Genomic DNA, 72,089 nt, shown 5'->3' on the forward strand with positions numbered 1-72,089 from the left:
TGATCAAGCTATAAGTGAGTTTAGAATTACTGATAATAAGGGCAAAGATGTTTAGCATTCCAAGCTCGCGACATTTCATAACCATGCATTAAGCCTCTTGAGGTAATACGTTCCAGGTCGTATCACATTAGCTATGCGATATGGACCTTCCCAGTTAGGTCCCAATACCCCACACTTTGTTCTCTTGTGCCGAGAACGACTTCTTTTAACACCAGGTTGCCAACCCAGAAGTCTTTTCTCCTGACTTTAGAGTCGAAGAACCTTTTTGCCCATTGCTGGTATGAAGCTATCCTTAACTGAGCCTTGTTGCAACATTCTTCAGCTAAATCCAGACTTGCATGTAAGAGTGTTTCATTGTCTGTTTCATTGAAAAATTCTCTCCGAAGAGAACCAGCTCCTACTTCCACTAGGACCATTGCCTCACAACTATATGCTAGCGATAAAGATGTTTCTAAAGTAGAGGTTTTTAGAGTCGTTCTATATTCCCATAGAACTTCTAGAAGATCAAAGTTCCAATTGCCCTTGGCTGAGCCAAGCTTGTCTTTTAATGTGCGCTTGATAGTCTTGTTGACAACTTCAACTTGACCATTAGCCTGTGGCCTTGCTACTAAGGCGAATTTCTTATGAATCCCCAACTCTTCAAAAAACTGCTTGAATTCCTCATTATCGAATTGCTTCCCGTTAGCAGAGATGAGTGTATGAGGAATCCCATAGCGACACACTATATTCTTGAAGATAAAGTCTTTAAGCTTCTTTGTAGTGATCATGGTCAAAGGCTCTACTTTGACCGACTTAGTGAAATAATCCACTGTGACCACTGCATATTTGACACCCCCTTTATTGGTTGGCATGGGCCTGTTAAGACCAATTCCCTACATAGAGAATAGCAATGACTGGTCATCGTAGTTAATTAGTGGGAAGGAGCTCGTAGGATGTTCGCAGATCTCTAGAACTTATCACACTTCTTCACTAAGTTGAAGGCATCTTTATGAAGTAGGGGCTAATAATATCTCAAGCGGATAACTTTATTGGCAAGAGATCATACAGCAGTGTGATTACCACAGATCCCTTTATGTATCTCTCTCATGATATAGTCTACTTCATCATCCATTACACATTGAATGAGGGAAGTGCTAAACCTTTGCTTATACAACTAATTTTTAATGAGAGTGTAACGAGCAGCTCTAGTTCGTAGGAGTCTTGCCTCAGTCTTGCTATTAGGAAGAACCCTATCTCTGAGACTGAACAATCGGAGTCATCCAGGAAATTGATTCATTTGCGGCTATGACCTGATTAAGTGAGTTGATGCTAGAAGCTTCGATGTACTTGATTGGAATACTATCTGGAGCTTGGGAGTCCAGTGATGAGGCTATCTTTGCCAAAGCATCTGCAATAGAATTACTATCCTTTGGGATTTGCCTAATTGTATAATGCTTGAAGGGCACGAGTGCGACCTTAGCTTTCTTCAAGTAACTAGTCATATTCTTTTTTTTGGCTTGATACTCTCTCAAAATCTGATTGGCAACCAGTTAGGAGTCGCTATTAATGTCTATCATATCTAATCCCAATTCCTTTGCTAGTTGCAGACCAACAAATAACACTTCATATTTGGCCTCATTATTCATAGCTTTGAATCCAAACCTGAGGGCTCTATGCATGCGAGTTCCCTTAGGGTTGATGAGTAGAAGAACAGCTCCGGTTCTTCTCCTATTCAAAGACCCTTCAATGTAGAGACTCCATGTTGATAAGTTCTAAATAGTTTCCCGGACAACTTTCTTTACTGGCCGTTTAGATTCCTAACCTGGCTGGTGAGAGAATTCGAAAATAAAGTTAGCAATAGCCTACCCTTTGACTGCTATCTTTGGTCTGTAATGTAGATCTAATTGACTCAATTCCATAGCCTACTTAAGCAACTTACCTAAAGCCCCTGGTTTCTGAAGAACCTATCTGAGTGGGTAGTTGGTTAATACATAGACAGTATGGGCATGGAAGTAAGGTCGCAGCTTCCTAGAAGCAATCAGTAGGGCATACGCTAATCGTTCCATCTCAGGATACCAAGCCTTAGTGTCTAATAATTGTTTGCTCATGTAATATTCTAGCCACTGAATTCTGCCCTTTTCCCAAATAAGAGTTGCGCTGACTGCATACTAAGAGATGGATAGGTAGAGAAATAGGATTTCTTTGGGAAGGGGCTTGGACAGGAGACGTGGCTTTCCAAGAAGCTCTTTTATGCTCTGGAAGGCTCGCTCGCACTCTGTGTTAGTAAACGGTCCCGTATACGCAGTGGAAACAAAAAAAATATAATATGAAGATCGTTTACATGAGCCAAGATCAAGGGTATAATTTTACAATTCATATTAAAGCAAGAATCTGCAGAAATTAATAATCTGTGTTTAGAAACCATACGCACGTTTGGAGGCTCCACCACGATTGTCTTTGAACGTTTTGCTACCAATCCAAGTGTAAGATCGAACCCATGTAGTCCACACGAAGACAATCTCAAAAGAACCAAAGAGGGATTTGATAAATCCTCTTTGGCTTCAAGATTAAGAAGAAAAGAAAAATCAATGAAATTGATTTCAAGGCCAAATGAATCTGCCGTGGGAGTGTATTCCAAAAGGGGTTGTTGTGTGTTTTTTTTTAAAAAGAAATCAATTCTTTTTTTTTTTAATTAACACACACACTTTTCTTTTTATAGTTAATCAATTTGCCCTAATCTCATACGGAATAGGCTTGGGCTCCAACCAAAACGCCCCATGTTGCCAAACACTCTCAATTTGATATTTTATTTTTTTCCATCATTATCTCAATTAAAATCAATTAATATATATTTAAATATATATTAACATTTAACAATAATGATAGTATATTTAAATATGTGTGAACACACATTTAAACGTAATTTCACTTATTTAATTTTTCTAACAAATTAAATAAAGGCTACGACCTTAGGAAATTTAATTACACAGTGAAATTAACAAAATACCCTTTCACCTTAAAAGACGAAAACGCCCTTCTTTCTCCTTGGATCTTAAATTATCTTCTATGTGTGTGACCCATAGGCTCCTCATCATATCGGCAGTGTATAGTATCGCGATTAATTCCAATTAATCGTCTCACTAATACACAGACCAAGATTGACCCCTAGCAAGGCATCATGGCCACTCGATAGATTCAGATTTAGCAAAGTAGCTACCTGTCAACAATATGGTTACCGTGCAATTCGATCCTTTCATCATACGTTATTTCGACAAGACGAAGGCATAAAAATAGTGTCAACCTTCGGTTACTCTCGATATTATGTATTCAAGCTCTGGACCAATGACCCATATTATAAACTGGATAGAGCAACAACTCAATCCCATTGTGGCCACAGTTTTAGTGTCACTGTCATATATTGAATTGCGTCGTGAGATAACTTTCTCCCATACGGCCACAATTTTAGTGTCATTGCCATATATTGAATTGCGACGTGAGATAACTTTCTCCCATACCCGGGAGTGATGAATCCTTTGTCAATCCACCATAGTCTTGATACACTCCTTGATGCAGCCAATCACCATCGTATTGACAGCTCTGAAAAGAACTGCGTTAGGCTAGTGTCAAACTACACCAATCGATACACAAGGCGCTCTGGTGATCTCAAGTCTAAGGATCACATGCACCACCATTCGTTAGAGGATTTGTTCCATAGACACTGGGGTTACTATCCATATGGAATCCTCTGGTGGGTCAGTCCAGTGAACTTGCCTACAGCAAACACCCATGTGTTGCACCAGGTTGTCACCAAACAACCTTGACAAGTGAGATCAGTCACTGCCTTTCGACAGGGTCGTTCAACACTATGATAGCCTTACCGTATTATCTGTGCCCTTACTTCAGAATAATACTAGGGCTACAGACGTTTCTAAAATGGCCACCATATGTGCTCATAGGGTTCTCACTATCAAGATTTGAAACACTTGATACCCTCGTCATGGTTCTACCATTCTAAGGACATATATCAATACATATTGAAATAATAATGATTTACGCGATATAGAATAAAATGTCTTTTTATTGATTAATGAACATTATTACAAAGAGTCAATTCCACAATAATTGATTGGCTCTAGGGCACAACACTCTGAAGTCCATTCAAATTTCTTATTGGCCTTGAGTATATTGAAGAACGACAAACAACGATCTGTTACTCTTAATATGAAGTGACTGAGAGCCACTATTCTCCCATTCAAGCTTTGAACTTGCTTTCGATTGACGGAACTTTTCATATATTAAGAGAGCTTCGAACTTATTAGGGTTGGCCTCTATCCCCCGATAGTTAACCATATACCCCAGGAATTTCCCTAAGGATGCTCTGAATGAGCACTTAAGAGGATTAAGTTTCATTTTATATCTCCAGAGTACGTCAAACATCTTTGCGAGATTGGCTTTGTGATCTAAATCGACATAGACTTGACCAGCATGTCATCGACATATACCTCCATTGAATTTCGATCTGCTCAGAAAACATGTGGTTAACCAAATGTTGATAGGTTGCCCCAGCGTTTTTTATCCCGAAGGGTGTGACTTTATAGCAGTACAGTCCTTGATCTGTGATGAACGAGGCTTGCTCCTCCTCGAGCATGTACATCAGGATCTGATTATTCCCCGAGTAGGCATCTTTAAAGCTTAACAGCTCATGCCTAGAAGTGGCATTAACAAGCTGATTGATTTTGGGCAAAGGGAAAATAACCTTCGGATAAGCTTTGTTGAGATCCATGAAATCAATATAGGTTTGCCACTTGCCGTCGGGTTTTTTCACCAAAACAGGATTGACAACCCAACTTGGGTAATAAGCCTCCCCGAATGAACCCGATTGAGAGGAGCTTATCTACCTCAATCTTAAGATCAACATATCGCTCTGAGTTCATGACTCTTCTTTTCTGGCGAACTGGCCTGACCTCACCATCGATGTTAAGTACATGACATATTAGATTCGGGCTAATCCCAACCATGTCAGCATGAGTCCATGCATAGACATCAATATTCTTTCTGAGAAAGCTTATTAAATCAGCAGCGAGCTGAGGGTTGAGATTACTTTCGATTCTCAATACACGAGTACGCTCACCCTGGTTGATTGATACCTCAAATAGAGTCTCAACAAGCCCACTATGAGAATAATCCTTCTCAACAAGGGGATCTATATTGTCTTCCACTGGACCTAAGTGTGGTTCGATCCTGTAATTGTCATAGCCTGCTGGAGAATACCTACTGGTTTCCCTTTCCCTTTGCATGCCATTTACATTGCTCTTACATAGTAGTCGCGAGATACACGCTGAAACCTTTTGACATCCCCATACCTTGTCGGAGTGGAAAATTTCAACTTCAGATGATAAATGGAAGTGATGGCTTTAAAGTTTCATGGTAGAGGTCGTCCCAATATACCATTGAAAACAGACGAACAGTCTACCACCAGAAACTTTGTCATCTTAGTCACTTCGTGGGTCTCACCCAAAGTGATAGGAAGTGCAATCGTTCCTTTAGGAATCAGATGATCCCTAGTAAAACCATAGAGGGGGATAGAGGCAAGTTTCAGGTCTGCCTCATCCAATTGTATTTCCTCCAATGCTTGCTGAAATAAGACATTTACGGTGCTCCTATTATCCACCAACATTCTGTGGACTTCATACCGACCTATTTCAACTGCATTAACGAGTGCATCCTCATGAGGGTAATACAATCGTACTGTGTCTTTTTCTGAGAAGGTAATCTCCTCCTCTCCACGCACCTTAAAAGGTCGCGATGCTATGCTTATTACACTCGCGGGGTCATGGTGAGCTTCTCGAGCGTACTTCTCCTGAGCACCCTGAGAATTCCTCACGAGGTATAGTCCTCCTTCCGATGAGATAGAGGCCCTTGTGACCACAATGTTTCGTCCTTTGGTCCCCTTCATCCTTCTCTCGAATAGGAGTTGGACCATCAGCATACTTTTTGAAGTGCCCCTTTTTAAAGAGGTCTTCAATTGCTTACTTAAGAGTTTGGCATTCATTGGTATGGTGCCCATTATCCTGATTATTTCTTGTTGTTTCTCACTGAAGGGGAATTATTCATGGGCACTGGCTCTCCGAGCAGGTTAGCTTCTTTTGATTTATCCAAAATAGCTGATATTGATGCATTCAGCAAAGTATACTTATTCTTGTCATGATCGTGATGAGGGATCGGGTACAAGACTTTTTAGGCTCAAATCGTTGCTTCTTACCCTTTCTCTGATCATCATTATCCCATTTGCAATCAAGCTTTCTACTACTCTCTCCCCGGTTTTTCACTCTTCGACTTGGAGTGCTAGTTGAAAGACCGGGGTCATGGCGATTCAAGGTAGCCACTGAATTTTCAATTCTGAGATATTTCTTCGTGAGGTTGTAAAAGCTGGTGAGGGAAATATCATCCTCAGATTGTAGTTTCTTCCACAGGTCAGTTTGTGGGTGAACTCCTACAATGATAAGAGTTCAGATTGAATCTTCGGGTGTATTAGCTACCTTATCCATCCCTATGGAACTTGTCAATATAGGATTGGAGACTCATTCCTCTCCTATCGTATGTTGCTTGGATAGCTCAACGGCATTGAGAACTTCCTATTAGCCTGGAAGTGTCTCAGAAATAACAAACTCATCTGCTGCCAGGAGTTAATAGATCCTAGTGAAAGTGATCTAAATTAGCGCTTGGCATGGGCAGTCAGAGTCACAGCTAAGCAGCGACATTTTGCCAAGTTGGAAACTTGATGAAGCTCCATGAGGTCGTTAAACTCATAGAGATGATCCTGCAATCAGAATTCCCATCGAATGCTTGCATATCGGGCATTCTAAACCTTTATGGGAGAGGAGCAGTCAACATTGCCGAAGAAAAGGGAGACGCCTCAGCGACCTGCCCTCGCTCATTTTTCTAAGCTTTAAGCTGATCCAAAGCTTGTTATAATTCCTCAATCTGAGGAAGCGGAGCTACTTGAGGATCACTTTCTGCAACATGGGTTTGCTTCTCACAATTAAAATTGAGGAAAGACCACATATTGAACTCTTCCCCGCCTTGGCCAGAGCCCTTGGCATACCTTGGCACACGTTGGTTGAAGCCATGTGAAGGCAATGAATGGCTAAGGGAGTTATCCCGACTTGCATGGTGGTCAGAATCAACCCATGGATGGTGGGCATTCATCATAGCTGGGTCGAGCTGAGAGGACAAGGGGATATTTGTCTCGATACTCTACGGAACCGGAGGTACTTTGGGAGAAGTAACATCCTTTACCCAGGGGATCTCCTTGTTGTTGGAGCTAGTTCGCTCGACTTCAAGACACGAGCCATTTGTTTGCGAGTAAAGCTGATTGATCAGAGATTCTTGATGAAGAGCGGATACTAAATCAGGCCCTTCCTTCTAGCACTAAACTGTTGATTCTTGATTTTGACACCAACGACTCACATGTGTAAAGTGCTAAGCTGTTCTTAGAAATTACACGTGAATGATTGGGATAATCAAATGCAAAGACTAACTAATAAATGAGAGATGATTTTTAAAGTGGTTCGGATGCTTAAAGCGAATCCTACGTCCACTGTTTCTTTTATATATGAGAGACTACAAGAGGTCTCGTATAGCGAACAGTGAGCAGAGCTACAATAACTTAATATTCAGAGAGAATATCAAGTTGGTCTCTTTCTTATAGGTTGTCTTTGCTATGGAAATAAATATTATAATCAGAATCCTGAAAATGAGAGGGGGAGTCGTTTATAGTAGAGAAATTCAAGATAATGATTACAAATTTGCAAGTGGGTTGGTGCTGTGCAAGTCTTTCCTTGCCTCCCATTGGCTGATAACTTAGGAAATATCCTCAAACTATCTAGGGCTTGGACAAGTGTGCAGCCCTTTATCACTCATAGACAAAACCTGAATCTGCCAAGTGATGACAACCATATTCTTCCTATCAAGGAGCAACGTGACAGGTCCTGGATGGTGCAAAGCCTTCCTGAACTGTGATTGGTGCTTGTTCAGCCTTGATTTTTTAGGCATAACATACAATATAACAAAACTTCTCTTTTAATGAATTTTCATGTTTGATTTCATAATTAGAAAAAAAAAATAATAAAATAAAAGGCAAGAAAAAGCTATTTGTGAATATGAGATGGACTAAAGCAAGATGTGGCTTTAAGAGTTTTAGCATGGATTTATAAAAAGATTGGTTAGCCTTTAAATAAAATATAATAAATTTTGTTAATGAATTTTATTAAATGTGTCAAGAAATAAATTGTCTAATTTAACGAGAAAAACATACATAGGACGGTCTTATCATATCATTTTATTAATGTGGTAAGACCATCTAATATAAATTTGTCACATATTATGAGAAATACTATAAAATGCTATAACCCTATTTTCTTTAACTATGTAAAAAAGAGAAGAAAAAATGACATTAAAAGAATTTAGTGCCAACTCATAACATGTGNAATTATAATATGTCAATTTTCATTATAATATATGTAACAATGTAATCGAATTTACCACACATATGGAACATTTAAAAAGCATAACAATTTTGGCTCCGTTTGACTTATTATTTCTACCTATATTTCCAATCCTATTCCCAAAATACTTGTTTGTTTTGTTATTTGAGAAATATTAGTATATTTTTTTAATTACTTTTAGACCCCTTAAGTTTATTAATTTCATTAAATAACCCTAGAAAAAAAGTTTAAAAATTAATAAAAATACCCTCACCCACTCATACTCGCTAGATTCCGGCAACCACCGTCGGTGGTAGTCGAAATCTGTCACAACGGCCTACAAACAACCGGAACTGGCCGGTAATTTATCGATCTGACCTTTTCTGACCAGATCCACAGTGGATTTGGTCGGAAAAGGCCAGATCTGGCGTTAGTGATGGCTGTCGTTGACTATCAACGACAGTTAAATCTTGGCTATCGTTAACTGACAACGACGGCCATATCTTTGATCTGGACTTTTGCGACCGTCGACGGCCAGATCTGGTCGTAGATCTGGCCTTTTCCGGCCAGATCCACATATCGATGCCGTAGCCGCTAGATCCGATCGGTCTGCATCGTAACACCATTTTCTATCCAGATTCCGACGTTGTTGGCCGGAATCTGGCACTGTGGGTGGGTGAAGGTGTTTTTGTCATTTTGCAGAATTTTTATATATTTTGGTGTTTAGTTAAATTAGCAAACCTAGGGGTTTTTTTTATAAATTTATAAATTTTACCTTGTAATACTCCCCCATTCAACTACCCAATATTATTTCCAAAATCCTATCCAAAATAATAAAACAAACGGACCCTTTAAAATTAAAATTTATGAAATGCAATAAATTTGTTTAAAGTTAATTATTACTGTTAAAGTCATAAAATGATTAACTTGAAAAACAAAGTATTTCAAATTGGATTGAGTTAATTGACTAATTTTTTTTTTTTTTTCAATGACTAGAGTTTAATCTCTGAGACTCATTAAACACATTACAAGCTCAATGGATAAAGTAAGTCCCAATTGTGGTAGGTTGTCATCGCAGGGATTCGAACACAAGACCTCTAGGTAATTCACCTAGACGACTAAGATCTTGACATCCGACCACAAACCCAGTGGTCCAAGTTAATTGATTTTCAAAAGCTATATATGTAATTTCAAATATGGCATTCAAATAAAAAATTTTATAATCATATCTATATTTTCTATCATCACATTCATATGGGAAGGTTAAAATTTAATAAATGTATTGATACAATAAGCATTATTTTTATCAGCAAATGTTTACTTATAATTTTATGTGAAACTGAGTGTGTGTGTATATATATATAACTGAGTGTGTGTGTATATATATATAATCATATCTATATTTTCTATCATCACATTCATATGGGAAGGTTAAAATTTAATAAATGTATTGATACAATAAGNAATTATAAGTTTACCAATGTAAAACAAATAATAAATCATAAATGAATCGACATATCATAAAATCTCCCTGTTGGTAAAGACATTACATATTATGATTCATTGTCCTTTAATGATGAAACTAGAAATTATTAATATTTCATAATACTTGTGGGCTCATTAAGAAATAAGAATAATTTCTATTTCATCTCTAATTAATCATGAAAATATAACATTCCTTGTAGATAAAATGATTATATTAATATGATTAACTACAAAACGATGTTATTAACTTTAATATGATCACAACGTGTATTACTTAATGCATATAGTATCATAATTTAGATGCTATGGCTACTTTAAATTAATTAAATATATACGATCATAACACATCAAATAATTATAACATGAATTATTGCATATAATATAACATAACACAAATCAATACAAGAATAACACATTATTTATGCATAACAGAGTAATACATGACATAAAAACCATCAGACGCGTTGTCACCGACTCCCACACGCCACCATGATTAAACCACGTGCAGCCATGTATCCTTAAGTGCCTTCATGCGCCTCCAGAAGGCAACATAACCTTGCATGCGCCCTCACGACCCTACCACGTGCTTGCACGTGCCTAAATACACATTCCCATGCGCATCCTCACATGCCATGTGTCAACACGGGTCAGTTTGACCTGTTTGATTGGGTCGAGTCAACACTTTTACCCTATTAGTGACCCGGTTTGACCCATTCGACCTGATTTGACCCATTGACCTATTTGTTGACCGGATGACTTGTTGATCGGTTCATTGACCCGATCTGATCTGTTGATCGTGCTGATCGGGTTGCGTTGACCTGTTAGGTTTCTAGGCTGGTTTGACTAGGTTGTTTTGACTTGTTTTGGCCGTTGACTTTGACCGGGTCAGTTTGACCCCATTATCTCTGACCGGGTCGTTTCACCCATTTGCCCAATTGGGTCGGTTCTTCTTGACCTGTTTTCTGCAACTTTTTGCCCAATTTTTGCAGATTTTAACAGCCCGATTTAGGCCATTTTTCAGGCGTTTTAGAGGGGAAACTTGAATGTGGAAGTATGACCTATATCGGTGACATCCCAAATGACATTTTCGTCCCAAATCGGTGCCGTAAATGGCTAGCGAAAACACCCAAACGACAATTTCTAATCAAAACTTTAAATTAGCATAACTTTGTAACCATAACTCCGTTTTTGACAAATAATATATTGTTGGAAAGTTTTTTCAACAAGGATTCCAATGACACAAAAATCGAAAATAGATTCTATTTACAATAAAAGTTATGCTTGATTTACAACACGGGTTTTAATTGAAAAAAAATCCAAATTTTATGCAATATTCTCCAAATTTGCAACAAACAATTTCATGCTAGGCAGAGATTCAAACAAGGCTCTGATACCAAATGTGAATACATTTCTATTCCAATATTCATATAAAAGTTCATAATACAATCAATTATAAACATCTAAATACTCATGGAATATATGCGGAAGTAATTTACAAACTTCTAGCCATAGCAATTGTTGTTTACTCTTCTTACTTCTTCAGAATACAGAGTCTTCCACCGACTGCAATTTTTAGATCAATGCTTTTGGGAATCAAAAATGAAAAATTGCATCAAACGAGGATCTATAAAATCTCATTTATAAATGCAGTTGTCTTTCCATCAAAGACAACTACTCAAGAGACACAACCGTATGCATTTATTTATTATAATCCACATCAGTATAAAATTGTAGGACCATAATATAATTATATTAAAAGTGTAGGACCATAACATAATTAAAAATCAAACACTGAATTGTGAAGATTGATTGCAATAATTTAGGTGGGTAGAGCATATATGTTGTTCTTAAACCCAATTTGTTAGAGATATGATTTTGGGTATGGAAGTTTAGTAGTTTACACTGTGAAGTCTGACCATCTGGACTTCAAAAAAATTTATCTAAACCCTGGGTTTTTGGTTGGAGCTCAAATCTGGATACATTGTTTTAAACTTCTTTAAGAGTGTTTAAAAATCATTTCACTCAAAAATCTGAAGTATTGGGATTTTTTTTTTTTATACATTTTTGAAGTCTGCCCTGAAAATTCTGGAATTTTCATTTTCTGCAGAACATGCATTTTTAGTAAATGACTTAGTGAAGCTATACTTTTCCAAATTGAACAATTTTTAATTCCGGTGATTCCTTTGGATGTCTAGTCTAATTCTGGAAGGTTTCATTAAGTTTCGATCAAAGGTTAAATAGATACAAATTTTGCAAGTAAAAAACATTAATCCTGGAAACAATTTGACAGTTTTGAAAGAGTTGAAATAAAATCATGTTTTAAATAATTTTTGACTCTGGAATGGCTTTAGAAATTTATTGGAACAACCTAGGTGATATAGAATGCCCCATTAAAAATATAGATTGAATTGGTGAGTGGAATTTTTTATGAAAAATCCAGGAGTGACCAATATTCTGTTAAGAGAAGATTTAATTAGAAAGGAAATTTTGTTAGTCATTTGGTGTGGAGATGTCCAATGAATTAAATATTGAGGTGTTGTCATAGGGTGACTTATGTATGAAGAATTTATTGGATTTTGTATTCAAGGAGACAAGCAGGGGCACTGTTAGAGGACTCCAAATCCTTCGTTAGCTTAAGGGTTGAGCATCAAGAGTGTGAGTGGGGAAAACAAAACTTTAATTCTATTATGGCAATGTTTATTTCTAATAATGTTTCACTTGCCTTATAATTGTGTTATATTTTAAAGCATGATATTGATTCATTACTTCTGGAAGGTTTGGTTGATTCTACCGAAAAAAAAAAAAAAAAGGTTTCGTTGATTGATTTTAGAAAAGAATTATGAATTATATTTCAATGATTTATGTTTGCCTCAGTATGCTTGATAATTGCTGAATTGCATGTTTGGAAATGAGCTTTATTTTTATTGGGCAAGTGGTTTGAATACGGAAAAGATATGCATTTGGTTTGGGAAATTACATGTTTACCGCTTTTTCATTGCATAAAGTACTATGATTTTAAGCATGTCTTTTATAAAGAAGAAAAGTATAAGTTAATGAGAAAAATGATGAAATGTATAGAGATTATGAAAAAGTATATGTTCACGAGAAAGATGATTTGAGAATAAGTTTAGGGTTATGACTCTGCATATGTGTATGATTGGTTATTTGCCAGTCGTAGCGATGTATGATTCCATTAGGTCGAAGGCCTGAGCGATCGGTGATTCCACCAGGCAGGATTTATGGTGTCGGCTCGAGAGGGTCAAAGGCCTGGGTGATAGGTGATTCCGCCAAGCACGATTTGTGATGTCAGCCCGTGAGAGATTTCAAGATACAAGTGCTGAAACTCAGCAAAGAACACCCAAGAAAAAAAAGTAAAACAGAGGAACGAAAAGATGCAGAAGAAAGAAAAACCGGATCTGGAATTTTTTACTCAACTAAAATACTGTTCCAGATCTGCAGTTTTTATAGTATTCAATTATAAAAAAAAACGCACCGTTTCATCTAAACTTTGGACCTTTACATTCAGACCCCCAACGTCTTATACATATCTAATACTCTCACTTAAACACAACATATCTACAACTTTGAGACTTTCATATATCTAATATCTCCCCTGAAACCGAAACGTGTCTGCACTCTGAAGTTTCTTCTGCTTATTCTGAACTCCTTCAAGCTTCAGCATTTTCTCATCCTAGCATCAACTTCTTCAGCATGTTCTCATCCTAACATTAACAAGCAAAACAACAACCAGCATTACGCCAGCAAGCATCAACCATCATCAACCAGCATTACCCCAGTAAAATTCAACAGCAAAATCAATCAGCATCAACCACATCATTCAGCAAAACAACAACCATCATTACTCCACCAAGCAAACAACCACCAGCATTACTCCAGCAACATCAATCATCATTACAGCATCAACTATAAAAAAAAAAAAATCAACCAGCATCAACCAGCATTTGTTCAGTATCAGACTCACAATTGAATAAACACACAGCAACCAGCTAAAACAACAACAAGCATTACTTCACGAAGCAAACAACCACCAGCATTACTCCAGCAAGCATCAATCATCATTACAGCATCAATTATCAAAAGAACTCAACCAGCATTACTTGCCTGATAAAATCAACCAGCATCTGTTCAGTATCAGACTTTCAATTGAATAAACACACAGCAACCAACTCAAACATTCTTATTCAGGTAGTTCATCAGTAACATTCAGTTTCTCCCTTAAGAAAGTAAATCTATTACTTGGAAGGGCTTTGGTTAAGATATCAGCAACCTGAAATTCAGACGCAACATACTGAACACTTACATTTTTCTGAGCAACTAAGTCCCGAACATAATGCACATCTATTTCTATGTGCTTAGTTTGCGCATGGAATATAGGATTTGCAGATAAGGCCCGAGAGGGTTGAAAGCCTGGTCGATGGGTGATTTTGCCAAGCAGGATCTGTGGTGTCAACTCAATAGTGTCGCAAGCCTGATCGATGTGTGATTCTGCCAAGTAGGGGCTGATTTTGTTGGCCCAAGCGGGTCAAAGGCTTGAGTGGTGTATGATTCTGCCTAGCAAGATATGACTATGCCGGCTTGAGCAATGTATGATTCCACTAGGTCAAAGGCTTGAGTGGTATATGATTTCGCCTAGCAGGATATGATTGCGTCAACCTAAGCGATGTATGACTCCATTGGGTCTAAGGCTTGAGCGGTGTATGATTCTGCCTAGCAGGATATGATTGTACCGACTTGAGTAATGTATGATTCCTTTGGGTCGAAGGCTTGAGCGGTATGTGATTCCACCTAACAGGATATGATTGTGTCAGCCTAAGCAGTGTATGAATTTGCCTAGCAGGATGGATTTAGTGGTTCAACTTGGGCAATGTTAGATCTCCCTGGGTTGGACGGATTTACCCTTAGGCACTAGTAGAGGTGAGAGTTTCAAGTAATAGCTGTGAGCTATATTTTCAACATGAGTAGTTCAGGAGTATGAGAAACAATTATTGTTGATCAATGTTAGTTCATGAGAAATGATTTTAGATTTTGGAATATGATCATAGTGGTGTCTCTGGAAAAACATGAATAAACATTGCATGCCTTAAATGTTGTTTTCAGAAAAGCTTTTAGTCTATAATTACCAGTTTATAAGAAATAGTTTAAATGTAGAAAAATGATTGTTAGAAATGAGATTTTATTAGTATGAGTGTTCTTTACATGTTTGAATGTTTTATAAAAACATTTACGCATTGAGGATTTCAGCTCACTCTTTTAAATTATTTCTTACCCCAGCAGGTCAACTGGAGATCGTGCTGAGGAGTGATTTCATTCAAGGTTGGGCTACTCAACATCATCTCATCTTGGGTGTGACATGACATTCTGTTTCCCCTGCAGAATTCATGTTTTGTGGCATACATTATTCTCATGTACTAATTATAAAATATATACAATAACCTGATACAAATGTTTCTATTTGACAAAATTTCAAAGGACATAAATTTTGTATGTCTTTTTATCATGTTTTAATTCAGAATGGGTTTTCACAATTTTCCCTACATGACATGTCTCGATCGCCTGAGTTCTATGAGAGCGCTTGGATCCTATGGGATAAGGAGGGTTGGGACGGGTCGTGTCAATGTTTGATGAAACATTATTTTCAAGAGTCTCAGGAACAATCAATTCTATAATGATTACTTTGCCACAGTTTGGAAGAGCTTCACAACAATTCTGGAGAAGTTTCAAGTAGTCTTCATCACCCCACTTATGTTGAACTGCCTGCAATTAAGTTTCATCTTTAACGTATCAACTAAACAACTACACACACACACACACACACACACATATATATATATATATATAAGGCAAAATAAAGTTGCTTGGCGTGATCTTTGTATTCCTAAGTCGGCGGGTGGTTTGGGGGTTCGTCCTCTAAGTCGATGGAACACTTCTTTAATGGTTTATCACTTATGGAACATTGTCACGAAAAAAAAAAAAAAAACTCTCTATGGGTCATTGATACATTCAGTAAGGCTATGAGGTCGTAGTTTTTGCCATGCTAGTATCCCTTGGGACGCTAGCTGGAGCTGGAGGAATTCCTTAATTTAAGAGAGCAAGTTCGGAAGCACGTTGGTGTATCTCTCGGCAATGGTCAGAAAACTTCCTGTGGTATGATTGGCGGCACCCACCCACCTAGATTAAAGGGCTCTAGGGGACTTTATCCACCTTAGGCGACAAATCAAGCCAGGTCTGATGGAATGAGAATTCACCTTTTTACCTTCTTTATTTATCCAAAAAAGGAGTCAGAATTATTGTTCAAGCCAACTTGAGGGAACAAAGCCTGCCATAACCATTGCCGATTCCTTAGCACATCACAAACTCTAGCGTTATGACCTAATCTTGTATCAAAGATGATCCTGAGGAACAATTTCAATAAGGGGACCTAAAGTCCCCTAGAGGCCTTAATTCTAGAATGGAACTTGCATTCCTCGGCATGCCTTTATCTCTTGGCTTGCTATTAAAAAAAAAAGCTTCCTATGCAAGATAGGATGCAATCTAGCTTGATCCTGAAGAGTTATACTATGCTCGTTGTAATGGTCTATGGAGTCCCACAACCACATGTTCTTCGACTGCCCCTTCACTAGAGCTGTTTGGATAGCGTCCCAGAACAAGGAAACTTTCGGGCTGCTTTTTCGGGTTGGATAATTAGTCTCCTAGGGTGCTTGCATTTCAAGGGCAAGAGCGTCCATGATACATAGACTATTGAAGATTCCTGTAGTCCTGTTGTGGCATCTATTTTTTATTTGGCAAGGACGTAGCGCTCGCTTGTTTAAAGGCCTAAGAAGAAGTCCAGAACAGGTCTGAAATTGATGTTGAGGCTTTGAAACTTCGCTTGTACTCCCTCAGTTCAAGGTAGTTTCTCGTGTTGAGGTCGAGAATGGGTGTGTTCCTTTGAATTTCTCAAGTGATATAGATGATGGTGGCTATATCTATTTCCTCACGAACGAAGAAATTTTTTCTGCCTTCTTAAAGGATTCAGTGATCCTCTTGCTAACACTACGCTTTTCCCAAGAGTGATCAGGACTTGGAACACTTTTACTTTGGGCAGGAGACTTTGTTTTTTGATAGTCTGTTTTTTTTATGCAGGTATTGGGTGTCTGCTGGCTATCCTTTTCCTGATGATATATATCCTCCAAACGGACTGCCATGTTTTGCTTCTCAGAGTGAATGGTTGCTGGCCTGGTGGTTTTCGGAGTGGATGTATAGGTTTGGAAAAACCACAACAAAAGGTTTGCAAGTTTCTGTGTGCGTGCACTATTGGCTGCCCTCATTCAAGCAAGGCTATGGGTGCTGCAACTACAGTCTTGGCAGTGATACGTGCAGTTTGGGATGGAACATAGAGTACTTTTGCTATTTTTGTGTGCTGTTATACTGCCAGACAGTGCTGGAATTTTGCTTGAATTTTGTACAGACTGAGCTATCTTGCTCTGTTCGGTGGATGTTACTTATAAGGAGCTGCTACATATCTCACACTTTTTTTTGGGGTTGTACTGGGAACAATCACCTAGGCTCTTGAGAAATGCAGCGCTTACTTGCTGTTTTCCTTGTTCCCATTTGTTGCTTTTGTGTAGGTTGGTTACTTGGGCTTGTCAAGGAGCTTGGCTCTTAAAGGGGAATCCTCTTCTTTAGGTTGTATTCTTTCATTCATTTATAAACTACCGATTACCCCCCCCCCCCCCCCCCCCAAAAAAAAAAAAATTAATGCAATTAATCTTTTTCCAATATTTACAAGTAATGATTTGTTTGGTAATTGCTTTTAAAATATTGAAACGAATCTCAGGAGGATCATTAATTTATTTTGATTTACGATTATAGGGTTTTATGTCTTATTAGAGTGTTGCCACCATTATAACGAAGTCAATAATTTAGGTTTATATCTTTGATTATTTGTTCAAATCAAGTAATTATTTATTTATTAAATGCTCATGAAGACTTGATGCATTTCTACTAGTAAATGCAGTAGAAATGCATCAAGTCTTAATCGAAAAGAAATACAAACCACTCATAGTATCTATGTATTATTAAATTGACACAAGTAGATCTCTTGCTTATAAATAGTCTAAAATTATTGCAATCCTTTGTCAAGAGTACTCCCTTCTGTATCTTATCAATCAAAAACATTTCCATCTCTCTTTCACTTCAAACTACAATATTTTACCCTAATATTTTATTCATCATGCTTCTTCAAATCATAATTCTTTATGTTCCCATCTTCCTTCTCTCAACCCTAATTCTCAAAACCCTTTTCTCCTTCTCTTCCAAACACTACAAGCTCCCTCCAAGCCCTTTCGCCTTGCCTGTCTTCGGCCATCTCCATCTCCTAAGCTCCTTCATGCACCAGTCCTTTCACATGCTTTCCTCCTGCTATGGCCCCTTCATTCACCTCAGAATCGGTTCTGTCAATTGCTTCGTCTCCCGAAATCCCTAAAGAACTACTGAAAACAAACGAACTCACTTTCTCCGTGCGCAAACACACCGCCGCCATTGATCACCTTACTTACAATTCGTCCTTTGCTTTTGCTCCCCACGGACCTTACTGGAAATTCATCAAGAAAATCACCAAGGTTGAGCTCCTCGGAGCGAGAACTCTCGACAAGTTTCTTCCCATTAGAAGCCAGGAGTTGCAGGATTTCGCCAAGCTTTTGTTTGAAAAGTCTCGTGTGGGAGAAAGAGTTAACGTTACAGAAGAGTTGTTGAATTTGACGAATAATGTGATATCACAAATGATGTTTAGCATCAAATGTTCGGGGACATATGGCCAAGCCGAGAACACGAGGAGACTTGTTCGGGAAGTGACGGAAATTTTTGGAGAGTTTAATATTTCTGATATAATTTGGTTCTTTAAGTTTGTGGATTTGCAGGGATTTAGAAGGAGGTTTATGGATATTCATAAGAGATATGATTCGTTGCTTGAGAAGATTATATCGAACCGCGAAATGGCGAGGAAGGAGAAGAAGAAAAATGGAAGGAGAATAAACGGAGATCTTAATGACGATGAAGAGGTTAAAAATTTTCTTGACATTATGCTTGATGCTTTGGAAAAATGAGAAGTTGGAGATACGGTTGACAAGAGATAATATCAAGGCCATAATTCTGGTAAGCCAGTTATCAGAATTATGTACTTTAGAGGCACTTTCAGATCATCCAACATTTTACAGATTTGTCTTCAATGAATACCCTCCAGTAATAATTTGTATCTTTTTGCATGACTTTTGTGAAATTTAGAAAGAAATGAAGAATTTTGAGAAGAAGAATGCTCTGTTATTGCTTGTTTAGCTAACTGTTACAGAGAAGTTTAACTCACTTTTATATGAAGAGGTGAGTGAGTGAACGAGAGAGAGAAGAAAGTAAACAAATAGGAAAGTAAAGAGAGAAACGGCACCGTTTCTCCTTTTTACACTTTTGTCCTTAAATGAAAAAGTCAACCTTGGTCAAACCAAACTATCCCTCAAACCAAACAACTTTGAATCCAACTTCTCATGCCATTTCCAGCTACATCAACCTTGGTCAACATGCTCCCTCAAACCAAACTACTCTGTTTCTAACTTCTCATGCTATTGCAATACATAACAACATTTCTTCACAATCTGCTAAAAAATCTACAATTCAAAAAATCTGCTACATGTTAACTGAAACAATCCTGCTGCATTTTAACTGCTGATTTTTAGTTGCTACTGCAGAAAATTCATTTTGCTAATCTGCTGTACTTTAACTGAAACAATCTTTCTCTGATTCACATTCTTCACTAGCTGATCAAGAGATTTCCCCTATTTCGGATTCAGATTAACTGAAACTATCCTGCTGCATTTTAACTGCTGCCTTTTTTTTTTTTTTTTTTTTTAATTTTTTACTGCAGAAAATTCATTCTACTAATCTGCTGTACTTTAACTAAAACAATCTTTCTCTGATTCACACTCTTCACTAGCTGATCAAGAGATGACCCCTTTTTCGGATTCAGATTAAAAGCAATGACTGATTCAGATGAGAAACAAACTAACACTGCTTCAAAACAATCAACTGCTGCTTAAAAACCAATCAAATGCTGCTTAAAAAAAATCGACTGCTGCATTAATTTTGCAACTTGAGCAACTGATCAACTATTGCAACATTCAACTGCAGAAAAGGATCATCTGTTGCAGCATTCAACTGCAAAAAAAAATCTTTGAAACTAATCCGACACTCAACTTAACATTCAACTGCAGAAAAAGCAATCTTTCAATCTCATCCAACACTCAACTTAGCTGAATGCTACTGTATGCTATTAACATCAACCACATTTAAGTTAGCCTTTAAAGCTTGGAATTGAGTAATAGATAAAGGTTTGGTGAGTATATCAACAATCTGTAATTGAGAAGGAACATATTGCACAGCCAACTTTTTAGCAATAACCTAGTCCCAAACATAATGAGCATCTAGCTCAATATGTTTGGTGCGTGCATGGAAAACCGGGTTTGCAGCCAAGGCTCCGACACTAAGGTTATCACACCATATAACAGGGGAGTCATGAAAAGATAATTTAAGTTCCAAGAACATGCTTTGAAGCCAAGCAATTTCAGTTGCAGTTTGAGCCACAGCCCAGTATTCAGCCTCTATTAATGATAGAGCTACTACCTTTTGTTTTCTAGAGCTCCATTGAATAAGATATGGCCCCAAATATACACAATAACCACTTGTAGAATGCCTATCATCAAGGTTACTACCCCAATTGGCATCAGCATAACATTCAACACTTAGGGAGGCTGCTGGCTTGAAGAGTAAACCATGATCTTGAGTGCCTTTGAGATAACGAAGTACTCGTTTATAAGCTTGCCATTGAAGGTCGGTAAGAGCTTGAAGGAACTGACTGAGCTTGTTAACAGCGAAGTTTATGTCAGGCCTAGTGAGTGTTAAATATTGCAAGGACCCAATGGTGCTTCTATAAAGAGTGGGGTCGTTAAAAACCTCACTGTCATTGGAGCTTAGCTTGGTGCCAATAGCCATACGTGAAGGACATGGATGAGCTTCAGACATCTTTGTTTTAGCCAGCAAATCTGAGATATATTTGGTTTGCTTAAGGTGTAAACCTTGAGTTGTTCTAGAAGCTTCAATACCAAGAAAATATTCAACTTTACTGAGAGCTTTTAGAAAAAATTGGTTGTTCAAATCCTGAATTAATTGATGTATAAACTGAGTGTGACTGCCAGTAATCAAGATGTCATCTACGTATATGAGAAGATAGATCATATGGCCATCATGGTGCAAAGTGAACAAACTAGTGTCTGAAATGGACTTCTTAAAATCTCTACTTAAAAGAGCTTCTTTTAACTTGTCAAACCAAGCCCTAGGTGCTTGTTTGAGACCATAAAGAGCTTTATTTAATTTGCATACAAAATAAGGAAGATGTGAGTCAATAAAGCCCTCTGGTTGCTTTATGAAAACAGCTTCATTAAAGGTGCCATTTAAGAAGGCATTATTAATGTCAATTTGTTGTATCTCCCACCCATTAGAAACAGCAAGTGTGATGATAATGCTGATAGTGGATGGCTTCACAACAGGGTTGAATGTCTCGAAGTAGTCTAGGCCAAGGGTTTGTTGGAATCCTTTGGCTACAAGCCTGACTTTATACTTTCGAAGGGAGCCATTTGCATTGAATTTCCTTCTAAATACCCATTTATTCCCCACTATGTTCATATCAGCAGTGGCTATAACAAGGGTCCAAGTTTGGTTCCTTTCAAGGGCATCAAATTCAACCTTCATGGCTGCTTTCCATTCATCACTGACTAAGGCATCTTTAACTGAAATAGGTTCAGCTTGAACAAGTGGTTCATTGGCTGTAAGGAGGGCAGTTTTGGTTTGGGCAGCTTTAGCTCTTGTTATCATGGAGTGAGTGTTTGTAGGGAAAAGAGAAGGTTGTGAGGAAGAAGGAAACTATGATGAAGATAAATCAACTTCAAGATGGTAGAGTGGTGGAGTTTTAACATGTGGGAAGAAAGAAGAATTAATAGGTTGGGCATCTGTGAGGTCAATTTCTAGGTTGCAGGGTGTATGTGTTAAAGGTACAGGTTGTAAAACTGGTGAATGCGTTAAAGGTGCAGGTTGTAAATCTGGTGAATGTGGTGAGGAAATAGGAAAATCAGATTCTGTGGAAGAATTATACTGATTAACTGCTGGCGAAGAACTAATTACAGGAGAGGTTGTTGTAGGAGAGACTTCAACTGGAATTGAGTTGATGGGAGGAGATGTATCTATATGTTTAGCTTGAGAATGAGGTGTGGAGAGTGTAGGATCAGAAGTATGGTTTAATACAGTAGGATTCCGAGTTGTTGGAGATTGTGAATGATGTGAATGAGAGACAAAAGGAAAATTGGATAAGATAGGTTTTATGACTGTGGCAGATGAAGAAGAGGAAACTAAAGGGTGAAAGATACTCATATAAGGGAACTCATTTTCATTGAATTTGACATTTGGTGTAATGAAAATTTTTCCATTGGAAGACAAGCACTTATAGCCTTTGTGAACTAGACTATAGCCTATAAAAACACATTTTGAGGAATGGAAACTAAACTTGTACTAATTAAAGTCACGCAAATAAGGAAAACATGCACAACCAAAAATTTTCGAGGAATAAAGAGGGACTTGTCCAAATAAGACTTGATAAAGTGAAACAAAATTTAACACAGATGAGGGCATTCTATTTATTAAGAAAACTCCTGTGTCAAAAGCACACCATCAAAGATGCATGGGCATGGATGCATGAGCTAACAAAGTTAAGCCTGTCTCAACTACATGCCTATGTTTCCTCTCACTTCTACCATTTTGTTGGTGAACATAAGCCTAGGAGTGTCTAAACTGAATTCCAGTAGTTGTTAAGTACCAAAATTAGGCCTTTATATTCACTCCCTTGGTCAGATTGGAGACATTTAAGTTTGTGATTATATTGTCTCTCTACTAGGTGATGAAACTTGATGAAAACAGAAGCTACTTCAACTTTGGTTCTTAATGGAAAAAGCCAAGTAAATCTACTAAAGTCATCAATGAATTATACATAATATCTAAAACCCTCTAAATATAACACTGGGGCAAGCCCCCAAATGTTACTGTGAATAAGTTTTAGAGGAGCTGTAGCTCTTGAATGTGAGATAGGGAAATGGTTTTTATGAAGTTTTCCTAATTGACAAGAATCACAAAACGAAATAGAAGGTTTATTTCTGGACACTGATAAGCTGGGTATTTGTAGGAGAATTTTTTGAAGAATTTCAGCATGTGGGTGCCCTAGTCTATTATGCCAAGTCATAAAAGCAGAATCATGAGAGGAATCAGTGTGATTGACCAATGCTAAAGTAGAATGCAAGCAATTATGCACATGTGCAGTAGTGTTATATATAAAATTATCAGATGTGTGAGAGAAATCAGTATTGTGATGATGTAGTATTGAAGAGTTGTCGTTTAAACAAGTAGAAAAATCCAAGTTTTTTATTAAGAAAACCTAAAGTACAAGTACTTGAGCAAGGTGTATTGACATTACAAGCTGATGCCTCTGATTTAATTGATACATCAGATGTAGATTTATTTGCAACAAAAGAACTACAAACATCACCAAAATAGTTAGACATATCATTATTGGGCTTATCTAAAGTGATACAAGGTAACAATGGACTAGATGCTGGACAGTTTGGCTTAGTAGTACTAGCAAAAGTCTTGGAGACAGAAAAGACTTGCAGTTGAGGAAAAACAGAAGGTGTGCAAACTTTTGGTGAGTTGGAGGGCAGGACAGAGGATATATTCAATCGGTACAACCCAACTTTAAGTTCTCCCTATAGTAACACTGTATTTGTAATTTTATCCTTTATCACATAGGTATCAGCAGAAAATTCGACCATAACATTGTTATCCTTAGTAAATTTAGATATACTGAGTAAGTTGTTTGTAATTCTAGGCACACATAATACATTTTTCAAGTAAAGACATTTAGATTTAAGAGTACTAGGTAAGAGAGTAAGCCCTGCATGAGAGATATGAAGAAACTCATCACTACCTACTTGAAGTTGCTTGTGGCTAATGTTGAGGTGGTTTAGGTTAGCTGTGACATGGTCAGTTGCACCTGAGTCCATGTACCAAGCAAGATCTTGGCAAGTGGCTGGAGAGACAATCAGAGAGCATCCTTTGTTAGTAGGACCAGAAAATGTCTGATTCTGATTTGCAACCATATATGCTTGGCTGGAACCACTAGGTTGCTGACTGGGAACTTTGAATCCTTGTGAAACAGGAGCAGAGTATGAGGAACCAATTGAGTTTACTCCAGATGATGTGGCAAAATTCTGTTGTGGCTGAAAGTTGTTGCTAAGTTCTGGTGATCGATTGTGCTGCTGATCAGGTACATAAGCAGTAGGGATAATGTATTGTATTTGCTGAGGATGGTGGACAAATTGAGGTTGCATATTATTGACAGCATGGGAACCAAGTGATACATTATGTGGTTGAGTGTGACTATTTGACTGATGGCCATATGGTCTACTGGACTGCTGAAAATGAGTGATAGGACCAGCTAGTTGTCCAATGTGACCTCCTATAGGTGGTGGCACACCATTATAAGTAGAGTTGTACCGATAATAACATTGGACAGTAGTATGTCCAATTTTATTACACACTTGACAAACTGGTCTTCCCTTGCTATTAGTACCTCTTCCTCTGCCTCTTCCAAACTGGTTAAAACTAGATGGATTATTTGGTGGAAAAGGTATTCTGTATTGTCCTATGTGAGCTGAGTAAATGTAGTGATCAGTGGGATTATTAAAGGAATACTGGGAATTGATTTCTGGATGAGCAATCTGAGGTTGTAGAGGATGTAATTGATGGGATAGTGAATTGGTAAGAGGATGATTACTAGTAGGATATGAGTGTGGTTGTGTAACAGATTGTAGTATTAAGTTAGGAGAAAGTGCTGGATTATAAGCAACATTTGGACTGATCAGTTGTTGTCCTGGATTACTAATGGAAGCAAGATGAATAGAGCTTTGAAAATCAATAGAATTAAACTTTTCAATTCTCATCTCAAACTTTTGAAGTAAGTACTGCGCTTCCTGAAGAGTAACTGAATCACTCAATCCTAGATGTCAAGTTAACCATGACAGCATCAAACTCTGGTCCTAGACCATCAAGAATATATTGGAGCAAATCTTCATCAGGAATTAGTTGTCCACTGGCTGACAAATTTTCAGCTATCCCTTTCATTTTCTTAATGTATTCACTAACACTTAGGTTTCCTTTTTGTGTATTTTGCAGTAAATTTTTCAAATGCAGAGCTCTTGCTTTTGAATCATTCAAGAATTCATTCTCAAGGGTTAACCAAATAGCAGTTGAAGACTGACATTTTGATACATATGAAAACATGCACTCAGATATTGAGGCTAACAACCAGGTTACTAAAAACTTCTTAGTTCTTTTCCATGCAACATAATCTGGATTTACTATTTCTTTAACCAAGGTATCTTTCGAACTAACTTCTCCTTATTCACTAACAACCTTATCTTCAACACTGATTAAAGGAGAAGGACAAGAAATCAAACCTATGAGATGATCTTTTGATCCGTGAGCTCCAGCAGCTAAAATTACTTGGAACTTCCAAAAGCGGTAGTTATCTCTGTAATTGTCGCGAGTCGATTTGGGGCTTATGACTTGAAGACTCGAAGGAAAAGCTGAGGTGAAATTGTGACTGGAACTTTGAGACATCTGCTGCGTATTGATCACAAACTGATTTGATTCAGACGATTTGGCCATTGACGTTAGTTTAGGGCTCTGATACCATGTGAAATTTAGAAAGAAATGAAGAATTTTGAGAAGAAGAATGCTCTATTATTGCTTGTTTAGCTAATTGTTTCTCAGAAGGGAGCCATCTGCATTGAATTTCCTTCTAAATACCCATTTATTCCCCACTATGTTCATATCAGCAGTGGCTGGAACAAGAGTCCAAGTTTGGTTCCTTTCAAGTGCATCAAATTCAGCCTTCATGGCTGCTCTCCATTCATCAATGACTAAGGCATCTTTAACTGAAATAGGTTCAGCTTGAACAGGTGGTTCATTGGCTGTAAGGAGGGCAGTTTTAGTTTGGGCAGCTTTAGCTCTTGTTATCATGGAGTGAGTGTTTGTAGGGAAAAGAGAAGGTTGTGAGGAAGAAGGAAACTGTGATGAGGATAAATCAACTTCAAGATGGTAGAGTGGTGGAATTTCAACATATGGGAAGACAGAAGAATTGACAGGTTGAGCATCTATGAGGTTAATTTCCAGGTTACAGGGTGGATGTGTTAAAGGCGCAGGTTGTAAAACTGGTGAATGTGTTAAAGGTGCAGGTTGTAAATCTGGTAAATGTGTTAAAGGGGCAGGTTGTAAATCTGATGAGTATGGTGAGGAAGTAGGAAAATCAGATGCTGTGGAAGAATTATACTGATTAACTGCTGGTGAAGAACTAATTACAGGACAGGTTGTTGCAGGAGAGACTTCAGTTGGAATTGAGTTGATGAGAGGAGATGTATCCATATGTTTAGCTTGAGAATGAGGTTTAGAGAGTGTAAGATCAGAAGTATGGTTTAAGACAGTAGGATTCTGAGATGTTGGAGATTGTGAATGAGAGATAAAAGGAAAATTGGGTAAGATAGGTTCCATGACTGTGGCAGGTGAAGAAGAGGAAACTGAAGGGTGAAAGATACTCATATAAGGGAACTCATTTTCATTGAATTTGACACTTGGTGTAATGAAAATTTTTCCATTGGAAGACAAGCACTTATAGCCTTTGTGAACTAGACTATAGCCTATAAAAACACATTTTGAGGAATGGAAACTAAACTTGTGTTGATTAAAGTCACGTAAATAAGGAAAACATGCACAACCAAAAATTTTCAAGGACGAATAAAGAGGGACTCGACCAAATAAGACTTGATAAGGTGAAACAAAATTTAACACAGATGAGGGCATTCTATTTATTAAGAAAAAAGCTGTGTCAAATGCACACAACCAAAGATGCATGGGCATGGATGCATGAGCTAACAAAGTTAGGCCTGTCTCAACTACATGTCTATGTTTCCTCTCACTTCTACCATTTTGTTGGTGAACATAAGTACAAGAGTGTCTAAACTGAATTCCAACAGTTGTTTAGTAGGAAATTAGGCCTCTATATTCACTCCCTTGATCAGATTGGAGACACTTAAGTTTGTGATTAAATTATCTCTCTACTAGGTGATGAAACTTGATGAAAACAAAAGCTACTCCAGCTTTGGTTCTTAATGAAAAAAAAGCCATGTAAATCTACTGAAGTCATCAATGAATTGTACATAATATCTAAAACCCTCTAAAGATAACACTGGGGCAAGCCCCCAAATGTCACTGTGAATAAGTTCTAGGGGAGTTGTAGCTCTTGAATGTGAGACAGGAAAATGGTTTTTATGAAGTTTTCCTAACTGACAAGAATCACAAAAAGAAATAGAAGATTTATTTCTAGACACTAATAAGTTGGGTATTTGTAGGAGAATTTTTTGAAGAATTTCAGCATGTGGGTGCCCTAGTCTATTATGCCAAGTCATAAGAGCAGAATCATGAGAGGAATCAGTGTGATTGGCCAATGCTGAAGTAGAATGCAAGCAATTATGCACATGTGCAGTAGTGTTATATATAAAATTATCAGATGTGTGTGAGTAATCAGTATTGTGATGATGTAGTATTGAAGAGTTGTCATTTAAACAAGTAGAAAAATCCAAGTTTTTATTNATATCTAAAACCCTCTAAATATAACACTGGGGCAGGCCCCCAAATGTCACTGTGAATAAGTTTTAGGGGAGCTGTAGCTCTTGAATGTGAGATAGGGAAATGGTTTTTGTGAAGTTTTCCTAACCGACAAGAATCACAAAAAGAAATAGAAGATTTATTTTTGGACACTGATAAGCTGGGTATTTGTAGGAGAATTTTTTGAAGAATTTCAGCATGTGGGTGCCCTAGTCTATTATGCCAAGTCATAAGAGCAGAATCATGAGAGGAATCAGTGTGATTGACCAATGCTGAAGTAGAATGAAAGCAATTATGCACATGTGTAGTAGTGTTATATATAAAATTATCAGATGTGTGTGAGCAATCAGTATTGTGATGATGTAGTATTGAAGAGTTGTCATTTAAACAAGTAGAAAAATCTAAGTTTTTTATTAAGAAAACCTGAAGTACAAGTACTTGAGCAAGGTGTATTGACATTACAAGCTGACGCCTCTGATTTAATTGATACATCAGATGCAGATTTATTTGCAACAAAAGAACTACAAACATCACCAAAATAGTTAGACATAGCATTATTGGGCTTATCTAAAGTGATACAAGGTAACAATGGACTGGATGTTAGACAGTTTGGCTTAGTAGTACTAGCAAAAGTCTTGGAGACAGAAGAGACTGGTAGCTAAGGAAAAACAGAAGGTGAGCAAACTTTTGGTGAGTTGGAAGGCAGGACAGAGGATAGATTCAATTGGTACAACCCAACTTTAAGTTCTCCCTATAGTAACACTGTATTTGTTATTTTATCCTTTACCACACAGCTTTCACCAGAAAATTCAACCACAACATTGTTATCCTTAGTAAATTTAGATATACTAAGTAAGTTTTTTGTAATTCTAGGCACACATAACACATTTTTCAAGTAAAGACATTTAGATTTAAGAGTACTAGGTAAGAGAGTAAGTCCTACATGAGAGATATGAAGAAACTCATCACTACCTACTTGAAGTTGCTTAGCTCCATCATAATTGTGGCTAATGTTGAGGTGGTTTAGGTCAGCTGTGACATGGTCAGTTGCACCTGAGTCCATGTACCAAGCAAGATCTTGGCAAGTGGCTGGAGAGACAATCAGAGAGCATCCTTTGTTAGTAGGACCAATCTGATTCTGATTTGCAAGCATATATGCTTGACTAGAACCACTAGGTTGCTGATTGGGAACTTTGAATCCTTGTGAAACAGGAGCAGAGTATAAGGAACCAATTGAGTTTACTCCAGATGATGTGGCAAAATTCTGTTGTGGCTGAAACTTGTTGCTAAGTTTTGGTGATCGAATGTGCTGCTGATCAGGTACATAAGCAGTAGGGATAATGTATTGTATTTGCTGAGGATGGTAGACAAATTGAGGTTGCATATTATTGACAGCATGAGAACCAAGTGATACATTATGTGGTTGAGTGTGGCTGTTCGACTGATGGCCATATGGTGTACTGGACTACTGAAAATGAGTGATAGGACCAGCTAGTTGTCCAATGTGACCTCCTATAGGTGGTGGCACACCATTATAAGTAGAGTTGTACCGATGATAACATTGGACTACAGTATATCCAATTTTATTACACAATTGACAAACTGGTCTTCCCTTCCTATTAGTACCTCTTCCTCTGCCTTTTCCAAACTGATTAAAACTAGATGGATTATTTGGTGGAAAAGGTGTTCTGTATTGTCCTATGTGAGCTGAGTAAGTGTAGTGATCAGTGGGATTATTAAAGGAATACTGGGAACTGGTTTCTGGATGAGTAATCAAGGTTGTAGAGGATGTAATTGATGGGTTAGTGAATTGGTAAGAGGATGATTGATAAGGGCTTGAATGTTGATATTTTGTTAGTGATTTAATTGGTTTATTTATGGAAAAATGTGCTTAAAGTATGGAATTTGGATTATTTCTTTCATAAATACCATTTATGGGATCACGGGTGCACTTTAAGTGTTTTCAGGCTCAAACAGGTTATTGAAGGGAAAAGAAAGCTATCGATAGGATTCACGACACGCAGGAACAAACGGCACAAGAATCAGGGTCGAAATGAGGGAGTTGTGGTACGTCGAAGATGTTACGGAAAATCTGGAAATTCTTCATCATGAGTATGCCTCGATGTTTCTATCATAACTTGGCTGTAGAAGTCGGAATTTGACGATTCTGGTGGCGTTGGAAAGCTTATCAAAGAGGCTACAATGTTCGTGTTGATTACTTCACTAATTCTGAAGTTTACAGATTTTTTGGTAGAAGGAACGATCGCCGCGGCGATCATTCTCACCACCGCGGCGATAGGTTGCGGGTTTGTTAATCATTATCCTAATCCAAATCTGAATGGGCCGAGTTTTCTAATATATTCCTAAGCACGACCAGAACCCAAGAGGATATAAAAGGAGAGTCTTGAAGAAGTTAAAAGGGACTTGGAGGGAGAAGAAGAGGACGGCTACCAATGGAGAGATCGGGATCCTGACAGCTCTCGTTCACCGATTAGGAAGTTTATCTTTTTCTTAGATCGATGTTATTAATCAGAATGTGGGTTTTATTATTTTGATTATGAACTAACTTTTGTCTAGGCTAAGATGTAGCCCGATTTATGAATATATGTTGACTTGAATGGTTGTTCATCCTTATTGAGTTATGATTCTAAGTTTTTTACTATGCATAATGCTTTCAATCTCAAGGGCCGAGGGTGAATGATTGTAAGGGTTAGGTTGAGATGAGAGATGAAACTGATTTGTTTAGGTAATAAAACCATAGATTGAGCGAACGCTAGAGATAGGTTACCGCGATCTGTGAGGCTCGGTAAAAATCCATAGAGCTTAATGATCTCTTAGCTCCTAACCAATTTAGAGATATCTTGGGTTATGTTTAAGGGTTAATTGCTAATTGCTCGAGAGAGATTAGTGGAATAATAGGGGATTTGGTTTTTAGAATACACTCGATTAGGTTAACAACAAATCGTATAGGATTAAATTGGTGTGAAATCTATGCCTAGGTTAGTCAAGATTTTTTTTCAAAGTGTTTACAAGTTTCACTTTCATTCAGTACTTAATTTTAGTGGTTAGTTTGTTTACTTTTCATTAAATCATCCTTAAACTTCAGTTTAATCAAATAGTAATAGAATATAAGTTTGGTATGGTAGGTAGTTCTCTTGGGATTCGACACTCGTTACTCGAGTTTATATCTTGCGCAATTTCGTACAATTGCGAATAGCCTGTCAAGTTTTTGGCGCCGTTGCCGGGGAACTATTATTTTACCAAATCAATACGAAAATTTAGTGATCGTTTGATTTGTTATTTTTATTTACTGATAATTGTATTTTGTTTGTCTATTTGTGGTTTCAGCTAGAATCTGGAGAGTTACGTTCCAGAGGTCGAGGTCATCTTAATCCACTTGATTTTGAGATCGAGAGACCGCAAAACAGTTGAGAAGGAAAAGAGACAAGCTGAATTGAACAAGCAATGGCTAACAGAGGAGTTATCAATCCTAATATGCAAAATCAAGAGAATGAGAATGAGGATAATTTGGGAGAAAATGCAATGGGTGGAGTAGCAGTGGTTCAGAGAGCATTGAAAGACTATTCTGTCCTACTATTGATGGTTGTTTCAGTATCAGGGACCACCCGTTCAAGCGAACAATTCGAGATTAAGCCAGCAAATTGGAATGATTCAGCAGGCAATCCAATTCGCTGGGTTACCAAACGATGATCCTAACCTGCATATCGCAAATTTTCTCGAGTTGTGTGACACATTCAAGCATAATGGGGTATCCGAGGAGCAATCAGACTAAGGCTTTTCCCATTCTCTCTACGGGATAAAGCTAAGGCTTGGTTGATATCATTGCCATCTGGGAGATCACGACATGGAATGAGTTGGCTCAAGCGTTCCTCACTAAGTTTTCCACCTGCCAAGTCGGCCAAATTGAGGAGTGAGATTACCAACTTTTATCAACAGGATTCAGAGACATTGTATGAAGCATGGGAAAGGTTTAAGGATCTTCTACGGAGGTGCCCACATCATGGTATACCGATCTGGTCACAAGTGCAAACGTTCTACCAAGGTTTGCTACCAAACATTCAAGCCATGATTGATGCTGCAAGTGGGGGAGCATTGAACACCAAAACACCAGAAGAAGCATACAATCTGATCGAGGTAATGGCGAACAACAACTATATGAGGACCAAAGAAAAATTCAGCGAGGAGATCAGCGGGAGTGCACGAAGTCGACAGTTACACTGCATTGGCTGCTCAACTTACGAACATCCAGAAACAATTGGGTAATGTATTGAAATAATGCAATTGAATCGTCATCTTAACATGTGACTTTGTGCAGGAAACCATGCGTCAAGCGATTGCCAAGAAGGAAACCAGTTTGTCAACATGAACAAGCCAACTACGTCAACAATTTCCAAAGAGGGCAAGGGAATCCGTACTCCAATACATAATCCAGCATGGAGGAACACCCCAATTTTTCATGGAGCAATAACAATGAGCAAAAACAAGCACCTGTTTTTAACCTCAAGAGCACAAATCAAACTGGAAACTGCAATAACCAAGTTCATTGAGGAGACAAGCAAGAGGTTTGAGAAGACCGACGTTCTGGTTCAAAACCAATCTGCATCTATAAGGAACCTAGAGACTCAAATTGGGCAGATTCATAATATATGGCAGGAAGAGGCCAAGGGGTTTTACCGAGGTGAACGGAGGAAAATCCAAGGAACAGGCACATGCAATCACCTGAGGAGTGGAAAAAATTTGGAAAATTCGCAAGGTGAAAAACAGAGGTTAGAAAACAAACGAAGGATGAGAAAGAGGACGATCGCCGCGACGAAGATGATGGTCGCCGCGGCGAGCGTGAAAATGCAGAGGAGTCCGTCAGGAAAAAGGACGATCGCCGCGGCTATGAAATGGTCGCCGCGGCGAGCGTGCACACGCACCAATTTCGTCAGAGATATCTCGCGATCGCCGCAGCGATGAATCTGAAAGCTGCGGCGACCGTACCTATGCACAGAATAATTCTTCAAGCCAGGCAACTTGCCGTATTCCACAACGGTTGAAGAATCAGAAGCTAGACAAGCAATTCGGTAAGTATTGACATGTCGCAGTCTACATATTAATATTCCTTTTGTTGATATGCTTGAACAGATGCCGAAATATGCGAAATTTTTGAAGGAGATCCTCACGCATAAGAGAAAATTCGAGGAACACGAGAAAGTATGTGACAGAGGAATGCAGGCGCTGATTCAAAAGAAACTACCACCTAACTACGAGATCCAGGGAGTTTCACTATCCCTTGTATTATTGGTAGTTGTTATTTTGATAAATGCTATGCGATTTAGGGGGGTAGTATTAACTTAATGCCGTTTCCATTTACAGGAAATTGGATTGGGGGAAGTAAAGCCAACCACCGGGTCCTCCAATAGTGATAGATCGATCACAATCCTAGGGGGGTAGTTGAAGACGTCCTGATTAAGGTAGTAAATGATATTCCCTGTAGATTTCATAGTGCTAGATAGGGGAAGATAGGGAAATACCTTTAATTTTAGGGAGACCTTTTCGGCCACGGGAGAAACATTGATAGATGTCCACCAAGGAAAATTGATCTTAAGGGTAGAGGATGAGCAAGTGGAATTGATGTATTCAACTCTATGAAGCGTCCGTCTGAGTTAGATTCATGCTTTAAGATCGATGTTCGACACAGTAGTGGAGCAGAATTTTGAAGAGAACTACCCAATCTTGCCTTTAGAGAATTGCTTGATGAATTCTAGAGACCAAGAGGATGAGGTTGTTAGTGAAGAGTTAAGTGAGTGTCTAAGATACTTAAGAGTTTACCACCCTTAGGTCGTCCCGAGGGTAAATTGATCAGAGAAATTGGAGCTGTGGAGTCTCAGTCAACTCTACCAACCATGAAGGCGCCTACACTTGAGCTCAAGCAACTACCATCTCATTAAGGTATGCATTTTAGAAGAGGATAAATTCTTTCCAGTCATATTAATGCTTCTTTGAGTGTTGTAGGAAGACAAAGTTGCTGCGCATTTGAGAAGGTAAGAAGGCCCTTGGATGGACAATTGCGGATATCAAAGGTATCAGTCCTTCAATCTGCACGCACAAGATCTAATGGAGGAAAGTTCAAGCCTACTGTCCAACCACAACGAAGATTGAACCACGATGCAAGAAGTGGTCAAGAAGGAGGTGTTAAAGCTTTTAGATGCGGGCCAATTTACCAATTTCAGATAGTGCATGGGTGAGTCAGTTCAGGTGGTAAGAGAAGGGAGGAATGACAGTGGTCCGGAATGACAACAATGAGTGATCCCGACACGAACAGTCACGGGATGGAGAGTATGTATTGATTATCGCAAGCTGAATTCTGCGACTGTAAAGATCTTTTCCATTGCCATCATCGATCAAATGTTAGAGAGGTTAGCAGGCATGAGTTCTACTGCTTCTACGATGGATATCAGGCTACAACCAAATTGCAATAGCGCGGAAGATCAAGAGAAGACGACTTTCACGTGCCCCTAAGGAACATTTGCCTATCGAAGAATGCCTTTTGGCCTATGCAACGCTCCTGCAACTTTTCAACGTTGCATGATCTCGATTTTTTCCGATATGGTTGAGAAGTCCATTGAAGTTTTCATGGACGATTTTTCTGTTTTTGGAAATTCTTTCGATGATTGTTTAACTAATTTGTCAAATGTTTTGCAGAGAGTGTTGACACTAACTTGGTGCCAATTGGGAAAAATGCCATTTCATGGTACGAGATGGGATCGTGTTGGGTCATCGGATATCAGCAAACGGCATTGAGGTGGATCGAGCGAAGATTGAAGTTATGAGAAACTACCACCTCCAAATTCAGTGAAGGCTGTCAGAAGCTTCCTTGGCATGCAGGCTTTTATAGAAGATTCATACAGGATTTTTCTAAAATCTCTAAACCTCTTTGTGAATTATTAGCTAAGGATGTTCCTTTTAATTCAGTCAAGAGTGTTTAGATGCATTTAAGTGCTGAAAGAAAAATTAATTTCTGCTCCTATATTGTTGCGCCCGATTGGGAACTACCTTTGAACTCGTGTGATGGAGCGATTATGCTTTAGGGGCTGTTTTAGGACAGCGAAAAGGTAAGGTATTGCATGTGATTTATTATGCCAGTAAGACGTTAACGGGCCCTCAACTGAATTATGCACATACTGAGAAAGAATTTTTAGCAGTAGTGTTTCTATGATAAGTTTCGTTCTATTTGCTAGGTACCAGTTATCGTGTACACGGACCATGCTGCACTGAAGTACCTCCTGGCAAAACGGGATTCCAAGCCACGATTATTGCGATGGGTATTACTCCTACAGGAATTCGACTTGGAGATCAAAGACAAGAAAGGAACAGAAAATCAAGTAGGACCATTTATCCGATTGGAATCCAATGAAGAAGATCGAGAGGAAGAAAAGCCAATCAACGAATACTTCTGATGAGCAGGTTTGCTATTCAGGAAGGACCATGGTTTGCGGCATTGCGAACTACTTGGCAAGAAAGGTTATGCCCCCTGGAATGAACTCCCAGAGACGAAAGAAATTTTTTGCAGATTTAAAATACTACTTTGGGAGGATCCATTTTTGTACAAGCATTGCGCTGATCAGATGATAAGACGATGTGTGCCAGAGGAAGAGGTGACGAAATAATTCGTCAATGTCATCTAGGGAGTTGGTGGTCATTTCGGTTCGACAAAGACCGCGGCAAAAGTTCTTCAATCGGATTTTTCTGGCCTACTCTTTTAAAGATGCATTCAATTTGTGATGAGTTGTGACGAGTGTCAACGGGTTGGGAATATTTCTAGGAGAAATGCTATGCCTTTAAATAATATCTAGAAGTAGAATTGTTTGATGTTGGGGGATAGATTTTATGGGACCTTTTCCTTCTTCGTTTTTTAACCGTTTCATTTTGGTTGTGTAGATTATGTGTCGAAGGGGGTGGAAGCTGCAGCGTTGCCAAAACGATGCTCGTGTGTGTTATCAAGTTCGTAAAGAAGAATATCTTTTCAAGGTTGGCACGCCAAGAGCCATTATCAGTGATGGTGGTCTCATTTTGCAATCGCTATTCAATCACTGTTAAGCAAGTATGGAGTTACACATCGAGTTGCAAACCACATTCATCCGCAAACCAGTGGCCAAGTCGAAGTTTCGAATAGAGAGCTGAAACGAATCCTGGAGAAGACAGTGAACGCATCCCGAAAGGATTTGGCAACTAAGCTTGATGATGCACTATGGGAATTAGGACGGCATTCAAAACACCAATAGGAATGTCGCCCTATAGGATGGTTACGGAAAAGCTTGTCACTTGCCAGTGGAGTTAGAGCATAGGTCGTATTGGGCAGTAAAATTTCTGAATTTGATCTACAAGTGCGGGCGCAAAACGTCTGCTGAAACTTAATGAGATGGAAGAGTTTCGCAATGATGCCTACGAGAATGCCGGATACAAAGAAAAGACTAAGCAGTGGCATGACAAACACATTGTGAAACAGGAATTCAAAGAGGGCGACAAAGTGCTATTGTTCAACTCGAGGCTGCGACTTTTTCAGGAAAATGCGCTCACGATGGTCTGGCCCATTTATCATTCATCAAGTGTTTCCGCATGGGGCAAGAGCTGCACCACCCGACGAAAGGCACATTCAAAGTCAAGGGCAAAGATTGAAACCTTATATTGAGAATGGCAATGCAGACGGAGGGTTTCATCTTCTTCAGAATCCAAATTGATGACAGAAAAGGAGTCGAGCTTAGACTTTAAACAAGGCTTTTGGGAGGCAACCCAAATTTTAGATTCCGTTTGAGTTTTATTTTATGTTATTTTAATTTAATTTTGTTGTTTCAGTGCATCTTTTTAGTTATAAATTTTTATTTTTTATTTATTTGTTAATGCAGGATTCGGATTGGTTTTCAAGTGACTGACAAAACGCACTCAAGGATCAGGCAGAAAACTAATCACGATCGCCGCCGCGGGGTAACATACACTGCTGCAGCGAGCGGGATCTAAAGCAACGAGGGTCTGCATTGGATATACTAAATCACGCTCGCCGCAGCAACGAGTTTCATCGCTGCAGCGAGCGTGACTTACAGCAACGCTGCGACGATAACAACGATCGCCGCGGCGACGCATACCATCGCCGCAGCGATCGAACCATGAAACAGAATTCTGCGTTTAAAACCAGCAGTTTTCCCTCTTTTGCTTTCATTTTACATTACGAACTCATCCTCCTCACACTTGCTCTCCACAAATCTTTGGCTCAAATCAATCCTTTTCCTTACTCCATTGATCACTAACACATTCCCTCTTCCATCCCATTTCGCAGATTAAAGAAACAAGCGGAGAAATTGCGAAAATTCAAGGTTAGGGTTTTCAAAAGAGATTTGGGGATTTTCGAATTTTCATCTAATCCAATTCAATTCAAGGCGTTTTTGGACATAACACGTTTCAAGTAAGTGTTTCTCAACCATTTTGCATTGAAATTTTGAGTGTGGAAGGGTGAAACCCATTGAATTGAGTTGTGTGGAAGTGTGGATGGTTGTGAATAGTGCTTGCGTGTTGGTGATTTTCGTGGGAGTGTTTGAGGCAGCATGTTGACCAAGGTTGACTTTTTCATTTAAGGACAAAAGTGTAAAAAGGAGAAACGGTGTCGTTTCTCTCTTTACTTTCCTCTTTGTTTACTTTCTTCTCTCTCTCGTTCACTCACTCACCTCTTCATATAAAAGTGAGTTAAACTTCTCTGTAACAGTTAGCTAAACAAGCAATAACAGAGCATTCTTCTTCTCAAAATTCTTCATTTCTTTCTAAATTTCACAACTTTCCTTATTTGGTACAAACATTATATGTGTATCCATATGCATGACCACATTCTCACTTCAATTCACTAATAAAAAAAGTGTAGTGAATTTTTTTTTTTTTTCGAGAAATCATTCTGGGTATATTCTTCCATCCGATCACATGATAGACACTATCTTATCCAAGAATTTTTATTACGTGTAACTAAAACTCGGCGGTGACTATAATACAATCATATAAAAGTACATATTAGAGCTTTTAATTTTTTTTATTTACAAGCTTCTCATTAATGTATTGTTTCAGGATTTTTTTACGGGTGCAACAGGGACAAACGCCATGGCAGCCGAATGGGCATTGGTAGAGCTCATCAACAATCCAAACGTCCTTAAAAAGGCTTAGGAAGAAATTGACCAAGTCATTGGAAAATCCAGGCTCGTCCAGGAATCCGACCTTCCAAATCTCCCTTATCTCCAAGTCATTATAAAAGAAAACTTTAGGCTTCATCCTCCAATCCCAATGCTTGCCAGGAAATCCATCGAAGATTGCCAAATCGACAACTACACAATTCCTGAAGGCTCTCTATTTTTCGTAAACCTCTGGTCAATCGGAAGAGACCCCAAAGTTTGGAGTAATCCAATGAAGTTCAATCCTGAGAGATTCCTGAAACCAAACGAGAGGGATAGCCCTGAAATTAATATTTGTTGGAAAAACACATAATAACATATATCCTAAAGTAATCCCAAGATCATAGTCACTCATTGCAACCACGTTTTGTATATAAATGAACTACAATGAATTTACACAGCATAAATACCTCTTCTCCTTTTCTCTGAAGCAAAAATTGAATCTGAAAGAATAAACTGCGTAGAGTATTTTTTTCTTTTCAATTTTTAGAGAGAGAGAGAGCGTGTATATCCTTTTGTATATTGGTGTGTATCTTTTACTAAAAGAAAAAAACTTTCTTTTATATGGGCAGCGGTTCGTGAGAAACTGCCTTTTGGCAGTTTCCACTTCTCACGCCCCTTGGGTTCATCCATCATGGGTGCACCCTTATCCAATAATATTGATGTTAAAGGTTTCAACTATCAGTTGTTGCCATTCGGAACTGGAAGAAGAGGGTGTCCTGGAATCAATTTGGCCATGCAGGAGGTCCCAACGACTCTGGCAACGATGATCCAGTGCTTCAACTGGAAGGTTGTAGATCCTGAAGGAGTGGAAATGAAGGGTAATAATTTGGTTGATATGTTTGAACGGCCAGGATTGACTACTCCTAGAGCTCATGATCTTGTTTGTGTATCAGTGGCACGGTGCTCTCCAGTGTCATAGATCCGACTACTTAGGAATGTAATTGCTTGAATTAATGGTTTTCTTCGTTATTATATTTTTTTTTATGAGAAATTAAGTTTCAAGAGAAATATGTATTGTATTATGTCGTATCACGATGTGTTAGCTCGTGATTGGTCAATTTGTAATAGATCTCGTTTGTCCAAATACGAGCTGACTAATTGAAAGCTATCACGTTAGCGTTTGTGAGAAAAGTTCGTGAAAAGTGCTTGTCAGCCTATCTTTATTCATCTTAATAAAATCATACTGTATATATGCATTTGTTTTCTTTTTCTTGTAGTGCTTGAGCACCGTATATCCTAATTAAAATATCTTAAAATAAATAGACAAGAAAAAAACAATTATGCGGTATAGATTGACACGACCCGTACCGACCCTCCCTATCCCATAGGCTTCGGACGCACCCATAACACTCGGGTGACTGAGACTAGAGGTGGAAAAGTAACCTGCCCGGCCCGGCCCGCGACGGGTTACAAAATTTGGCAGGTTGGTCCTAACCCGCCCGCCAACCCTAACCTGTCGGGTTAGGTGGCGGGCCGAGCCGGGTTAGCCCTATTTTTTTATTTTTTACTTTTTATTTTTTATTTTATTTTGTTTTATTTATTTAACTTTTCAAATTAATAATTAACAATTATAAATGAATAAATTATAAATGTAATTGTTTTTAGTTAACTTTTCAAATATCATTAATTCAATTAAATTAAAAAATTTTTTGTTAACATTTCAAATATTAATATAATTTTAATACAATAAAATTGTAATATAAGAAAAATTAGACTTATTCATTTATCAAAAAATAAAATAAGAAATTACAACAATTATTGCCTCGTTAAAAACCTCACCAAAAAAAAAACCAATGGGAGAAAAACTTGGTAAAGAAAAAAGAGTGCAATAATTGACAATTAATTTACAAATTACATTTTACAAAACAACTAATTTGGGGGTGGTTCACTAGGACCTCCCTCATCCATATCATCTATATTACAAAATTGAAATGATTCTATTAAAGTATAGTCGACAACCTCGTATTGATCTTGATGGCGCGACCATTCTCAGTCTCGAAGACATGTGAGGACTTCAATCATTTTTAGAGAAAGTTTAGTCCTCCTTTCATTTAAAATTCTTCCACTTGCACTAAATGTTTGTTCGGATGAGACGGTTGAGAAGTGGAACAATGAAAACATCCAAGGCAAGTCTTGATAATACCGGAAAAATATATTTTCTGGCTCTCCAATACATTTGAAAACGAGGAGTGAGCTAGAAATGCTCAGTGGTTAGTATGTAATAAAACATTTCAATATATAATAAAAACATTCATACTTATAAAATTTCATTTCCATAAACACATTTATAATATAAGCCATCTTTCATAACAAACGTTGAAGTCTCTCATTACAAAACTTCTTTCTGAAAACTATTATGGTAAACAAATCAATACTGATTAAACATATCATTTCTAAAAACATTTCATGTACAAATAACATTTTCATTTATAAATTTCCATTTTAAATAAATGATATACATATATGTATCCAAACCATCTCTCAATCACATGTGAAAACTCTCACCCAACTAGCACCTAGGGGCAAATCCGTCAAACCTGGCAAGCTCTAACATCGCGCGGGTTGAACCACTAAATTCATCCTGCTAGGCGGAATATCAAATCATTTCTAGCGATATCTGTCCACTTGGGCCGGCAAATGATCAATCATATGCATGCATAAAATCAAATCAATATCATGAGGGGGATAGGTACTACATAGGGTGGTTTGAAAACCACTAACATTTCATACATATTCTCAAAACATTTTTCTCATAAAATATAATAATTTCATAACATCTCATGTAACGTAAAATATAAATGCAAGTTCTCAAATGTTTTTAAATCTAGCAATTTCAACCCATTTTCATTTCTTTCAAACTATTGCCCAAGAGCATCAAAATTTCATCTTTCTCATGTCAATCAACAATTTCCAACAATAACATTGCAATAAAGCTCATTTATATAAAGAAATCAAACATATTAGGCAATTTGAAACAATAAACAAGTATAAATAAGCATTTAGAGATAACTTTGTTAAAATGAAAGTTAAGGGTATAGATTTTTCCACTCACATTTTGGAGCTCGACCCTCAAAGCCAAAAAAGATTGAAATCCTCTAACAATGCCCCCGCTTGCCTCCCTATATACAAAATCCAATAAATCCTCCATACATAATTCCCCCTAAGGTAACACCTCAATATTAAAATCATTGGATACTTCACACACCAAAAGATTAACCTAACTTCTTCTTTAACAAAACTGTCTCATAACTGAATATCAGTTGTTCTCAGATTTTTCATAAAAATTTCATTCATCAATTTAAGCCATAATTTTAATTGGGCATTCTAGAGACACATAAGTTGTTCCCATATTTTTCTCAATTCATTCTAGAATCAATAAGTATTTAAAACACAATTTTCTTTAAACTCATTCAAACCTGCCAACTGTTTCCAGAATTGAGGTTACTGACTTGTAGAATTCAGAACAATTCAGCCCTTATTCTAAACCTAGTGAAACTCCCCAAAATTAAACTAGACGCATATAGGATTCACCAGAATTTAAAATCACTCAATTTGGATAAGAATAGATGCATCAAATCATTTTCCAAAATACATGTTTTGCAGAAAACAAAAATTCTAGAATTCATAAGGCAACTTCAAAAATCCATATAAAATTCAATCCTTCGAGTTTTTTAATGAAATAAATTTCTAAACACTCCTCAAGAAGCCTGAAACAATATTTCCAAAATTAAGCTTTGATTAAAAACCAAAACGTGTAAACAATTTTCGGAATCCCAAATGGACAGATTCTGCGCAAAAAACCCTTATAACAAAAATCATATCTTTAACCCATTTTTGTTTAGGAACAACATGTATGTCCTACCCACACAAAATTATTGAAATAAATCTCCCTATTTTAGTTTTGTTTTCATGAATTTTTACCAAATCATAGACAAAGCAATCCAAAGAGAGTTCTTTAAACCAATTGAATCATAAATCACCAAAAATGAAAACATCAAGCTTTACTCACCTCCCATTTGCTCAATTTCCCTTTGCTCTTTCCGATCACCGAAATTTGCTCGCTGGCGGCCACTTTGGTAGCCACCTCCATCGTTCTCTTCTCTCCTCTTTCTCTATTATTGGTTTCATCTTTCTCTCCCTTCTTTCTTTTCTTCTTCCTCTCCTTTTCTTCTTTTTCTTTCTCCCTTTTCTCTCTTTTCTTTCTCTCATTTTCCTTCTCTTTTCCTTCTTCTTCTTCTTCTTCTTCTTCTTCTCTCTTTTGCTTTTCATTGAATGGTCACCGTTCATCAAAATATCTAAAATTTTTAATTTAATCCCCACTTATTTCTGCTATTATTGTACCCTCTCAAAATTTTTAATTTCTTACACTTTACCCCCCAAAATCAAAAAATAAGGTTTAATAAAACTCTATACAAAAAAAGTATGGGGTATTACATAAATAATATGCTGCAATAACTATAATCAACTTTCGTTATTCATCAAAAGAATATCATCTTTGATAATGAATATTTTAAAGACGATGTAATACTCTCTTGTGCTTGTTGGAATATAATCATATTACAAAATATAAAAAAATAATTGAATATATATGAAAGTAATTTTTTTATTTTATATATAGAAATTTTAAGGCGAAGATGTCACGAAATTTATAATATATGGACTAAAGGTAAGAGATCGGTCGTTGGCTTTTGATTTTGTATTTTGTAAAGGAAGAAAGCAATTAGTCGGTCACTTCTGGTTTGCATGTTATAAACTTTAGGACATTCACACAAAAAATTATATATATAGTAATTCTCAAATGCGGATGTCTTGAAAATTTTTAAATACGGACTAACGGCGAGAGTCTAGACATTCACTTAACAAACCCTATCATGTGAAATGAGCACCAAGATGCTCACTTTTGGTTTGCACATAAAAATTTTTAGGACATTTGCATTGGAGAATATAAAGTTTTTACTTTAGTATATGGACTAAAGGTAAGAGATCGGTCGTTGGCTTTTGGTTTTGTATTTTGTGAAGAAGGCAATTAGTCGGTCACTTCTGGTTCGCATGTTAAAAACTTTAGGACATCCACACTAAAAATTATATGGACAGTGCTATTTGGATCAATTGATCCGGATCAAAAAAAAAATTTGAGAAGGTAAATTATTTTTGACGTCATAAATCCTACCTTTTAAAGGGAAAACAATTCACACTATTAACACCATGGAAGGATGAGAAAACAGTAAATTATTAGTTTAATATTTCCAAGGACGAAAGTTGGAAAGAATAAATTATTTTATTATAATAATTAATTTATTGAAAAGTTGGAAAATAAGAATTAATTTATTAGAAAGTAAGAATTAAAAAAAAAAAAAAAAAAAAAAAAAAAAAAACCAAATGTCTGACAGAGATGGAAGCTAAAGAAATTTGATTGCTTTTAGCTTATTGAAGAACAAGAAGTTCCAATTTCTCTAGCCGGCCACCAAGGAAAAATGAATTATAGTATAAAATCTTAGTAAATGAATAAATTGCAAGTTTTATCAAATGTCTTATCTCTCTCAATCCAAACAGTCCCAGCCAAGTTGATTAATACTAAAAAATCAGTGAAATTATGTCATATACGGTCTTCAATATTAACATACAAAATTTGATTGATAAGTGGACAAGTTTCAAAGTTAGACACGGATCAAATAAAATATAGAAGGGCAAGAAGCATTAATTGACAATTGAAAATTTGATTAAAAGGGTCTTGTCATGGTATGATTAGGATTGTATCAGCTAAAAATTGTTTAATCTGAAAAAAAATAATGTTATATATACATACTTGATTTCGCAAGAAATTATATGAAATTTATTACATAAAATTATTCTCTAACACATGTTGGTGGGCCGTTAAGTAAATCAACTATAATGGGTATATTTGTTTAAATATTCTATTGGTATTTCAAATCAAAATGCATATTTATTTTCCTATTATCAAAATATTATTCCAAATTATTTAATTATTTTTAATTTTCAAATCCTACCTGGTAATAACCATCCAACTCTACCTAACAATAATATTTCAAAAATATTATTTCACATAACTAAAATACAAGTTTGTTTCCATATTCAATTCGTATATTTCATTATTACCACGTATATTTCTAAATCATCTTGCATTAAAAAAAAAAAAAAAAAAAATTCAATTCAAAACAAAATCATTTTGTATTAGTTAGGGCAATTATGATTTTCAAAGGGTGGAGTGGTGGATGAATTGAATTATAATGAGAGAAATATGATAAATGACAATTGAGAAATAAAGCTTCATTTCTTTTCACAAACTTGAAAAACTAAAAACTTTCAAACTATTTAAGATCTTGAACGAAGCAATAAATTAACTATAAATAAAAATAATAATTCTAAAAATAATAGAATTGATTTTAAAAATATCTCACTGGCTTCTAAACTATTTAAGATCTTGAATGAAATAATAATGAGTTAATTCAAGTACATTGAATTAAATAAAAATAATAACAATAATTCTAAAAATAATATAATTGACTTTGAAAATATGACATTAAAATTTGATTTTCAAACTTAATGATGAGAGAGAGAATTCTCCCATTATTAACTCACTTTTTTACTTTTAAATTCACTAAGGATAAACATGCATTTTTATAGATACATCACTCTATGAAAAATCAAATATATTCTTATTTTATCCTAACTAATTGATCCAACAAGTATTTTTGAAATTATATATGTAGTAATTTGTTTTCCGTTGACCGTAAAGACTTTGTATCTTACGGTCAAAGAAAACAATTTATATTACCAATTATTAAAATATTAAAGAGAAATGATAAGAGCATGAGTTCCGGTTAATCGGTTTGGGCCAACTTCCCGGATCCGCACATCCCTATATTTTCATTCTTTCTTCTCAAAATGAGCCAATTAATTTTAAAAAACTACAAATAGAAACCTCCTATCCTATCAATTACATCAACATTTTCTTTCCTCGTTTAATCAACCAAACTCCATGATTACCTATGACATCATGTAATGAGTAAGCCCTTTAACAATTTTTATTTTTTTAACCATATTTTTACGATATGTAAATAAAATAATTTAAATTTATGTTATAGTACAAAATTTATATAAAATGATTACTCTACCACTTATTTTTTACCAAATTATATAGCTTAATTATAAGTAAAATATTATTATCTTCACACTGTCATAGTTTATTTACATATTCATTTGGAGCAGCAGCCCCGTGCCCAGCAGCCCGAGTCATAACCTTGGCCAGCAGACATTGAGGGCTCATTAAAACTAAACTTGATCCTCACATTAATTACATACTATTAATTATATTTTCATTTCACGCAATTTCATTTATATATCGTCATTTTTAAAACAAAAGTTTTATTTTATAGTTGAGTCATTTCTCAAAACATTTGACCCAGCAATACAGCTTACATTATACAAATACAGGTGGGACAAATTTATTTGAAAGTAATTAAAGTAGGAAGCAAGCTACATAATTCTAATGTTATATTGAACTAATTGAGTTAATTTATATTATTTAGCTTTCTTATATATATATCCTACTTTATGAGACATGCGTATGCATGCTGTTGACATTTGATTTTGGACACCAATGACTTGTACGTGCAAAGTACTAAAAGAGTCTTAGAAATTAAACGTGATGGATCTATGAGATTTGAATATGGAACTGAGATTATATATGTTGCAGAAAACATAAATAATAGGCTAACAAGAGAGGTTTTTATAGTGGTTCGGATGCTTAAACAAGCAACTCCTACATCCACTGTTATTTTATTGATCTCTGACTATTTCTATGATATTGCCCGTAAGACATACAAAGATGAAGAAATACAGTGTTTACAAAGAGAAAGAATTGAGCTCAAATCTATGCTTAGCTATCATATGCTCAGCCCCCTTTTCGGGAAAAGAAGTGCCAATTTATACACCTTTGCACTCAATGTAATGAGTGTTTTGCAAGTTGCCTTGACACATGGAAGACTCTCATCCATTCATCTCTTGAAATGAGATAGGGTTGGTATGAATATCTTTAAGGAGATATGGGCTTGATAGCTAATACAAAAAAACATTTATTGGGCCGACATAAGCGTGACTTTTTAGGCATAACAGAAGCCCCCCAGTTTTTGGAGTGCGTAATCGCGCTTCAAAAACTAAGGTCTTTAATCTGAATGGCTATTGCACTATAGGCTACACTCTCGAAATGAAGAGCTCGGACTATTCCTGGCGCGATTGAGTGCTGAGAGCTAGGAGTTGATTGTGATCTGGTAGGAGCTCGACCTGAGAGCATAACGAGCTTGACCTGAGAGCATAACAAGCTCGACTTGAAAGCATAACGAGCTCGACCTGAAAGCATAACGAGCTCGGCCTAAGAGCTCTACGAGCTCAATTTAAGAGCTCTACCTGAGAGCATAACGAGCTCGACCCGAGAGCATAACAAGCTCGACCTAAAAGCATAATGAGCTCGACCTAAGAGCTCAACGAGCTCGACCTAAGAGCTTAATGAGCTCGACCTAAAAGCATAACGAGCTCGACCTAAGAGCTCAATGAGCTTAATTTGAGAGCATAACGAGCTCGACTTGAGAGCTCTACCTGAGAGCATAACGAGCTTGACCTGAGAGCTTAATGAGCTCGACTTGAAAGCATAACGAGCTCGACCTGAGAGCTTAACGAGCTCAATCTGAGAGCTCTACCTGAGAGCATAACGAGCTCGACTTGAAAGCATAACGAGCTCGACCTGAGAGCTCAACGAGCTCAATCTGAGAGATCATAACGAGCTCGACCTGAGAACTCATAACGAGCTCGACCTGAGAGCTCATAACGAGCTCGACCTGAGAGCTCATAACGAGCTCAACCTGAGAACAAGAGATCAGCGATCTCAGGATGCGATTAGTGATCCGAACACGCGATTTGAAGCTAAAGATCAATGATCTGAAGCTGAAGATCAGGACGACCTGAGCGTGCAATCTACAATCTAGTCACGCAATCGAAGAGCTCTAATGCATGCGATCTACGATCTGGCCACGTGATCGGAGAGCTCTGATGTGTGCGATCTGCGATCCGGCCACGCGATCGGGGAACTTTGACGCGTGCGATCTGCCATCTGGCCACGCGATTGGAGAATTCTAACACAGGTTTAAGATCTAAGCACGCCATCAGGGAACTTGGATGCAGGTTTGAGACCTGCATGGGCCACTAAACTGTTGACGTTTGATTTTGGATGCCAACAACTCGCACGTGCAAAGTGCTAAGAGAGTCTTAGAAATTACATGTGATGGATCTATGAGATTTGAATATGGAGCTGAGATTATATATGTTGCAGAAAACATAAATAATAGGTTAACAAGAGAAGTTTTTATAGTGGTTCGGATGCTTAGACAAGCGACTCCTACATCCACTGTTATTTTATTGATCTTTGACTATTTCTATGGTATTGCCTGTAAGGCATACAAAGATGAAGAAATACAGTGTTTACAGAGAAAAAGAATTGAGCTCAAATCTATGCTTAGCTATCATATGCCCAGCCCCCTTTTCAGGAAGAGAAGTGCCAATTTATACACCTTTGCACTCAATGTAATGAATGTTTTGCAAGTTGCCTTGATACATAGAAGACTCTTATCCATTCATCTCTTGAAATGAGATAGGGTTGGTATGAATATTTTTAAGGAGATATGGGCTTGACAGCTAGTACAAAAAAACATTTATTAGGCTGACATAAGCGTGACCTTTTAGGCATAACACATGCAAATGCAATGGCTGCCATGAAATATTATTACTTGATCTTGTCATTACTCTGTTTAATCTTCACTTTCTTACTTTCATCGATCTTCAAAAACCTCGAAAGCTCATCAAACACTCACCACGCCCATCTCCGCCTTCCACCAGCTCTTCCTCTTATCGGTCATATTCATCTTCTCAGCCTAAACCTGAACAAATCCTTGGCAAAAATCTCCACCAAATACGGTCCTTGTCTCCATCTCCGCATTGGCTTTACGCCCTATGTTCTAGTTTCATCTGCTTCTATTGCAGCTGAAATCTTCAAAACTCCAGATTTTAACTTTTCCTTTAGCCCGAAATCAGCTTTTCGGGATAGTGTACTCTTGGAGAGGTCACGTGGTGTTAGACGAGAAGAGATTATGAAACTCTTGCGTAAGTTAATGAGGAAAGCCAGTGAAAATGAGGTTGTGGACATGGAAAGTGAGTCAGGGAAGCTAGCACGCACTATTCTATTCAGGATAGTGACGGGTACAGGAATTTCGGAGGAAAATAGGGAGGCTGAGATGATGAAAAACATGGTGGAGGAGTCACTTTCGCTAAATACCAAGTTTTTATTTGCGGATGCATTAGGGCCTTGTAGAATTTTTGCTTCGTGGTTGTTTGAGAAACAGGCTAAAGATATAATTAAAAAATATGATAAGATATTGGAAAGGATGTTAGAGGAGCATAAAGAAAGACGAAGAGCGATCAGAAAATAAAAATTTGATGGATATTCTCTTGGAGGTTTATCATGATGACAAATTGGAGTTCAAGATTTCCAGAACAAACATCAAGGCCTTCATTTTGGTATAAGCAATATATATATATATATATATTGCTTCTTTCCCAAAGAAAATTAAAGTTTCTTCATTACATTCATTAATATGTTGTTAATTTACCTACAGGATCTCTTGGTTGCTGGAGTCAGTGGCGCAGACGAGGCCGTGAAATGGGCAATGGTGGAGCTTATTAACCATCCTGATGTGTTCAGTAAAGTTAGAGAAGAGATTGAATCAGTTGTTGGAAGGAGTAGACTAGTTGAAGAATCAGATGTACCAAATCTTCCATATTTACAGGCCATTGTGAAGGAATCACTAAGAATGCATCCACCAGCACCTCTATTAATCAGGGAAGTCTACGGAAATTGTAACATCAAAGGATTTGATACACCTGAAAGAACTGTAACAGCTATTAATGTATATGCCATAATGAGGGATCCTGATTTGTGGGAGAAACCAAACGAGTTTCAGCCTGAGAGGTTCTTGGTTTCTTCGAAAGAACAAGATTACGCTGAAACAAAGAAACAATAACTTCTCAATTTTCTTCCTTTTGGAGGAGGAAAGAGAAGCTGCCCGGGTTCACTCTTATCATTAGCCTTGCTGAATACTGCAATTGCCCCGATGGTTCAATGCTTTGATTTTGAAGTTAATGGCGGTAAAATTAAACTTGAAGCTCGATCAGGCAATTCAATGACCTTGTCTCCGCAACTTCAGTGTCGCCCAGTGGTTCACTTCAGCCCGTTTGATAAAAAATGATATCAAGCACGCAGTGCAGGGACAAGTATATAATTTCAATGAATAAAATAACATTTGCTTAAGTGCTTATAATAGCAAATATAGGAAATAAAGGATGAACTTTCAGTGTAATTTACATGTTTTATGAATTTCTACCCAGAACATTTGTGTATAGGAAATAAAGTTTTTGCAGTACTTTACTTTTTTATTTTGTATTTCTTGATTTTAGAAAATTTTGATTTTATCCACTTTCTTAGTTTCTGCACTTTACGAAACCACGAAGATTGAGGCCAAGAAACTTACGCGTTTCTACAAATGTTTTGGGCAAAGTATTGTGATAATGCTTGCTTGTATATAGGGACCAAGTCTCTCTGAACTGGTGACCCCTAGGGCTAGCTGTACAAACTGAGGATGATAATATATAGAGATCAGTTTCCCTCAAGGAAAGCCTTCAATTTCTTCATGGAGACATCAGCTTTTAAGTCTACTAAACTTTTATCCACTTCATCAATCTATATAGGAAAATAATACAGTTACCGAAGAATGCACACCGAATTTATGCACCGAATGACGTGACGTAATCCTAACAATCGATTAATATTAATTCATAATTAATTGACGATCAGATTGCGTCACATTATTCGGTGCACGAATTCAATATGCATCCTTCGATAACTCTAACATTGCTCATATATATATATATATATATATATATATCATTCGATAAACTCTAACATTGCTCATATATATATTATATATATATATATATATATATATATATATATATATATATATATATATATATATATATATATATATCAATGTATTACTTTGAAGTGTAAACTCTTCTATTAAAATAATAATAATAAAATGCATGCTATAAAATGTGATCACATTTACAGTATCACATCTACTTGTAGTGTGTTAATATATCACAAGTACTATCAGAAAGGATTGTGAAAATTAATTACAAATTGTACCCATTAAAAAGACTAATATCAGCTAACATATGGCGGTTCACCTCCTCGCCTCTGCACATTTTAGCACACGACTAAGTCACCAGTAATGCCCTTTCGTTACCTGCTGATCTCAAATGTGTTACTCATCTCACATTGACCATACCACCCCTCAGTCGGAGTGAATTGTTTTGAACAATTTGCTTATCTGATGGATCAAAGTAGCTAGCCAATACGTTCTCACGATTGACCAGACCACCACCCTGTTGGTGCAATAACTAGAACAATTTTTATTATATTTATTTATTTGATTTCAAAGTAAACCCTTCATTGTGTTGATATAAGAGGATGAAAGTGCAAAGTTGTTAAGTGATTGGATGTTTTTGATAATAGGCCAAAGTGGTGTCGTTTTAAGTAGAACTTTCAGCTCACTTTCACTTTACTCTTTTCTCTGTATCAGTATAAAAAGAACAGTGTTCTTCTTCATTTGTATCGAAACTCAGTCAATTGAATACAAGATTGCTTTGTTCTCTCAAATTCATTTTAGCTTCATTTCAGCTCTTCTGTATATTTCACATGGTATCAGAGCCAAGACTCGCGTCAATGGCTAAGGATTCCTCTACTTCTCACATGCTTAACAGCAATCGAGAAGTGTTGCAAGATTCTTCAAATAGATCTACTTTAGCTCTCAATTCGAGTTTGCAAGTTATAAACCCTAAGCTGACACGAAATAATTACCGGTTTTGGAGCTCTCAAGTGTTATCTGCTGTTGGCTCTCATGAATTGGAAGATCACCTCTTAGGTAGAGCTCATTGCCCCTCGCCGGTTCTAATCGATGAATCTGAGGTTAGTGAACAACTTAATCCAGCTTATGTTTTGTGGAAAAGAGTTGATAAATGTTTAGTTAGCTGGCTACTCGCATCAATTTCGGAAAGCATGTTCTGTGTTGTTTCAAAATGTAGATTAGCCACTGAAATTTGGTTAGCCTTAGAAAACGAGTTTGTAACAGATTCCAAGGCTCGAGCTCTTCATCTTAAAAATTTACTTCAAACTAATCAAAAAGGTAGTCTTGGTATTAGTGATTACGTTAAAAAGATGAAAGAGATTTCTAAAAGTTTAGCAGCAAGTGGAATGGTTGTATCTGATGAGGATTTGCTTCAATATGTATTAGATGGGTTAGGACCTGAGTATGATGCTGTTGTTATGACTCTCACTTCCAGATTAGAGTCCAAAGTTGATAATGTTACACTTCAAAAGGCACAATTTTTACTTCAGAAATATGAGCTGAGATTAGAAAAATTTAACTTAGTTGATCTCTACAATAGATCTGTTAATGTAGCCTTAGCTAGTCATTCTAATGTACTTGGCATTTCTAGAGCAAAAGAGCAGACTAGTTACAACAAAGCTACAAACGTTGAGCATATTGTACCATGCCTAATGTCTCTAGGAAATCCTCATAGGTCACAGACTTATATCACTCCACCAGCCTTCACATCCCCTCAGACTCAAAATTTTACGCCTTTTGTTGGTAATGGACTGAATCAAAACTGGACTGGACCTCCTGTTTATGGAAGAGGCAGAGGCCGTGGTAATGGAAGAAACAGACTCATTTGTCAAGTCTGTAATAAGGCTGGACACTCTGCTGTTCAGTGTTACCATCGTTTTAATGCACCTTACAATGGTAGTTCACAGCAACAGCACTCTGTTCATGCGCCACAACAGCAGCACTCTGGTTTTACTCATCCAGGCTACCAAAATGTGGTATCTCAGCATTATTAGAGCTTAACTTATCCTCATCCTACTCAGCATCCTCAACATGCTCAAAACAATGTTTTCTCTGCTGCTAATCAACTACATAATGACTACTCATCACTAGTCCCAAACAATGGTTCAACACATTTCAATCCTTCTTCCACCATTGGACAGCCAAGCAATTCATTTGCTCAAAGCAATACATTTGCTCCTATTTCAAGTGTTGGCTGTTTTGGAGTACCTAGTCAGCAGAACTCTGGCTATAGTCAAGCCCATTTTGTTTCTACTGGACCAGGGGCTGGATTTCATACTGATATTGGTGGAAATTGTGGACAATCTGGGAATCATTATTGTCCACCTTCTCATATGTTTGATAGTGCTACAATCTTCTCTTCAATTGATCCGGCGTGGTATATGGACTCTGGAGTTACTGATCATGTAACTTCTGATCTTGGACAGCTACAAATCAGCAAGGCTTATGCAGGTGATGCTCAACTTCAAGTAGGCAGTGGTGAGCACCTCTCTATCTCTCATGCAGGCCATTCTATCTTACCTAGTTCACTGCATTCTAAATGTTTACATCTTAGGAATATACTTTGTGTGCCAAACATTACAAAAAATTTACTTAGCATCTCTAGGTTTACCAAAGACAATAATGTTATTGTTGAGTTTGATGCAAATTGTTGTGTTGTTAAGGACAAATCCACAAAGGCAATGTTATTGTAAGGGGGCCTTAAGGGAGGTCTATACCAGCTGAATATTCCACCTGCCTTATTTCCTTCTGCTGTTTCAACCTCCAAAGCTTCACACGTGTCACCTACCTATAGTTCATCGTCTAATAAAGTAGCTCCTTCTGTCCAGTTCTCAGGAGATGCATTGTTTAGTTAGTCCTATAGGCCTAGTATTCAAAATAGGTTAGCTATATCTGCTGCTGATACTCTCAGTTGTAATCAGTCTCAAATGCAAACTACTAATAACTGTTCATCCACATCATGTAAAGAAATTTGCAATGTTTTTAGTAATAATAAAATTGATCATTTTTGTGATTCACAACCTGGTTTAGTTTCTGATTTTAAATTTGCTATTGATATGTCTGCTTCTAACATGCATAATTCTGATCAACTTCAATCTGCTTGTGTAACTACTTTGAATAAGCCTAAAACACAATCTGTTAGTGATGCACTTTTATGTTCTAAGTCTGAACTGTCTCATGAGCCTAAAATACAATCTGTTAGTGATGCACTTTTATATTCTAAGTCTGACCTGTCTCATGATATTCAGAATAACCTAAGTTTGCCCGAAAATGTGCAATCCACTACACAAAATGCATCCAATGTTTCACATATTAATCTACATGAGATGAATCATGTTAAGTCTGAACTTCAATCCAGTCTTCACTGTCTTGCTGTTAATAAACAACCTTCTACTCATATGGTTCGGCATAGAAGATTAGGACATCCGAACTCTACTGTTTTTCAAAAAATCATGACCAGTTTTTCAAGTTCTCACTCATAAGTTTCCCAATTACAAAAATCTAAAACTTTCTTTTGTGATGCATGTCAATCAGGCAAACTACATCAGAACACCTTTCCTACCTCCCAATCACATGCTCTTGAACCACTTGCTTTAATTCATAGTGATGTTTGGGGTCCTGCCCCTGCAGTGTCTGTTGAAGGTTTCCGGTATTATGTTCAGTTTTTAGATAATTTCAATAGGTTTGCATGGGTTTTTCCTTTAAAAACAAAAGCTGAAGTTAAATCTGTATTTATTAAATTTCATCACCTCACGGAAAGGCAATTTAACACTAAACTAAAGTGTCTTCAATCTGATCAAGGAGGAGAATATAAAAATCTTATTCCTTATCTAAATGACTTAGGCATTCAATTTAGACATTCATGTGCTTACACTCACCAACAAAATGGCCGTAGTGAACGCAAACATAGACATATTGTAGAAACCGGTTTAACATTGCTTGCACATGCATATATGCCCCTGCGTTATTGGTGGTTAGCATTTGAGACTGCTACGTTCTTAATTAATAGAATGCCTACTAACACGTTGATACTCCTTATTTCAAATTGTTTCACAAACAACCTATTTATGAGAGTCTTAAAGTATTTGGATGTACTTGTTTTCCTTACCTTCATCCCTTTAACAGTCATAAGTTTAGTTTTTATTCCTCTAAGTGTGTCTTTATAGGATATAGTTTAGTTCATAAAGGGTACAAGTGTTTAAGAGAAGATGGGAAAAATTTTGTTACACCTAGTGTCACCTTCAATGAAACAAAATTTCCATTCCAAAATAAACAGTTTCTTGATCCTTATGACACTTCTTCCCTCAAACAGATTTCTCTTAATGAACAGGATAGTTTCAATACCTCTTCCTCGTCTCATTTACCTTTTTCCATCCTACTTGTCTCTTCTTCAGTTTCTCCTAGTCCTCATGCAGTAACAAAGCCTACAGACAAAACTGTTCTTAATAATTCAACAGTTGCTACTCATATCGCTTCTTCTAATATAGTCACAAATTCAAACTTACACCCTCCAAACCATCATATTAGCTCACCTACATTACCACTAACACCTGCGCCCATGACTGTTACCTCACAATCTACAGAACCACTACATACAGCATCTTGTAATAGCCTTTTAGACTCCTCCCTGTTACCATCGGTTTCTTCATTACCTGTAATTAGATCAGATTGTGTTCCTCCCACCTGCCATCTTGAAGTTGATTTATCATCAGCACAAGTTACTGCTGATCTCATGCCATCACAAAATGTTTCCAATTTGCATCCCATGATTACAAAATCCAAGTCTGGTGCTACTGTTCTAAAATCAGTTAAAGCTCTTGAAAGTTCAGCCTTGACAGCAGCTGTGCAGAATAAATCTGATTCATATAGTTCAGCTGGTCTAGTTTCAAACGAAGATGACATTATGCTGCATTCAGCTTATCTTACCACTGGTCAAGATGTGATGGGAATGCAAAATGTCATATTTAACCCCCTTAATGTTTAGTCTTTTATACATATTTGTTTCCTAATTGTACTCATTATTACTTTATTTTGGTTTAGGAAGCAAATGGAGGTGTTAATTGAAAAACGGAATTAATTAGGGGAATTCGGACAATTTCGCCACTGCTTCGTATTCTGGACATAATTCTCTCATCCGAGCTCCGATTGAGATGATTCAAAATGCTGTGGAACGCTAAGAAAGAGATCTACAACTTTCATGTTTTGAGTTTTTAGAGATACTGACTGAATCAAGGTTGTAATCGAGCTTGAAGTTGACGCACCTGCATTGCCGACGTCCTGGAGCGTTCTGACTTGTTATGCAAGTCAGTCTATTATTGCACGTTTTGAAGACATACATGCTGCACGAAAATTACAGCTGGAAACACCACCTTCCTATTTTATTAGGACTCTATTTTATTTTATTTCCAATTAGAATTAAATTAGGATTAATGTTATTTTAGGATAGGAGAATATTTCTTTTAGGAGATTGAGTGGGATTTGAATTCTTAAATTAGATTTTAAAAGGGAGATCAGATTAGGTTTGGAGGGACCACGCCTCTCTCTTCTCTTCTCTGGAATTTTTCTTTCTTTTTGAGTTTTTGGTTGATGGCCATGAGCGGCCTAAAAACTTTTGTAACTTGGTCGTCGGAAACGGAGACCTCGGAATCAACCAACTGTGAGATCTAATCTATGTTATTTTAGTGTTCAATTTTTGTGTTTGAGTATTGAATGTTATTCTGTGCATATTTTCATGATTGATGCATTTAATTACTAGGAGGCCTACTAGTGTATTATTTGTTGAAATCTACCGCTAAGTTTGATATCAAATCCGTAATTGTTTGATCCCTCCAACTTGTGAAGCAATTAGGGTTAGTAATTTGCTGCGTCAGGAATTAATAACCTTACGAAGAACATTCAACTAAATTAAATACAACCGCTTGTGTTTGTGTTGTTTAGCTTCATCGATCTCTCTAATTCTTAAGGCTGCCACTAGATTAAATCTTGAGCGCTTGTCTAGGGTTGTTTAGTGGTAAGATTAATTAAGAGCGCTTGTTTCCTAATTAATTAAAATTAAGGAGAGATAGGAAAATAGTTCCAACGGTGAATATTCAATGTATGAATTGATTATTTTTGCATCAATGATCAGTTGTGAGATTCCGATGGTGGATGTTGACGGAGACCAAGTTTCGTTATATTAATTGATTTCGAATTGAACTGTTTTTGTTTTTGGTTTTTGCTAAGAACGTTTCCTGTTTTACACAGAACCCCCCAGCCTTGTTCACATAACAGCAAATTCAGCTAGACACTCTTCGTGGGATCGACCCTGACTTACACTACTACGTGTATTTTTAGGTTTTAATTCTGGGTGCCTACGACAGCACACCAAGATGTCATTGAACCTGAACCTAAATCTGTAGTTGAAGCACTTGCAAGTCCAGCTTGGAAAGCAGCCATGCAAGTTGAGTTCAATGCTCTTGTCTAGAATAACACTTGGTCTCTTGTTCCTCCTTCTTCTGATATGAATATTGTGGGGAACAAATGGGTTTTTCGGACTAAATTCAATACAGATGGCAGTTTACAATAGTACAAAGTCAGGCTAGTGGCAAAGGGGTTTCAACAAACACCAGGATTGGATTACTTTGAAACATTCAGTCCAGTTGTCAAGCAATCCACCATTCGTATCATTCTCACGTTGGCAGTTTCTAATGCTTGGGACATTCAGCAGATTGATGTGAACAATGCCTTTCTTAATGGCACACTAAATAAGACAGTTTACATGCGCCAACCACCTGGTTTTGAATCATCTGATTATCCTTCTTTCTTTTGCAAACTGAATAAAGCTCTGTATGGGTTGAAGCAAGCACCCAGGGCCTGGTTTGACAAGTTAAAAACAGCACTGCAGATTAAGGGTTTTCAGAACTCCATCTCAGATTCTAGCTTGTTCATTTTCAAGGAAAATTCTACTATCACTTATTTTTTGGTATATGTTGATGATATTCTCATTACTGGGTCCAATTCTACTTATATTAGTCAACTGATGACAGATCTAAATGATGAATTTGCATTGAAAACTTTGGGGTCTTTGTAGTATTTCTTGGGTTTGGAAGCAACCAGAACTTCAGTTGGTATTCATCTTAAATAGACTAAGTATGCAACTGATTTACTTGTGAAGACTAATATGCTTGAAGCTCATGCTTGCTCCACTTCAATGGTTGTTGGTACCAGGTTATCTTCACTAGAAAGCCCACTGTTTGAACATCCCAGTTTATACAGAAGCACTATTGGTGCTCTACAGTATTTAACCTTTACTCGTCCTGACATCAGCTTCTCGGTTAACAAACTCAGTCAACACTTGCAAGCCCCAACAAATCTGCAGTGGCAGGCCTGTAAGAGGATCCTTCGATACATCAAAGGTAATCTTCAGTTTGGGTTACATTTTAAGCCAGCAATATCATTAAATATTGAGTGTTATGCTGATGCCGATTGGGGAAGTAGTATTGATGATCGACGGTCTACAAGTGGGTGTTGTGTTTTCTTAGGTCCAAATCTCATTCCATGGAGTTCTCGCAAGCAAAAAGTTGTAGCATTGTCCTCAACTGAGGCTGAATACAGAGCACTTGCTCAAACTGCCACTGAGGTGGTCTGGTTACAGAATATGTTCTCTGAATTGGGCCTAAATTTTCCTACAACTCCTGTGGTAAGGTGTGATAATGTGAGTGTTGGAATGCTTGCTTCTAATCCAGTTTTTCATGCACGAACCGAACATATTGAAAATGGATGCACACTACATTCGTGAACAAGTTTTAGCTAAGAAGTTGGTGGTTCAATATGTGCCATCAAAACTTCAAATTGCTGATCTCCTGACAAAACCCCTCTCAGCTGCTCAATTTAGTGAGCTCGGACAAAAAATGACAGTTCTTGATGGTACCAGTTTGAGTTCTGGTTACTGATTCTGTAGTAATTTTTTTTTTACTGTTGAGTTTGCAATTGACAGTGCAGGATCAGAATACATTTTTGAATTTTGGCAAACGGATATTTTAGAAGTTATGCTGCTGTGTTGAGAGTTTTGGTAGTGTAGGATTAGAATGTAAACTGATATTTGAGAAGTTATGCTACTGTGTTGGGAGTTTGGCAGTGCAGGATTAGAATGTGTTGAGAATGTGGTGTTTTTTTTTGGCAAGCTGTATCAAGTGTTGAGCTGCTTGTAGCAACCAGTTCATCACAAGCTGCTGATGCATGAGACGAGCTGCTTGTAGCAACCAATTCGTCACGAGCTGCTGATGCATGAGACGAGCTACTTGTAACAACCAATTCGCCACTAGCTGCTACATTTGCATGAGACAAGCTGCTTGCAGCAACCAGTTTGTCACGAGGTACTGATGCATGAGACGACTAGCAACCAATTCGTCACGAGCTGCTGATGCATGAGACGAGCTGCTTGTAGCAACCAGTTCGCCACAAGCTGCTGCATTTGCATAAGACGAGCTACTCGTCCCTCTGCTGGATTGTGAATTAAAGTTGACAGTGAAAAGTCAAAACTGAACCTGGGAATGAAGATCCTAAACCAGGTTTGGTTTGAGGGGAGATGTTGATATAAGAGGATGAAAGTGCAAAGTTGTTAAGTGATTGGATGTTTTTGATAATAGGCTAAAGTGGTGTCGTTTTAAGTAGAACTTTAAGTAAAACTTTCAGCTCACTTTCACTTTACTCTTTTCTCTATATCAGTATAAAAAGAACAGTGTTCTTCTTCATTTGTATCGAAACTCAGTCAATTGAATACAAGATTGCTTTGTTCTCTCAAATTCATTTTAGCTTCATTTCAGCTCTTCTGTATATTTCACACATTGTTTAGAAAAGGTTGAGGTTCTCTTCAATCCATTTGCTTAAATATATTATCAAGTATGCAGTGCATGGACAAATGTATATTGAAGCAAATAGCATTTGTTTAACAGCTACTCATAGCAAATTAATAAAGGAAATAAAGAATTAATCTGTAAATTAAGGTCATATCCGATTGTACTCTCCACTGTTGTATAAAATATTTCTACCTAACAACTTTTTTATTGAAATTTGTTCTTATATCGATTCTTACGTTTTTTTCCAGTAAATTTGGATAAAAATAAAATTAAACTCACCACCCATCGTCTACGACCTCACGTTTCATGAATTTCCAGCAATCTGCATATGGGACAGCTACAACCCTGAGTTTCTCCAAAGAGTATTTTATCTCCATATATAAACCGACTTTGGCCGAAATGAGAAGTTGACAAAATGCGTTTTGTAAGATTGACCAAAGCTGAGAACAAGAGAAAATAACAGAGGGAACAGAGAAAACACTAGAGAGAATTTATCTGTCTTTTGTTTTTCATTGAATTATGAGCTTAAAACTCACATGCTTATATACATCTATGTTGCATAATTTTAGCTGAGAATCATGGAATCCATTAACTAACACTCAACTTAATGCTGACGTGGATCAACTACTTTAACTAGCTTAACTATACTTTTCAGTGCTCACTGCTCATCACATCAGCTTACACACAGTTGACACTTCTCGGCTACCCATTAATTCTCTGACTTGGCTTGACATAACTGCAACATGTTTTGAAGAATTCCATGGCTACAGAAACTAACTTAATTATGTTCTGTTTTTCAATGGAAAGCTAGATTTTATCAAACAATTACTAGACGATCGAACAAACTTAGTTAGAATATGTGGTTTCTATTGTCTCTGATCATGACTTTGGTTATAAGAAAGACTGTGTATTAAAGTAGTTGAGATACAGTTTCTCTAATTAATTGATCAATGTTTCAAAATTTTGAAGATACAAAGTGGGTGATGATCTGTTCATGTAATTAATTAATCAATTCGAGGCAAAAGATAACTAAAGCTAAAGGGTGCTAACACATAGCATTGTATTCCATATTCAATATATCTCCAAATTAAATGTGGAACTTAAGCTATGTAATTTATTAATTTAATTACAGAAACAGTTTCCCAATTACTCTATTACACAGTCTTAGTTATAATCTAAGTGATGATCAATGAAAAAATAACCACATAATCTAATAGATTTTATTGGATCTTTTTGTTAAAGTAATTTTTTTGTTTGTTAAAATGTAGCTGTCCTTGTAAAACTCAGAGAATAATCGAGAGAAAAACTAATTAAAACTGAATCTATGCATTTCATTGATTGATTTTTGTTACAATCAAAAGCCCCTTTTTATACTACAAGAGAGAGTTTACAAAGAGAAGAGAGAACTGATGAAGACTGAAGACTGAAGGGAATAACACGATTCAGCTGAAGAGAAAGACTGCAGATTACTGAAACGACATCGTTTCAGTAATATTACAAAGAAACCCCACATCTTTTGACGGTTGGCAGTTTAGTCCTTTTTATTCTAACATTCCCCCTTGAGCTGGACTGAGTGTGCTTTTTATTCTAACATTCCCCCCTGAGCTGGATTATATTTCTGTGCTTCCTTCCCTTCAATTTCGCTTCTAACAGAAATTGCAACAAAAAAAAAAAAAAAATTGCTCCTCAACACAGCTCCTTAAACTGGACTACTCTGCAAATGGTTGAAGCCTCTTGTTTTCTTCCAGCAACTTACAACATCAATTTCATTTTACAGCTTCAGAATTGCTTATACTCAATACAGCTTCAGAAACTCAGTACAGCTTCAGATCTGCAACAGAAAAAAAAAAAAATTGCATTTCATTTTTCTGCATTTTTCTTATCAGATTTCTTCTAACAACGCAAACTGCATTTTTTCTGCATTTTTCTTATCAGATTTCAGATTTCTTCCAGCAACACAAACTGCATTTTTCTTATCAGATTACTTCCAGCATCACAAACTGCATTTTTTTTCTGCATTTTTCCTATCAGATTTCAAATTTCTTCTAGCAACACAAACTGCATTTTTCTTATCAGATTTCTTTCAGCAACACAAATTGATCCAACCACAACACAAACTTTTCCAACTAAACTTCACAAATCTGCAAACTCATAAAATCTGCAGCTACTCAACACAAACTTCACCAACTACACAAATCTACAAACTGCACTTTACACAAACAATTCTGCATCTGCAAACTCACAAATTTGCAGCTACTCAACACAAACTTTACCAACTACACAAATCTGCAAACTGCATTTTACACAAACAATTCTGCATCTGCAACCTCACAAATGTGCAGCTACTCAACACAAACTTCACCAACTACATTCAACACAAATACGTAAACTGTCACACAAAAACTTCACCAACTACACAAATCTGTAAACTATATTTCACACAAACAATCCTGCAATCTCACAAAACTACAAATTTTAACAAATGCTCCAGTTTTAACAATGTTGCAACCCAAATTCTTCAGCACAAAAACTGTAAGCTATAGCATAAAAGCTGCACCCTGTAAACTGCAGCAGTAACATAAACAGCAGACAAATTGCATCTTAAAAAAAAACTGTTTCAATTATATGTTTGTTTCAGTTATATGTTTTCTTGGCTTACAACACTCAGCCTTTTTCTGAGTTCTGTAAACTGAGCAACTGATAGTGCTTTTGTTAAGAGGTCAGCTATTTGAAGCTTGGAAGGGACATACTGTATGAGCAGTTTTTTCGCAAGAACTTTCTCTCTAATATATTGAGCATCAATCTCTATGTGTTTGGTTCGTGCATGAAACACCGGATTAGCTGCCAAGGCCCCAAAAATCACATTGTCACACCAAATAACAGGAGTGTCATTAATTTGTAAACCCAACTCAGTGAACAAACTCTGAAGCCATGCAATTTCTGTGGCTGTATGGGCCAAAGCTCTATACTCAGCCTCTGTAGAAGAAAGAGCTACAACCTTTTGTTTTTTAGAACTCCACTGGATCAAGTTTGGTCCCATGTAAACACAATAGCCACTTGTAGACCGTCGGTCCTCTAGATTGCTGCCCCAATCAGCATCAGCATAACACTTAACTTTTAAAGTGCTGGCTGGTTTAAAATGTAACCCATAGTGTTTTGTTCCCTTAATATACCTTAATATTCTCTTGCAAGCCTGCCACTGAAGTTCTGTAGGGGCTTGCAAGAACTGACTCAATTTATTGACAGGGAAACTAATGTCTGGTCTTGTAAGAGTTAAGTATTGAAGGGCTCCTATGGTGCTGCGATAAAGACTTGGGTCAGCGAAAGGTTCACTATCAGTAAAGCAAAGTTTTGTGCCCACAGCCATGGGTGTAGAGCAGGCATGACAGTCCAACATTTTGGTTTTAGATAGTAGATCTGAAACATATTTGCTTTGCTTCAAATGGATACCAATTGTTGTTCTAGTTACCTCTAACCCCAAAAAATATTGTAAAGAGCCAAGAGTCTTAAGAGAGAACTCATCATTAAGGTCTTTCATGAGTTGAGTGATAAAACACTTATCTGATCCAGTAATCAGAATATCATCCACATAAACAAGTACATAGGTGAAAAATGAGTTGTGACAAAGCACAAACAAGCTAGAATCAGAAACTAAATTTTGGAACCCTTTGTGATATAAGGCAGCCTTCAACTTATCAAACCAAGCTCTTGGAGCTTGTTTAAGTCCATACAAATCCTTATTTAACTTACAAACATAAGAAGGCCTAGTAGTATCCTCAAAACTAACAGGTTGACTCATGTAAACTTCTTCATTTAAGGTTCCATTCAAGAAGGCATTATTTACATCTACTTGCTGAATATCCCACCCATTTGTGACAGCTAAGGTAAGGATTATCCTAATGGTAGATGGCTTGATAACTGAGCTAAAGGTTTCAAAGTAATCTAGGCTAGGAGTTTGTTGAAAACCCTTAGCAACAAGTCTAGCTTTGTACTTTTGCAGGGAACCATCAGCATTGTATTTTGTTCTAAAAACCCACTTGTTGCCTACAATCTTTTTATTAGGAAGAGGAGGGACAATGATCCATGTGTCACTTTTCATTAATGCATCAAATTCACTTTGCATTGCCCCTTTCCATTCAGCACTATGAAGGGCTTCAAACACAGTGTTTGGTTCAGGAACAACAACAGTGATTTATGAATTGAGGGCTGTGGAACACACTATGTTAAAAGGAGCTGCTACTGCTTTGGATCTTGTAGTCATGGGGTGTGTGTTTTAGGTTGAGGTAGATGGTTTGAAAGTCATACAATCAGTAGAATTCTTTAGTGATGTGAGATCAACCTCAAGTGAGCATGAAGGTAAACCAAGACATGTAGAGAGGACAGGCAAATGAGAGGCTAAATCAGTAGAATGGTTTGAATTTGTAGGCTGGAGTATGGAACCGTTTGAACCAGTAGGCTGATGTGTGGAATTGTTTGATGATGATGACTTAGTTAAAGATGTAGGCTGGTGTGTGGAGGTATTTGATGATGATGACTTAGTTAAAAATGGAGGTTGGTATGATGTGAAGTCAACTTCAATGTTAAAGGTTGGTATTGATTGGTTTAGGTAAGCAGGTTGATGTGAATCTGTGGCTAATGATTTAAACTGTGTTGAACCATAAACAAGTAGAGAAGTGTTATGTGTAGGTAGAGGAGTGTTATGTGTAGTATGTGATTTTGTTGAGTTAGTCCCAACTGTTGCAGTTAAAAAATCAGACTTACCTGAGGGATTTGTTACAGTAGAAGGATCTTTAGAAGGCCTTTGTAGAGACTCAGGAAAAGGTACAGATGTGATTGGAAAAGGTAGAGATGTATTGGTTAAAGGCTGATTTTGAGAGGACTCAAAACTAGATTCAGAATCAGATTTAGGAACAGATTGAGAACAAAAATTGTTAAAGGAGAAATGAAACTCTAATTCATTGAATTTAACACTGGGTGAAATAACAATTTTACCATTGGGTTGTAGACACTTGTAACCCTTATGGACAAGACCATATCCAACAAAGACACATTTTGTACTATGAAAACTGAATTTATGACGATCAAAAACTCTAAGGTAAAGGAAACAAGAGCACCCAAAAACCCTTAAGCTTTCATAGACAGGAGATATTTTAAATAACATTTGGTAAGGTGAGATATTATTTAAAACAGGGGTAGGCATTTTATTAATAACATAAACAGCAGTTTCAAAAGATAACCACCAAAAATGAAGAGGCATTGAAGCTTGAGCAAGCAAGGTTAGTCCTGTTTCAACTATGTGCCTATGGTTTCTTTCACTTCTACCATTTTGTTGGTGGATATGAAAGCATAAATGTCTAAACTGAATGCCTAAGCTTGTGAGATATGTATGTAGTGCTATGAATTCCCCTTCTTGATCAGATTGTAGACATTTTAATTCATAACCAAACTGTCTCTCAGCAAGATGATGAAATTTAATAAAAATGGACTTAACTTCAGCTTTAGTTCTAAGGGGAAACAGCCAAGTGTATCTGCTGTAATCATCAAGAAATTGTATGTAATACCTAAAACCTTCAGAAGAAGATAAGGGGGCAGGACCCCATACGTCACTATGGACTAATTCTAATGAAGCAGTGGCATAAGAAGAGGAAGAAGGGAAACTTGCATTGTGAAGTTTGCCTAGTTGACATGCATTACAAAATAAAGAGGAAGTTTGTGCAAGTGTGGCAGACTTTAAGTTAGGGTGGATAAAATTTTATGTAAGATTGTGGAATGTGGGTGCCCTAGTCTTCTGTTCCAGATTATATGATCCTGAGCACTTTTATTAATAGTGAAACACATATTTTTAGTACTAAGAAGAGCTAAGGCAGTATGTATAGTAGTGTTGTCAATAAAACTATCATTTTTAATGAGACTATCATTTTGAGACACATCAAGAAGATTAGGCACAACAGTATCAGAATGCACATAAGGAATTATAGACACAATAGAAGTAGTATAAACATCAGCAGGCACATCAATGTTATCTAAATGCACATCAAAATTTGTAGGTACAGTAAGGACAGTATGAACATCAACAATCACATCAATATTATCTAGATGCACACCAGAATTTGTAGATACAGTATGAACATCAACAATCACATCAATGTTATCTAAATGCACATCAGAATTTGTAGATACAGTAGAGACAGTATGAACATCAGCAATCACATCATTTACAACCACAACAACATTTTCAACATTTTCTTTATTTATTAGGCCATTGCATATTACAGAACTACAAGGATTTGACACAGAGGAGAAAGCATTAGAGTCAAGTTTACACTGCTCTTGAGTAGGTTTTGGACTGAAAGGAATACTAGTATTTTTTACTACATTATTGCAATGTGAAACACAATTATTCTGACTAAAATTTTGACTATTCTGACTCAAATTTTGGCTGTAAGACTGTGAGGATTGTGCAGCAGGACAAACAGATTTGGTGTAGGGAATATTCAGCTGATATAGGCCTTCTTTAAGATCCCCTTGCAGTAACATTTCCCTGGTTGTTTGATCCTTAACAATGCAATAGTTAGCATTAAATTCTACAATCACATTATTGTTTTTTGTAAACTTGGAAATACTAAGTAAGTTTTTGGTAATTTTAAGGATACATAATATGTTTTTGAGATGCAAACATTTAGAATGAAAATGGTTGGTAATAAAGTGTTACCAGTATGGGAGATGTCAAGATGTTCACCATTGCCCACTTGAAGTTGATTTCGACCACAATAATCCTTGCTGACTTGTAGATGACTCAATTCTAAAGCTACATGATCAGTAGCTCCAGAATCCATGTACCATATGGGATCAGTAGGGGTGAAACGTGTGGCCGTTTGGGAGTTTTATAGCTGTGGACCATAGTGTGCAACAGGAGCATAGTTTGAGGCTGCTAGAAAAGCCTGATTGGTAGTTGTTGGTTGTTGACTTGGCAAACCAAAGACATTGGGAGAACCAACAGTATTGTCAGAGCTAGGGGATATAGGAATGTTCCCTGAACTTGGAGAAATATTCATATGGCCATCAACTCCAAAGGAAGAACCAAACTGAAATGGTTGCTTGGAATCAGACCTAAAAGCAAGCTGATGTTGATTAGAGTTTTGAAACTGCTGAGAATATGGACCAGTTGATTCAGGAAAACCAACAAATTGTGAGGAACCATACTGCAAAGCTCCATTATTGGCAGCATTAAACCTGTGATAGCATTGTATTGTTGAATGCCCTGTCTTGTTGCACACTTGACAGATAAACTTGTTTCTATTAAAACCACGATCTCTGCCTCTTCCATATGGCACATAACCAGGAGCTCTAGATAGAAACATCTGATTAGCAGGCTGTTGAAAAACTTGATTGTGTGAACCAACTTAATAGGTGTCAGATCGTGTTAGATAGGTCTAATGATAATGTGGATTGCTAAGGGAATTAAGAGATGGAACATTGTTGTTGAACAAGGGTGAGGTTAGGGACCTGTCTATTGTTTGGTTTGGTGATAAGTTTGAATTGTTTCCTGCACTTCTAGACACATTTGCGACGGCTAAATGAGCAGCATTTGTGACAGCCAAATGAGCAGAATTGTTATATAGGTCAATAGAGTTGAACTTTTCCAATCGAATTTCATACTTATGAAGCAGAAACTGTGCTTCTTGAAGTGTAACTGAATCAATCTTTGACTCCAATCTAGAGGTAAGAGTTACAACTACAGGATCATATTCTGGTCCTAAACCGCAAGAACATACTGCAGTAAATCCTCATCTGAGATGATTAAGCCACTAGCTGACAAACTCTCACTTATCTCCCTCATTTTCTTAATGTAATCTCCAATGCTTAAATTACATTTCTGTGTGGTTTGCAACAAATTCTTAAGATGTAAAGCACAAGCTTTTGAATCATTAACAAATTCATTCTCCAAAATTATCCAGATCTCAGTTGAATATCTACATTTTGACACATTACCAAACATACTGTCTGATATAGAAGATAGTAACCACTAACTAGAAACTTATCCGTACGTTTCCTCATAACATAGTCTGGATTGATTTTATCAGATCTAACCCTAACATCTTCCTTGAGCTTATTTAGATCATTATCAACTGATGATTCTGCAAGAATTAAAGGTGGAGGGCAAGCAATTTTACCTAAAAGGTGATATTCAAGCTCATGAGAGCCGACAACAAACAAAACCTGCAAACTCCAAAAACGGTAGTTGTCGCGCATGAGTTTAGGACTGATTACTTGCAGACTAGAAGCAAGTGCAGAGTTGGAGCGATTGAGCGTTTCTCAAAGCATTTCCTCAATGCGATTAGGCAAGATTGAGGAAGAGGAACCAGGAGTTTTGGCCATTTGACGCTAGTCTTGGCTCTGATACCATGTAAAACTCAGAGAATAATCGAGAGAAAAACTAATTAAAATTGAATCTATGCATTTCATTGATTGATTTTTGTTACAATCAAAAGCCCCTTTTTATACTACAAGAGAGAGTTTACAAAGAGAAAAGAGAACTGATGAAGACTAAAGACTGAAGGGAATAACACGATTCAGCTGAAGAGAAAGACTGCAGATTACTGAAACGACATCGTTTCAGTAATATTACAAAGAAACCCCACATCTTTTGACAGTTGGCAGTTTAGTCCTTTTTATTCTAACAGTCCTTTGGTAATTAACATAACAGAAGGAAGTTTTTTAGCTATAAATACTAGCTAATTAAGAGAAGCTCTGCAAAGTAATTGAAAAAGTCCAATCCTCTTGCAATAATGGCCACCATTAACGTAGGCATGCAATACTACTTCATAATCTCCTTATTCATCTTCATTATCTGCACCTTTCTTCTTCAAAAAGCTCACCAGCTCATCAAGCACCACCCACTTGCTCCTCCCTCCAAGCCCACCTGCTCTTCCTCTCATTGGTCATCTCCATCTCATGAGCTGAACATTTCACAAATCCCTCACTGAAATCGGCACTAAATATGGTCCTCATCTCTATCTTCGCTTTGGCTTTACACACTGTATTGTTGTTTCATCAGCTTCTGTGGCCATGGAAATATTCAAAACACATGATGTCAACTTCTCTTATCGCTCTCCATCTCCTTACAGGGATAGTATATTCCTGGGAATTCTTGGGATTTTCACTATAGCATATGGAGATTACTGTAGATTAATGATGACGCAACGAGTTAACTTGATAAAATAATGTTAGCACTCGATTACACCTTTAGAATTGATAATAAGTTTCAATCACATAAACTTAAACTTTAAAATCTGAAATAAGTCTGAATAATTAATTGAATGTTCTATATCATCAGAAGAAATAAATAATATGTTTATATAGAGTGGTTACAGCTTAGACTCTAATTAAATGAGGAAATAAAATCATACTTAAACACAAAAACTAATTAAAACAAGAAATCCAACTATTGACTAATTATAAAATAAGAAAGTAAAATTTAATTTAATTAAAACTTTTGAATCAACTAAACTCTTAATTAAAATAAAAAACTATTTGAATTGCTAATATGAAACCTTAAATAAAAAAGAAAATCGAATAAAGAAAGAGAAACAAAATTAAATCCTAATTTAACACCATTTTCCCTACATCAAATGAGGAAACTTTGCATTACTGATCTACTTGGAGCGCAACACCTTGAAAGGACACGTAATGTTGGGTGCGAAAGAAATTATGACTCTTACACAAAATATTGAATAAAGCTGGTAAAAATGAGGTTGTGGTCATGGGTAGTGAAGTAGGGAAGCTCACAAGTTCTATTTTAATGAGGATGGTGACAGGTGCAAGATTTTCAGAGGAAACAGTGAGGCTGATATGATGAAAGAGATGGTGGAGGATGTTACCAAAAAAAAAAAAAACATACATCTTCATTTTTATTAATTTTTTTGAATATTTTTAAATTAGAATCAAAGTTGAGATAATTGTATTGTATTTATATACTTGTATTTCTAACAAAGAGGTAATTGTTAATGTTAATTCTTAATCCTTGAGTTTTATAGTTGTAATTTATAATTATAAGTAATAAAAAATGTTGAAATTCAATTAATATTTCAATGTCTCATTATTTTATTATATTTTATAATGATTATATATTTTTTTAATTAATACAAATACAAAATGTCGTTAAATATAATATATAAAAATATTTTATAATAATTATTAATAGTAAATAAAAAATTAACATAATTTGTGAATATTAAATATTAAAAAAATTTATAGGCCGGTCCAAAAGCATGCAGTTTTGTCCATGTGCAAGGCCTACGGCACGACCAGCAGACACGAATTTATGTAGACCTTAACACAACACGACAGACCTTGAATTTTTAGGTACGACACGTCCTACCGTCGACTCTATTAATGTATTAGAATCATGACAAAGTGAGGCACCCAATTTAGGTGTAAGTAAGAGTTTCCATAAAAAAGAAGCTTGTTTCTAATGTAGGATAACATTTGCTCTATATAAGACTAATGTTGTTTAAATATCATAAATCCAACAGTATACCAACAGCTAACAAAGGTAGGAGGATTTTTCTTATATTTTAAATATCAGGGGGACTTTTGTTAGTTGATCAAATCTTATGCGGTCAAGATTAAAACCTCTAAAAGAAATATAAAATAAAAACCTAGTGACGATGTGCAAAGGCAAGTGTGGGTCGGGTGGTTAGGCATAGGAAGGATGAGGTCAATTAGGTCATCCACGTCAGTTCTCTTATAAAAGATAATAATACAATGCATACTTAATATATACATGATTAGTATGTAAATGCTCATGTAATACATTTTTCATCTAACATTATCCCATAAAATTGCAATGTAAATGTATGCATTTACATATTTTTAAAAGTCACTATGTATAGAAACTTCAACAATTAGCTCCATTGCAGGTAAAGGTACTAGTCAGATCATCGTAGGCATAACTATAAGCCATCGGACAAGATTCCTTGAATATTTTGGAGAATTGGGTTGGTTTGCATGTATTAGGGTCTCCAAAAGCACTTGTGCAACAAAATTCAGGCTTGTTGAATCTCATGCATGCACTTTTACATCCTACCACTTTGCCTTTCTCTACCTATTGTAGCTCGTTGGGGCACTTTTGATTCAAGTCCGACACACACGTAATAGCCTTGCCTGACGAATCAAATGTCCAGCCAATTCGTGCCCAAAGTCGGCCAGACCACCCAGTTGGTGCATTGATGTGCACGATTTGTCCTGGATTCAAAGTAAGTCCTCCATTAGCAAGTTGAGGTTTCCCTGCCCCGGTTAGAATCCCAGGCTATACTATTTCCTTGCATTTGTTTTGCAATGTAACAACTGCAGCATATGTTCCTAGAAAATAATATCACATAATTGGTATCATGCTTAGCTTTGCATGAAATATAATAAAATAAAGTGAGTAAAGCTAGAAGAGAATCAATGTGATTCTTGGTACCTAAGGTAGAGATCAAAACTAGAAGAAGATTAAAATGCCAGAATGCCATGAGAGATATCAAAGTTTGAAAGGATTAAGTAAATTGAGGTAACTTAATTGGATCAATTGTACGAACCAGAGAAAGAATCAAAGATACATATATATATGAAAAGATCATAGACCAAAATACCAAATATGGTAGAAAAGTTGGAGTTATGCGACACATTCAGGCATAATGGAGTATCCGATGACGTAATCAGGCTAAGGCTTTTCCCATTCTCTCTTCGGGATAAAGCTAAGGCTTGGTTGATTTCGCTGCCATCTAAGAGCATCACAACATGGAATGAGTTGGCTCAAGCGTTCCTCACTAAGTATTTTCCACCTGCCAAGTCGGCAAAACTGAGGAGTGAGATTACCAACTTTAACCAACAAGATTCAAAGTCATTGTATGAAACATGGGAAAGGTATAAGGATCTCTTGCGGAGGTGCCCTCACCATGGTATACCAATCTGGTCGCAAGTGCAAACGTTCTGCCAAAGGGTTGCTACCAACTATTCAAGCTATGATTGATGCTGCAAGTGGGGGAGCCTTGAACAATAAAACACCAGAGGAAGCATACAATCTGATTGAGGTGATGGCGAACAATAACTATATGAAGACTCTAGAGAGAAATTCAACAAGGATATCAGCGGGAGTGCACAAAGTTAACAGTTACACTGTATGGGCTGCTCAACTTTCGAACATCCAAAAGCAATTAGGTAATGTGTTGAAAATAAATGCAATTGAATCTTCTTCTCTAACATGTGACCTTTTTGCAGGAAATCATTCATCGAACTATTGCCAAGAGGGTAACCCGTTTGCTTAGCCTGAACAAGGCAATTACGTCAACAATTTTCAGAGGGGGCAAGGGAATCCGTATTCCAATATGTATAATCCAGCATGGAGGAAACACCCAAATTTTTCATGGAGCAACAACAATGAGCAAAAACAAGCTCCTGTTTTTCAACCTCAAGAGCAAAAATCAAATTTAGAGAATGTGTTGACCAAGTTCATTGAGGAGACAAGCAAGAGGTTTGAGAAGACTAACGTCCTGGTTCAAAATCAATTAGCTCCTATTAGGAACCTCGAGACTCAAATTGGGCAAATTCACAACATATTAACCGGAAGAGTTCAAGGAGTTTTGCTGAGCGATACAGAGAAAAACCCCAAAGAACAAGCTCATGCAATCATCTTGAGGAGTGGACGAAGCTTGGAAAATTCAGAAGGTGAAAAATCGAGAAATAACAAAACTTGAAGGATGAGCAAAAGGACGATCGCCGCAGCGATGAGGATGGTGGCTGCAGCGAGCATGAGAATATGGAGAATATCGCCAGAAACAGGGACGATTGCCGCGGTGATGAGGATGGTGGCCGCGGCGAGCATGATCATGCTCTGAAAATGTCAGGACTTTTAATTAATCACTGTGGTGATGAATCTAGTGGCCGCGACGATCGTGGTTTTGAGCAAAAACCTCCTTCCAGACAGACAACCCTGCCATACCCACAACAGTTGAAAAATCAGAAGCTCGACAAGCAATTCGGTAAGGTCATTGACATGTTTCAAAGTTTACATATTAATATCCCTTTTGTTGATATGCTACAACAGATGCTGAAGTATGCGAAATTTTTTAAGGAGATCCTCACGCACAAGAGGAAATTTGAGGAACACAAGAAAGTTATGTTGACGGAGGAATACAGCGCACTGATTCAAAAGAAACTACCACCTAAACTACGAGATCCAGAGAGTTTTACTATCCCTTG

At 37.0% G+C, this 72,089-nt stretch overlaps 2 non-coding genes and 2 pseudogenes across 2 annotated transcripts; 2 read left to right on the forward strand and 2 right to left on the reverse strand.

Annotated features, from left to right (window-relative positions):
- The first annotated feature begins 18,141 nt into the window (after window positions 1-18,141).
- LOC116113905 lies at window positions 18,142-38,891 on the forward strand (annotated as a pseudogene).
- LOC116113947 lies at window positions 31,680-31,786 on the reverse strand. The gene has a single exon (XR_004125487.1). It is a non-coding gene; the product is annotated as a small nucleolar RNA R71 (small nucleolar RNA).
- An 8,857-nt stretch (window positions 38,892-47,748) lies between the features above and the next one.
- Window positions 47,749-49,287, forward strand: LOC116113906 (annotated as a pseudogene).
- A 21,399-nt stretch (window positions 49,288-70,686) lies between these two features.
- On the reverse strand, window positions 70,687-70,793 carry LOC116113948. The gene has a single exon (XR_004125488.1). It is a non-coding gene; the product is annotated as a small nucleolar RNA R71 (small nucleolar RNA).
- Window positions 70,794-72,089: the final 1,296 nt, after the last annotated feature.

The sequence above is a fragment of the Pistacia vera genome, unplaced genomic scaffold (assembly GCF_008641045.1).
Source record: "Pistacia vera cultivar Batoury unplaced genomic scaffold, PisVer_v2 Contig692, whole genome shotgun sequence".
Classification (NCBI taxonomy): domain Eukaryota; kingdom Viridiplantae; phylum Streptophyta; class Magnoliopsida; order Sapindales; family Anacardiaceae; genus Pistacia; species Pistacia vera.